The following is a 71,347-nucleotide window of genomic DNA, read 5'->3' on the forward strand; positions in this document are numbered from 1 at the left end:
GCACTCACACATGCACACACACACGCACTCACACACACGCACTCACACACGCACACACACACACGCACACACGCACGCACTCACACACATGCACTCACACACGCACACACACATGCACACACACACGCACTCACACACGCACACACACATGCACACACACACACGCACTCACACACATGCACACACACATGCACTCACACATGCACTCACACACGCACACACACATGCACTCACACACGCACTCACACATGCACGCACACATGCACGCACACACACACGCACTCACACACGCACTCACACACGCACTCACACATGCACACACACACGCACTCACACACGCACTCACACACGCACACACACACGCACTCACACACGCACTCACACACGCACACACACACGCACTCACACACGCACTCACACATGCACACACACACGCACTCACACACGCACACACACACGCACTCACACACGCACACACACATGCACACACACACGCACACACACACGCACTCACACACGCACACACACATGCACACACACACGCACTCACACATGCACTCACACATGCACTCACACACGCACACACACACGCACACACACATGCACACACACACGCACTCACACATGCACTCACACACGCACACACACATGCACACACACACGCACACACACACGCACACACACACGCACACACACACGCACTCACACATGCACACACACACGCACTCACACACGCACTCACACACGCACTCACACATGCACACACACACGCACTCACACATGCACTCACACACGCACTCACACATGCACTCACACACGCACTCACACATGCACTCACACACGCACACACACATGCACACACACACGCACACACACATGCACACACACATGCACACTTAAAAACAGGCTCTGGTGACCAGTAAGGACAAGATCCCAGATGTGATGGCAGCAGGAGCAGCACAGCACTTTTAATTTTTGCAAATCAAAGGATGCACAGTCTCTGCACACATGAAACATAATGGAGTGCTGTGCTCATTTATTCACAGTGACAACAACATGCTGATTAATACGATTCACAACAACAAACATCCAGCGTGTGTGCGTGTGTGCGATTCCCGTATATTTAAACGCATCGACCCAGGTAGACATCCCAGCACTGCTCACCGATCACTTTGGGTCGTGGCTCGGAGCCACAGGGCTCTTCAGACACCGTGACGTTATTCCTTTAAAGTAATTACTCCTCCATTACACTGTCAGTAGAATCTGCATTCTTTTATTCTACTTCCAATCACTTACTAATGTGTTTTACAGTCAGTGTATTGATCACCGACCTCTCTGTTGGTGTAACTTACACAAACACTACCGTTGTTCCCTTATGGCTCATTCAACAGTTCACTGAGATCCCTGCTAAACATTTACTTATTTACATTAGTTACAAATAAGGAAATGCACTACTTTTGTAGTTTTAGCACCAAAATCTATTTACACAATGGCATCATTGGTGGCATAATATTCCCTTTTTGTGAAAGCTGCACCGCCTTCTGCTCTACGATGGCTGATCACGTTGCTACTCAAAGACATCGTGTTGGCTGAGTACATGATTGGTTTGACCAATCAAATCAAGAAGAACAGCAAAGCACATGAAACTTGAAGAACATAATCGTCACGTTCAGTTGCATTTCCCTCGCTTTGCTCTGTTTGTTGTAGAAGGACAGTTTGAGGTATTGTAAATGTTTGCATCCAGTGGAACAGCTGTGGCTCAGGAGGTAGAGAGGCCAGTCCACTAATCGGACGATCATTGGAGCCTTGACTCCAGTCAGCATGTCAAAGACAATTGGAATAAAGCTTTGTGTGAAAATGGCTTTAAGAAAAGCACAATTTGGATCGTCCACTTATCACAGTTTCTCATTAATTGCTTAGCAGAGTACAAAAGTGCTTCATTTGGAGCTGTAGTTGCCTCCTGAGCCGTTTTGCACAGATGTGTAGATGGTATTCACATAAATGATATTGCTGAGCCTAAAGACTTCCCAGAGAACCAGGATCTAATCCCTCATTTCTACGGTCGCAGAGCCTTTCGAGAACCAGAGCACATTTTGACAGGTTTGAGTGCCAGTTGTTGTGTAGTGTTATTATCAGACGTGGAGTCATTTCTTTGAGAACCATGGCAGACACAGACTTTGGACTGCTTCTGTTTCATTACACATGATAGGCTCTCCCGTTGTCCAACATTGGAGCCAGCAGTTTTGTGGTACCGAGCTCGTTAGCACCAAAATATTTTAGCATTAGATGCTGCTTGAACGTGATGGCTTTAAATATACTGCCAAATGCTAAAAAAGTGCATAAACACACATCTTTATAGGTTATTTAACTGCAACTACTGTCTGGAAAACATGAAGTAAAGGTTAGTTGGATTTTTTTGAAAGTCTAAAATGCCGCAGAGGAATTCCCACCAGGGGACCGGAGGCAGTGTGCTACTTCAAAACATAACAAGTGTATACATGAGGTGATCTCACCTCTGTGTCTTGAGTGCCGAGATAACTTCATGGATAATCAACAAGTTCTACATAATAGTCTAAAAGAAACATATATGTCAGCCAGTAGGTCAGTATCTCTCTGTGAATCTATGATCTGCCGTTTTTCGCCGTCTCTTCTTACGCCGTCTCCCGGCGACACCATCAAAGCAGGTGACCATCATGACGTTGGCCTTGCAGAGGCTGACCTTGCGCTCCAGCCGCGCCGTCACCAACTCAAGTGCTTCCAGATGCTCCAGGGAGTCCACCTCGAACGTCTGCCATAGGTCGACTGGGGAAGGACAATAAGGGTCAGTGTGCCGCGTATACTTCTGTGTGTTACTGTATGAGCAAAAAGGAGGATGAATGAAATCGTGGAGGTCAAAGTTCACATGGTAGATTTTTCTCAGACCCACAAAAGTCATCATTGCATTACAAAACATTCTCATACTGTAAGAACTGCTTTGCCAGCAGGGCAGTTTGTTGGTGTGACAGCCTCTTATTCCTTAACAGCATCACGTGCTCTGTGATTAAAGCATAATATAAAATGTCACATGCTGGTGAGGGTATTACTAATGGTGCTAATGAGAAGTGTGGATGCTGCTCCTGTAAAAGGAGGCTACAGCCTGCTGCATATAACAAGCTGATTACTTGCTTATTCACTGAAGTGCGAGCTCAGATGATTAGTCATTGAACCAGTTAATCAGCTGATTGCTCATGTTTTAATCATTTCAGTCACCTTTCAAGCAAAATCACCCAGTTACAGAATTATGTCTTCATATTTATTTTATGGCTAAACTATACAGAAATGTTACAACAGGTCCTACAAAACGATACAATATGAGATGAGATGAGATGAGATGCTCTCCATCTGTGTGCAAGCCTAGTACGAGCTAGAACAGTAAAGTACATTTGTATTGTAGCCTGTGTTTTATAGCCTATAATGGCTGAGAGACCAGTGTATAAGCTGTGTACCAGTATGTCAGTATGTTGGCACCAGATTTGCCAGATACACATTGCATAGCTACGCTAGAGTTAGCTCGCTAACCAGCCCGGGTGTTTATTATGGTGTGAACACAGACTGTACATAAAAGATGAACATAGCTTCTGAGTCTAAAAAATGAAGCCATTGAGGAAGTGCCTTAAACCTGTATTACCTATCACGGCCAGCAGAGGCGTCCCTGTGGGTACATACATGTTATAATGAAGTCTTCTCTGTTCTCTTGCTCTAACACCATTAAATGTATTCTCCTGTTAATTATATGGACTCAGCTGCTACCAACAAGTCTTGATGACTTTAACACTATGGTCCTTCTCAGAGTCAGAAAGTAAAGTCCAGTGACTCAGGGTAAGCCCGGAGGCTAGCCTGAGTGTGCAGCGCTCCTCGATTTCACGGTCAGGTCGGCCACGCATAGCTTCTGGTTTCAAAAGTTAAGATGAAGGTAGTGAAAGGTTAAGGTTCACAACAGGACTTCATTGATACTGAGCGACTGCTGATGGATATGTCCGTGTTTTTATATCGCCTGTGTGAAGTTTTGCTACCTAACACCGTGGCTAGCTGGTTAAGCTCAGGACGCTTGCTCATTATCAGTGTCACTGGCAAAGTACTATGCAAAGATATATATACAGTCCTTAAACTGAAACGAGCTGTTTTACACCTGGAAAAAACCCAAAACAGAAATCAAAGTTCCAAACATGAACTCAGTGATGACGATGGCTCCACCGTTGTTGTTGATCACGCCAAAAATTGCCTGTTTCAGTTTGTTTTTAATGAACTTAATGCCCATTTCCTCCTCTTGCTTGTTGCCATTTTTCAACTGGTCTTAAGCTTTTGGGACTGTATATATTTGCTGGTGACCAGTGGACTCGTTTCTGTTAGATATTGTTGCTCATTGTTGTCGCTGGAACTGAGAGAGACATTAATGGAAGGCAGGGAGAAGTGTGGAAGCCAAAGGCTGTTCGAGGAAGCTAAATCTAGATGACGACTACTCTTTTCAGATATTAGCAATAACAGTTACAGTTAGTTTTTAAAGAAACTCCACTGACACTCGTGGTTCCACGTGGCGGGCTCCAGCATGAGGCGGCGTTTGGCCAGCTCCAGCTCTCTCCTCAGGTTGTTGTATTTGGCTCGGACTTCGGAGATCCTCTGCTGACGGTGCTCCAGGAGCTTCAGCTTGGCGCTGAAGCATGTGGGCCCCTGAAAGCAGAAACACAACCCTTTTCACTTTTTTTATTTATTCAAAGATTTTTAAAACACAGCTGAAATTAAGTAAATTTAATTTACTCTCACCATTTAAACAATGAGCCCTGGAATACTGTATGTGAGTACTTTGTAGGTTTTAATGAAAAACAGCATCCACCTCTCAGCTGCTCTTCATATAAACATCATGTTAGGGCAGAGATGGGGGGAGCATGGCAGTCGTTTGGGGGTGGGGGGAGGGGGGGTCAATAAATCCATATTTACAGTTTTTAAAATCTGGTGTTTTACCTCCATTCTGCTCTGCTTGTTCTACGTCTTTGTTCGCCGCTGCAGCACTGACCCAGTTTACCCCATGTGGTCATTAAAATTGTATCAAAGTTGCCTGAGACTGGTGGAGACAGGGAGGCGTCTCACGGGGCCAGACCTCTCGTTGTGGGACATTACGTCACCACATGGACCCTGTTTTGCTATCAAGCGCATTTTAAATGCCAGACGGTCTTTTATGCGAGGTTTACACAGTCAGCTTATCAAGCATGCTCTTCTTCTGCAGCATCGTGCAAAAATACTCCCACGAGTGGGAGATGTTTGGTCTCCTAAGACATTTCTGTCTATGATTTACTCACGACGGACTCCTTTTGTATTTCTCTCCCATTTAATATGTTTACTGGATTCATATTCTTCGGACTACGTTGCAGAAGGAAAAAATGTGCCACATTTATCATCAATCATATAAGAAAACAAAGTTTTATGAGACACACATTACATTTAAAATGGGTGGAAATGAATATATGTTAAAGGTATGAAGACCTTGTAGCTGCTCAGTACAAACACAGGGTTAAATTGTGATTTGCTCAATAACTCGACTTCCAGTTTTTGGAATATAATTTTCATGAGTTAATCTATGACCTCGAGACACTGGAGGCACCTCATTATTACTGTCAGTAGTGCGTCGTTGTTGTTTTTAAGCACTTTTTGCTGTTTAAAAATACTGTAAAGTATTTGTGTTTCTTATGTTGTAAATTTGCTCGGGACTCTTATTCCTTGTTTATTCTAAGCTTTGTGGGAACCTGCACGCTGTCTGTCACTTTGCTGCTGTAACGCGTGAATTTCCCCAGTGAGGGACAATAAAGGATATTTCTATTTTATTTATCTTATTCTACTCTTATTCGCTGTGGTCTGTTAAGTTGACACCATAGCTGAGGTTTCTCGCCTCACAATATCTGCGGCGTCTCCTCAAATCTCTGCAACAGAGACGGCAGATCATTTCAATTTATTCCATTTAATATATCAAAAAATGATATTGTGGCAGCATTAACGCCGGTCCTTTTATTCCATAACAAAAAATGGTTACTTACCATTTCGAATACAAAAAGAGAACTAACTGAGTTCTACGTCACAAACAAAACAACAACCACAATCCTGTTTTTGTGGCTGTTCTCGCTCGTTGCTCGCAGAGGTTATAAAGGTCATACTGTTTATTATGTAATGCCCTTTAACCTCCAACAAAAAAAAATCAAAATAAACCCAGCACCTGTTTGCCAGCACCTGCTCTTTCCTGCATCCTCTGTACATTGTCGATCTCATAGACCTTGATCTCGTAGGCCTCTGGGATTCCTTGATCCATCCAGCGAGACCGCAGACCGCTAGCCGAGCGTCTCAGGGTCAGAGGTGAATCATGGGAAAGGTGGCGCTGCTGAGTACCTGGAGCCAAGAGCGCCAACACATGTAAGGCAGAAGCACATGTTAGTGGACTTTTCTTGGTTCTTAATGTGAGTGTTGAGCATTAAATAGAAAAGTCACAGTGAGTCACACATTTACAGACGAGGCAGCTACAGCAGGAAACGATTCATGAGCTGCCGTATGTGGTTCCTGCTGGAACAACAGTTTGCCTCGGGCCAAAGTGCAGCCGCAGAGCTGCCAGAAGTCAAGACCGGAGACACAATTACTGCAACTCTCAGTTTGAGTCAGTCTGCCAGTGCAGGAAAAGATAGTGAGTGCTTTATGTTTTCAAACTGTAGCTTTTAGTTACAGAAGAGGACACATGAGGACAAACTGAGCGCACGCACAAAAAGCAGTTAACAGTGTATTATTTCAGGGGACTATTTAAGAGTCATATACTTATTCAAGTCGTGTCTCCTCTGCTGTTCCATCATCATCACAACAGTGAGTGTGTTTGCAACATAACTCTGTTAGCGTGCATAATCACGCACACACCCCTCTGTGTAACACAACCACACAAACGTTTTCTGTTTCCATCAGTGAGAATCCTTCCTGGGTTCATGTATTAATGATGCGACTTCCTACACAATCTGGCTTTTAATGCCAGCGAGGAAACTGGGTCTGGCTGCGTCCAGCACACATGTCGTCTTTCATTAATGTCACATTAATATGTTATGCAGTCAGATTATGAGCCAGCCATGTCACCATGAAGCTGGCGTTGGCGAACAGCGGCGCTAACGTTTGCATAAGAACGTCTGCTTTGAGCTTCTGTTGGTTTGTTTTTGTTTGCTTTATAAATCAAACTTGAAAACTTTCCAAAAGTGAAAGTCATTTAATTCATTACATAAAAATCGTAGGCGCTCTCACCTGTACCGCCTCGTCTCCGAGACGGCCGGCCGCTGCGAGCCGCGCTGAGGAGGGAGCCGCTCCTGTCGCTGACTGAGTCTCTGGCTGAGGTGCTGCTGCCTGTGGCCTCGCTGTCCCTCACCATGCTGTCATAGCCACTGCTCACCAAACTGTTTCTGTTAGAAAAATGCAGGGATGTCTTCCCCATAGCTGGTGGTAAATCGCCGCTCAACACGCTGGTGGTGTCACTTGCGTGCCCACTCAGGTGATCGGGCATGCGGGGAGATGTCAGTTGACTGTACGGGGAGGGCAGTGAGGTCGTTTGGTCCGATCCTCCTGTAGTGGGACTGGGGGCCCTCTCCTTGAGAAAGTCTGAGAGGCGACCGTTAACAAATCCCTGAATGGCAGATTTTGTGGATGAGGATGTGGAGCTCTGGCTTGGAGTCCGGCTGATAGAGCGATGAGACCGTGGAGGGGAAGAGGGGAAAAAGGAGGATGTGCGTTCGTGGCTGACTGTTTTACTGTCTGGAGACAGACTGGCACTATGATTGATGGAGTCCTGCAGGGTTTTGTGGGAGACGCCGGGGTTCTTGATGCTAGGAGCTGACGATCGACGGACTTTGGGGCTAGACGTCTTGAGCTTTCCCACAGCAGAAAGCTTGGAGTGGATATGCCTAGAAGACTGAGTCGCAGGGTTTTCAGACGGGAAAAAATGATGTTCAGACCGAGGATTTTTCCTCGGGCTCCTGCTGGCCCTCGGAAAGGTACAATCTCCCTCAAAATTGCCTTTATAGCCAGACTTACAAGCTCCTTCAGTACTTCCCCTGGAGCTTCCCCTGGAGCTCACAGAAGCGTTGCTGCCGCCTCTTTCTAGGGCTGGAAAGTCTCTTGGGATCCGCCCAAGAGAGCTCGTCCGTCTAGCCAGCTGCTGTAGTTTGGCACTGAAAAGCCTGCCACTCTCCTCCATCGGTGACCTGAGCCTCCTGCTTGTATTATCACGTTTTACTGCTGAAGTGGATTTATCAATCACAGATCCAATACCCTTCCTGAAAGTAGCACCAGGATCCTGTTTGAAGTCTGTTCCATATCTTTGAGGAGAGGAAATATAGAGGTTGTGGTTAGTAGGGGAGTGCTGCCTCGCCTTCCTCCTCTCGAGAGTTACCCTTGGGCTGCAGGGAGTGGATGATGTCAGCCCCCTTGAGTCTACGAGGTGGGCATCCTGGTGTTTGGCACTTTGCCATGCTCGAGGTAAGCTACCTGTTGAATAGGAGCAAAGGATGGTTTCTTGGCAACCAGGTGACTCACCAGTCCTCTTGGGTGTATCTCTGCATGTGATCTCAGTCCCCTCTGAAAGCTCTGCAGTGTTCGAGGAGTAAACATGCCCACGGTCTCTGGGGTGGGCCTTGTCTGTGTTTGTCTGCTCACACGTTTTGTTGTCTGGAGGTTTATTACAAAAACTCAAATGTTCTAAGACGACTGGCTCATAAGACATTTGGCTACAAGACTTGTCAGTCTTTTTGACATGTTTCTGAGAAGCCACAGGTGCACACTTCTCCTGAAGGACCTCCCTGTGTTCTGAACATCGAGCTGTATTTCTAATGGACTCTGATTCTGACCTGACTCCTGCTAAAGTTTCACAGTGACTTTCGTTGTCTTTGGCACAATCCAAGTCACAATCCAAGTCTGTATTAATCAACATGGGGTTAATAAATGAAGGCAACACCCTTTTCTCCCTTCTGACTTGATGCTGGGACTTTTCAGTGCCAGCAGGATGAGCAGCAGAGCTTTCGGGAGCACCAGAGGAGCCTGGAGCTGCAGATTCCTCGCTGACGTTGCTGATTATCTGGATTGGCTGAGAACTAGCCGAGTCTTCAGCGTGTGCCTGTGAATGAGCTCCGTCTCTGATGCAAATAATATTTCCACCTGTCCTTGCTCTGTCGTACGCTCCACTGATGGTCACCTCTTCTACCATAGAGAAAACCAGCTCATCTTGACCTTTTAAGTCCAGCGGCTGCTGAACGGTCACTGTGATCGTGGCTTTCATTTCCTTAACATCCTGTTTGGGGTGACTGTTTAGGACGTCTCCGAGTACAACACTTTTAGCCAGGGAGTGTGAAGAGGAGCACGTAGAAGAAGGAGATATGGGGGAGCTTTTGCCAACTGGTGAGGTCCTTTTGTCTGTTTTGAACCAATCAGCAGTTTCAGCTCTGTCCTGTTTGTGTGAAGGTTCAAGTGCAAGAGAACTGGCCCCTGCCGTGACCTTTGCATCCACATTAAAGCGCTTGGAAGAAACCCCATTACCTGACTTAAGAGTCCTGGTGTTAGAAGGCTCAGAGCGGCAGGTCGCGTTCAGACCCAGAGTTTGATTGAGCAGTTCCTCGCTGGAACTGGTGGCACTACACTCCTCACAGTCGTACAAACCCGAATCTTCTCTCTGAAAACTGTCTCCAGCACCGTCTGTTTGCTTTTCTCCAGCAGAGGTCTGACTGCAGCTCAGCCCCTTATTCAGCAGTGTCTGTGGAGCTTCAGTGTCTGCGCGTTTTACAGATTCCTCCGGGTGCTGTGACTTAACAGTGACATTATTTAAACAGGCACCTTTTAAGGAAGATCTGAGCACATCCATGGTCATTTCACTTCCATCGATGCACCCCAGACGTTCTTGAAGTTGAGCAAACGTGTCACATTTGAGACAGTCCCTCTCTGGTTGCTTCCTTTCTCCTTTCAAAACGTCGGTTTGCCCCAGAAGAGCTGACTCTGTCGTCTTTTCTACTTGCAGCTGAGGAATTCTCAGAAGCTCCTGGAGGAGAGCAGCAAACTCTGGGTCGTCCAAGTCCGCCTTGTTAGGGTGCAAAGACGGTATGATTGGTACAAACTCGGGCTGCGCCTGCCTCGGGGCTGATCTGGGGTGGACTGAGCCGTCTGAGTCTATCTGGATGACTGTGTCGCAAGACTGTTCACTACTGGAGCGTTCATCCAGTTCATCACGCAGGCGAAAAGGACGGATGTCGACGTCTACCTCATCGGTAGAGTGGAACGCCCGCAGGGAGAACGACTGCAGCCCTTTTTTTTCTCTAGTCAGACTCCTCGCACAAGGAGAACATGAGGTAGACTGCTGTCGGATGAAGGTGGATGATGCTATTAGATAAGTCTTATAAATCCAAAGCAACATTCAACAATTTTGGGGTGCTAGATAAAGAGTGACATGATTAGACTCTGTCATTTATACTACCTTCGTCCTCTTCTGTGTCCTGCGAAAACGAGAAGCAAGCTGGATGGTAGAGAAGTTCTCTTGAAGGTGTGTCAAAGAATCCATGATTTGAGCAATTACTGTAGTGTGGCAATTTGTGTGGCCCAGGGACTCTCGAAGGAGCAACGTCAACTTCCCAATCCTGCAGAAACAGTGCAACGTCATGTGAGTGTCTGTGGTCGCAGGTTTAACTGCACCAAAGTCAGAGTAAACTTTATTGTCATCTCTGCAAATCCAGTGCAGCATACGAGCCGACGAGGCTCCGGTTACATCAGCGCACAAAAAAAAAAGCTAATAAATCGACATAAAAAGAGAAGAAAATAAATAAATATCAGAGCTCCAATAAGAATTTGCAGTTTGGGGTGGTTTACAGTGGCCTGTGTTGCAGCTTGTAAACCCGGAGTATAAATAGGTTAAAGAAAACAAAGTTTTTAATGAACAAACAATTTTCCTCCTTTGTTTTAGATTCTTACTTGTTTGCGGTGCTTTTCTGTCCACTTAGAAGAGACAGGACGATTGGGCCCAGCTCAGAATGGGGGGGTTTATTTTTGTTGACACCCCTCATACCACTACACACGTCTATCATGGTCAACTTGGTGGCGCCGCGGGAACCTACGGAAACGATACAGTTGGACTTTAGAGGAGGTAATGCAAAAAGATTTAACAGATGCAAATCATAAAATATCGAAATTCTAGAATCAGTTTCTGAATATTTCACTGCAACCTTTTCCAATGGTGCTGCTCTCTGTACGTGGAGGCTGCACGTGAAGGGTGAAGAACATGATGGAGCTGTCACACAGGTACGTAATAAAGTCACTGTGCCGACGTGCTGCGACGGCTGCATCCAGGAGGGAAGCAGCCCGCTCGGCAGTGGGGGCCTTCACCCGGTTGTGCTTGTGTAGCTGAAGGAGAGAAGAAGCAGATGCACATTTGCTGTAAAATCAGCCCTTTCATCTGTTACATTTATCCCACTGTTGCTGATCACTGTTCATTTTGAAACAGGTTCAATATTGTTAGAATGAATCTTGTGTCATTCGTCTCAGCAGCAAAACATTCGGGCTTCAGTCATTCTTCAAGTGTTGACTGAAAGAACAGAGAGGATGTGGCGCCCACACACAGACACAGTGTAATCAGATATAATGTGCTGTGCAGCATAATAGGTTTCCCTCCCAGCACCATTATCTTTTCCAACACAGTGCGGACCATTATTGTCTAAATAAAGATGAATAAAAGTTTCTCACATCCAGAGGGCACACACTCACGCCAGCTCGCAAGCACCACAGACAACTAATCTAACTAATCTAGTTGGCATGAACGTGTAACGTGAGAATACTGTCTCTTTTGAAACAATTAGAATAACTTTAAAAGGGGTTTTTGCTGCTGCTGTCTCCTATCTGCAGTAAACAGTATCACCTTTGCTCCCTGTTGTCTACTTTGGGTTTGTGTTTATGAAGATTTATTAGACTTTTATGCCAACAACAGTAACTCCACTACTACAGATGTGGGTCACTGGGCCACAGCGTGCCGATGCAGAGGTAAGGGAGGCACAGGAGTTTAACAATCCCTTCTCTTAATGGTAAAAACCTTCAGTTCTACCTGGACTCCGTAGACTGGGTCCTCCTGGAGTTTAATGTGGGCTTTCGGGCTGTCGTGGATGCTGCCTAATGATGGAACAACTTCCCCCAGCAGATCCCTCAGCGTGTCCTCCTCTCCGCAGCACAGTTCGATAGCAGACACTGACACACTGAGATCGGTCCACGTCCTCTCTCTGCGGCGCTCGATGGCGCTGTACAGCCAGGAGATGGCACAAGGAATCAAGCCGAGCTTCCCAATGTTCTCACCACTGCCCACCATGCTGGACCAGGACCCTGAGGTGGAAGGGGAACACATAGATGCACAGATTTTCTATATATAAAAATGAAGTTTTTGCAAGACTCGATTCGGTCTTATGAAAAATGAAGTGCACCCCAAGATTCGATGGCTTGCAGCTATTATAGACCATAATCATTAATTTAAACCAATTGATTTCTGTATGAGTGTATCAGCCTTCAATGTTGTGTAACAATTTTTGTCTTTACAACATTGCTTAAGTTCATTGAACTTTGCAGGTATTTGTTTATAAGTTCTACTGTGGGTCACCTTGACTGTTGGGGGTCATTGCCTGCTGCATGACACAGCTTTAGCTGGCTGAGCCTCACATTTGTCTCTAGGTTAGTTTGGAGTTTATGGTGATTATTTGACTACTCGGTTCCCAGGTGACTGCATAAGCCCAAATCCTCATACCTCCACCACCGTGCCTGACACTTGGTATCAGGTGTTTATACTGATCTGTTGTGTTTGTTTGGGTTTTGGCTCAAATGTTGCTGTGTGTTACAGCCAAGCACCAACATTTTGCTGTTGTCTGTTCAAAGGACACTGATCCTGAAAGCTAAGCCACGCTGCCATCCAAACAAGCTATATGTTTTCAGTCTTTCTAGCAGTGCCTTAATGAACTTTAACTTTAACATGCTAACTGAGGCTAACTGAAATGTAGCTCTTATGCACCGTCTAAGCATGGGTTACACACATTTGGGTGACCTTCTGTTAACCACACCTGAATGCTCCAAACCAGCAAACTGTCAAAATGTGCTCACACCTGCAGATCATCAATGAATCAGCTGCAACTGACTAACAGCACCTTCTTGCTAATTAGGGATCCCTCTGTGATTCTTTGGTGTGCACTTATTAAGAGTGTACTTAGTTGGACTGTGGGCCGCCTTGAGTCCTTTGAAAACCCTACTACATATGACATACATGAAGGTATGCATCCACACAATATATACTACATTCACAAATACACAGTCTGAGTGGCACAATCAGTTTTTATATTATTTATGTCTGAAAAATATACTAACCATATCAATGCAACGTGTTGCTGTCAGAAACAGTTTTTCTGGGCTGTTTAATAAATAAAATCACAGCTTCTGCTGTTCACGTGTGTAACAGGAGATACAAGTCGTTTATTCCACTTAGCAAGGGAACTATTTTTTTAATTTTCCAAAAAAAAGCATCATCAGCCGGAGTTAGTTTTTGGGTAGCTCAGCTAAAAATGATTGTACGTCTGGCTTCTGCACGTGTGCTACCAAACACAATGGGGCCATAGTCGTAGCTGAGGCCATGGGCTCAAAATAGTACACACCAAATAATGAACATCGAACTGTAACATCTTAACACTGAAATAAAGGCAGGGGAGGAGGCGTGCTGAAAACAGCACATCACAGAGCACACGTTCACTTTCAATGCACTGCAGGCAGAAATGACTGAATAATAAAAGATTTCATATCAGTCATAAAAAATATCTGCAAGATTTTATATATGGATATATAGATAATCAGATTTATAGCAAAGTCTTGAAATGGGGCTAATTGCAGGAAAGCATTGGCACGAACAAAACACATCATATATAATCTCACAAGAATAGACAAATAAATGTTTTTATGGACCGATGCCATATTGTGTCTCTTTCTAGTGCACTTTTGCCCCACATTACTCTTGAGTTATGGGCTTGTTTCACCCTATCTCGTCTTATCCAAACTCTAATTGAATGAGGATAAGAGAATTGGTTTACTCCAATTAAAGGCCGAGCGGCCGTTATTCAGAGAGAATAGTATTCTGTGGAGGAGATTGATGCCCCCCTGGCCGCGGGCCACATGTAGTCTGTACTGGCCAACTAATTCAATCAGATTTACGGAGAGTGGCGTCATGTGAAAAAGCAGGTCCAAGGAGACCCTGTCCTTACCCTGTGTGTGTGTGTGTGTGTGTGTGTGTGTGTGTGTGTGTGTGTGTGTGTGTGTGTGCTACAAATCTATTAAACCCCTTTACCGCTAAGTGCAGGGCTCCATCTCTCTAATAGCAACATATCACAGTCCACTTTGTTTGCAGGCCCTTCTGCTCAGCGCTTCAGCAAAATGAAGTGAAATATTTGCCTAAAACGTCAAACAATGGGAAGCTTTTACAAACACATGCATGCTGTATAACTGATGATCAGGCTTTTATTTATAAAGTAACAGGTGAAGGATGAATAACTTAAAGGGAAATGTTTGTTTGTTGGTTTTTTTAAAGAGCAAAAAAGAGAAAACTGACTGGGAGAGGAGACAAAAGACACGAGGAGGCTGGAGATTTGTATCGAGAGGACAAGGACCGATTACTCACCCACATCAGCACAACCCAAGCCCAGGACACAGGCATCGCTGCCGCTGAGCACACAGCGGATGACATCAGCCAAGACGCCTGCACACACCTCGGCCTGGTCGAGAGAACAAAGGACAGCGAGCAGCTTGTGAAGAAGCGCACTCGGTACAGAGCAAGAGCAAAGCAGAACGGGGATGCAGACTGATTCCCTTGGGCTCAGATACTGTAAGCAGAGCTTGGATAAGGCTGAATGTAATTGATGGACTGTGTAATTGTGGTGGCTATCCAGGGCCTATCAGTTTTCAGGTCATCAGACAGAGAGAGGGAACTAACAGTGTAGGATAAAGAGGAGGGAATATGTGCTGTATACATGTAATGCTACACAATCCACTGTCTGCCAACCTGATCACCATAGAAACAACTAAAGTCATATTTAAATGCTTTGCAACAGAGCCACACCTGGCTTGACTCCTGAGGATATGCACTGTCAAAGGTGAAGGTCTTCAGCTGACTTTTGCCATCCCTGCCCAGTGTCATGGTAGCATGCTGATGGCTTTTGGTGACCGGCTCCACTATGGTTACTCTCTTCTTGGACGGGTCGATCCGGAGAACAGGTGGTTGGCCTTGGCTCTCTGACAGCGATGGGTTCACCCTCAGCACGACTTTCACCTGTTCGCCAAAGGAAATGGAAACAGAGTCGTGATGAAATTTAGACACAGTACAGAACAAAATATCTGTCCAACTGAAAAATACTGTATGAAAAAATAACAGTAAGAACAGCTGTCATGAGATTGCAAAGAGCATGAGCTTAATCTCAAATTATTATTTACCCAAAAATGCAGTTTCCATCAGCTTTAGCTGCGCTCTGTGTTTGCTGTATGAACTGTACGCCCTGCTGTTTGTGGGAAATTATCAAATATCAGAGGAAGGTTGGACATACCCACTGCAGCATCAGCACCAACCCATTCTCACTCCCAGCTCATCAGATATGGGTGCTTTGTCAGAAAAGCCTTCCCATTCAATTATAGGAGGTTACACAGACTCAAGCGTCCTCAAATCACAGAGCAGAATTTAGAGTCATTTAAATGCTTTTATTTTACTTTCATTTTTAACCTGAGTTTGGGGGGAAACAGCCATTCGTGTAATGCTGCTTTGAAGTTTCCATTAATCAGGGAATCTATAATACCCGAGTAAGACTTCTAACCAGCCATCAGTACTGCATGTGAGAGCTTGTTGTAGCATTGTGAATATGGTAGCACGCTCTTGTTAATATTTGGTAAAGCAACACTACGGATGAGCAAGGCTTCATAGATCCTCTAGCTGTTTGTAGCGTAGTCTTGTTTACAACCTGATGGACTGAGCATAACGTCCAGGCTGGTCTTAGCCACAATTACAGCTAATTAACTAAAAGCCACATCACCTTGTGTTGTAGCTGATACAGTCTGCCCCATGCCTAGCACAACGATTGCTGGTCACCTGCAGCCAATTTAGTATTTCCCGTGAACCTAACCTCAACAAGCATTTCTTTGGACTGTGGGTTTAAAAAACAACAACAAAAAGAGGTCTTTCTTGCTGCAGTGCTAGCCACCATATTGTGGTATATTGTAATAAGCAGCAGCTATTACTACCTCCCACCAGTAGGTGGTACTGTGTTATGGTATGTGTTCTGAGCCTATGGAGTAAAAGTCTGGACCTCCACCATAGCCTCGTCTCAGTCCTCTGTGCTTGGTCTAAAGTTATTGTTGACCACAACCCACGCTACACGGGCAGTTGGAGCAACACTGCATAAAGTTACAACATGGTGTCAGAAGTCGGCAAGACCGTGTGAACAGGGACCGCGACGTGAGTAAGCTAGCCGTAGATTAGCTAACAGTAGCCATTGCTAACGGCATGGAGCAATTCAAGCCACCATCACCGCTACTGCTCACAGGCAATTTATCTGAGACCTGGCGCAGGTGGGAACAAAGATTCGGACTGTATATGACTGCTACGGGTGCGTTGGAGAAGGATGAAAAGGTTAAAATAGCCATTCTTCTCCACACTATCGGCGAAGAAGCGCTTGAAGTGTACAACACGCTCACAGTGACCCCGACCGGAGACGCACTGACAATGGCGGACATTTTGAAAACGTTTAAGGAATACTGTAGTCCACGAAAGAACGTTGTTTTTGAACGCCACAAGTTCTGGTCATACCCAATGTCGGCGGATATAACAGTGGACAGATATGTCACGGAACTCCGTCAGAGAAGTAAAAGTTGTGAATTTGGGATCAATGAGGACGACATGATCAGGGATAAATTGGTGTTCAGCATAAGTGACGCAAGACTAAAAGAGAGATTGCTTCGTGACAACGACCTCATACTGCGCAAGACGATAGAAATATGCAGATCAGCAGAAGTGGCCAAGTCACAGATTCAGGCCATGCAGTCAATAACTGCAGCCCAAGACACGTCAGTGGACGCATTAAGAAAAATGCCAGGATACATTAAATCAGGACACAGTAAAAACAAACTGAGCAACGACAAACAAACAGTTTGTCACAAATGCGGCAACAAACACGCATTCCGACAGTGTCCAGCCTATGGGGCAACATGTCACAAGTGTGGGAAAAATAACCACTTCTCAAAAGTGTGCAGAGCTAGCGCAGAGAAGAGTAGACACTTCAAGAAAACAAAAACTATTAACAACATTGAAACTGATGGCGATTCACTATACATCGGCATGGTATCCAGCGACAAGCACAAGACTGGCAAATGGCATGAAAGTGTGACAATCGGAGACGTACCACTCACCTTCAAGCTAGACACAGGTGCGGACGCAAATGTGCTCCCCAGATCAGTTTATGACGAGTTACCAGATATGCCTCGGTTACAGCCCACAAAGACTGTACTCATAGCTTTTGGTGGAGCCCGCATACGTGCAGATGGTGTGGTGTCTCTTGAGTGTGAAGCACGGAAGCACAAGGCTGTGTTTGACTTTCTTGTATCAAGCCATGCAGATAAACCGATCCTAGGTGGACAAGCTTGTGAAGAGCTCCATCTGGTGCAACGAGTTGAGACCCTTGCCATGACATCCTCTGTACCGAAATCAGCTAAACCACCTTCTACCTCGGAAGAACTTGTGGAGATGTACGCTGATGTGTTCACAGGCTTAGGTGAGTTCCCTGGACTTCACCACATACATATTGACCCAAATGCAACACCTGTGATTCACGCATGCAGGAACGTGCCACTCTCCATAATGGATGCGCTGAAGAAGACGCTACAGGACTTACAAAACAGAGATGTCATAATGCCTGTCAATGAGCCTACAGATTGGGTCAACAGTCTTGTCGCCACACAGAAGAAGAACGGAACACTAAGGGTGTGCTTGGACCCTTGTGATCTGAACCAAGCAGTTAAACGCCAGCACTACTCCATTCCCGCACACGAGGACGTTCGCAGCAAGCTAGCAGGAAAATCCATCTTCACCATATTGGATGAAAAAGATGGATACTGGCAGATCAAGCTGGACGAGCCGTCATCAAAGCTCTGTACCTTCAATACACCTTGGGGCCGATATCGCTTCCTCCGACTCCCATTCGGGATCAAATCAGCCAGCGAGGTCTTTCAACAAAAGAATTGTGAGACTTTCGGCAACATTCCTGGTGTATTTATCATTGCAGATGATATGATAATTGCAGCTACATCAGAGCACGAACACGATGAAATCCTGCAGAAGGTCATGGAGAAAGCAAGAGCAGCTAACGTGAAGTTTAACAAGGACAAAATTCAGTTCAAAGTTGACACAGTGAAATACATGGGCCATATCATCACAGCAGCAGGGCAGAAAGCAGATGTTTCAAAGATCAAAGCTATTGTCGACATGCCGACTCCAGAAGACAAACAAAGCCTTCAGCGTCTGCTGGGAATGACGAAGTTTTTGGCACAGTACATCCAAAATGAAGCATCGCTCACAGCACCTTTGAGACAGCTACTCAAGAAGGACACAGTGTGGCAGTGGCAGCCACATCACACAGTAGCGTTACAGACGCTCAAGTCGACGCTCACACAAGCTCCAGTGTTGAGATTTTATGACCACAAGAAACCACTAACACTGCAGGCCGATTCTTCAAAAGATGGGCTGGGCGCATGCCTATTACAAGACGGACAACCTGTGTGTTACGCGTCACGAGCACTCACAGACACAGAAAAAAGGTATGCACAAATAGAAAAAGAGTTGCTAGCCATTGTGTTTGCCGCTAAACAATTCCACCAGTATGTCTATGGAAGACCAGTGACAGTGCAATCTGATCATAAACCCCTGGAGGCGATAGTGCGCAAACCGCTATGCAAGGCACCAGCGAGGCTACAAGGAATGCTGCTGCAACTACAGAGATATAGCCGATGCACTCTCACGTGCCACAACTACCAGTGACGACGGAAACGTGAGTGAAAACGCAAATGATGAAAGAGTTGTGTATGCTCTGGAGGCCACAGCAGCATTGAGCGAGAAAACATTGTGTGACCTGAAAAAAGCAGTGGCAGCAGACAGCGTACTACAAGCCGTGCGCGAAAGACACTTCAACAGATGGCCGCCCAGAAGGAAGAGTTTAGACAAAACACTCCACAGCTACTGGCCTATGAGACACGATATCAGTTTCCACGATGACATTATTATGATCGGGGACAAGATCGTAATACCCCAAAGCTTCAGGCGTGTGATCCTGGAGAAGCTGCACCTTGCCCACCAAGGCGTGCAGCGCACAAAAGCCAAAGCAAGAAGAGTGCTGTACTGGCCTGGCATGTCACGCGACATAGAGACCATGCTTGAAAAGTGTGAACAATGCCAGCAAATGCAGCCAAAGAACCAGGCTGAACCGCTTATTCCACACCAGATTCCAGAGCTGCCATGGATGAAAATCGGAGCAGACATCTTCGAACTGAACGATCATCCATATCTTTTGTTAGTGGATTATTTATCAAAATATCCAGAAGTTCTTAACTTACCTGACAAAACGGCACACTCTGTGATTCAGAAGATGAAATCAGTCTTCGCAAGACACGGAATTCCCAAAGAGATAGTGAGCGATCATGTTCCATTCGCCAGCCACGAGATGAGATCGTTTGCAGCATCCTGGGAGATAAAGCTAACTTTCTCCAGTCCCGGCTTTCCTTCTTCGAATGGCATGGCGGAGCGAGCCATAAAGACTGTCAAACATGCACTTAAGAAAGCCGCACGGACTGGAACAGACCCACATCTAGTGCTGTTGTCTTTGAGGAACACTCCAGTCACAGGACTTAGTGTGTCACCTGCACAAATGTTGATGGGACGGGTTCTCCGCAGCACCCTGCCATGCACCAGTGCTGTGTTGAGGCAGTCAACCCCACAGAACATTCACGACAAAGTGCGCAGGTTGCAATCAAAGCAGAAACGCCACTATGATCAGCACGCAAGACCATTGCCTGTTCTGACCCCAGGCGAGACTGTGCACATGCAAACAAGGCGCGGTTGGGAGCCAGCTGTTGTAACTCATCGGCGAGAGGAACCACGCTCCTACACGGTGCAAACACCAGATGGTAAAGTGCTCAGGAGGAACAGGAGACATCTGAGGAAAATACACCCAAGTCTGTTCAAGGACACACCCATGGACCCAGATGAACTGTCCGTTCACACCCAAGAGCCAGTGGAGCCACCAGCAAATGACACCCCACAAAACTCTAGTCCTGCAAGTATGGACAACACACCCACATGTTACACGCGCAGTGGCCGAGCAATAATACGCCCTGCCAGGTATAGAGACTAAGTGATTGGGAAACTTAAAGTCACTCTATCCTGTACCTGCGTTGTTCTGTACAAGCTAGATAACTGTCTTGTTGGAGAAGAGAGAAAATATGTCATGTTTCATATGTTCATTTTGACATGTCTTATCTAATCTGTCATGTGTTCATCTGTTTCAAAACACTACACTGATGTGTATTTGCATTGCTCAAGTGACAAGCAATCTGAGGTGTGCTCTACTTAATGTCTCAAGAATATAATATTGTTAATGTTCCTACGATTTAAAAGGTGCATTTATGTTACAAAATATTGGAGTTAAGAGGTAGTATCTTTATCTCGGAAAAGAGGGATGTGGTATATTGTAATAAGCAGCAGCTATTACTACCTCCCACCAGTAGGTGGTACTGTGTTATGGTATGTGTTCTGAGCCTATGGAGTAAAAGTCTGGACCTCCACCATAGCCTCGTCTCAGTCCTCTGTGCTTGGTCTAAAGTTATTGTTGACCACAACCCACGCTACACGGGCAGTTGGAGCAACACTGCATAAAGTTACAACACATATCATCATGGCATGACGCTACAGGCAAACTGTAAAATGTCTGTATTGTTTAATATTTAATGCTTTAACCTCATTATAATGGCATTATAATGTATTTGTTGCTACTGTCCAGTCTAAGCTAAAAAGCTGAACGCTAACATGATGCTAGCATGTAAATATACAGCGCTAATTGCTAGCAGGTACCAACAAAATGAGATCTTAATCTAAACGCCAATGAGGCAAGACTGAGCAGTACTATGTCGCACATGGAGCCTTTAGGAAAGAGTCAGACTGTTTTATCTGAAAACTCTACAGTTTATTAAATGCATAAAGGGACTAGATACTCTGCTTTTACTGTACAGCGTGTATGTATGCTAGCTGATTTATGTGCAGACCACAGACAGCAAACAGCAGCGATATGGTGTCTGTTCTGTTTATGCATTCATTTTTTTTTAAACGTATGATTACCAACAGAGGTTTTTGACTCCAAAAACAGCTGCTGAAGAGTAAAGGAAAAGTCAGACTTGTGCTCTGAGCCCCTGCTGTTCAACAACAGGCGGCTGAAATACTGTCTAAATCCTCAGCTGGAAAAGAGAAAACCTGGGCAGAACAAAGTGATAAATGTCAAAGAGTATTAGGGCATCTTTGAGATCCTGAAGCAATGGAGGTGAACTTTGTTGAGCTAAACAGACAAACTGTCTTTGGACAACCAGTCGCCTGTTTTGTAAGGACATCAAATATAAATGAACTGACAACCAAGAATAAAATGGTGAATTGAAACAAAAGCATATTACCTTTAGGCTGCAACACACCACATGATTCAGTCAGTGCAGCAACTACACAACCGCCTCATACATCATACATCAGCTGCATGACAATGCATTCCTCCTGCTGTATCTCTGCATGTCGTGACATTAATTCCTTAATGCACATCTCTGGAGGAAGTCTGAGATTTAGCGGCTTTAAGCTCTTAAATCGAGTTATATCCTGATTCTGACAGGCTCCTAACAAGGCTCACAGGTCTTGGTCTGCAGGAAAACAAGGCAGCATATACCAGACAGCGCACCCTATTAGGGCTTATAAGCCAATTATAAAATTGTTTTTTCTGAATTCAGGTCTGCAAGACTGCAAGTAGATGTATGTTCTGACACCCACTCAAATGTGGTTTTCCTGAAAATGCACAGGACTGCATTACACCATGATGAGATCATCCTACATTGACTGAATTTGAAAAGCCATTTTCCATCTGCCACATGAAGGATTTTTTTCCCTTCCTCATGATTTTAATACCTTACGCAAGAAGTGGTTTCTTAACCATATTGAACACGTGTCAAACTCTTTTTATGAGGGTTAAATTATTCAGGAGAACCATTTGCAAGCTGAGAAAATCCTCCTCGACTCGCACACGCATGCATATTCTTGCACGTTTAGATGTACAAAGCTGAGTGCTCAAGCAGGTGTGGCCGGCGGTGTGGTCTATTTGAGCCCTTATCTGTAACTCTAGACTACACCCAGGAGTCCATCTATGAGACGAGGGCAGGGCCCCCAGCCATATTGATCTCCCCGAGTTTCTCTCCCTGAGGAGGTGAGGAGAAGGGAGGAGGAGAACAAGATGGAGACATTAGCACCACATTACAGTGTATCACAACGGACGGGTGATATAGGATCTCGTCCAAATTGACTGAGATCTCCTTACCCCACAACACGGATGGTCAAAACACTTCCAAGATGGTGCCTGTGGGCTCTTTGTCAATCAGTCACCAGTCCAGGTTTATTCTATATATTTATACCTCATACAGGACACGTAGTTGCCCAGTGGCGTATTTCATAGTGAAACCTATATATATTTTCCTTTTTAAATAATGCATGCAGGATGTCTGTGTGTATTATAAAGCAGTCAGTAGATGCTGCACATTATATCCAGTGGTGGCCGTCAGTTGATTTATAGCACTGCATTAAATCCATCATGTTAGCCTGATGTGCAGAATTCTAAGTACACATTATAGCAAAGCAGAGCACAATTTTTGTGATTGATCCTATTGCTAGTAATATGCCATGAAAACACTGTACACTGATCAGGATAACACTTGAGTGAGCGAAAAATCTTATTGACTGTAATTGTAGCTTGCTTAAAATGATGAGCCAGTATTCTGCCAGTGATCCATGTATGATGACTAACCCTTACTGTGCACTTCACATGTTACACCTCGTCGGTAGTGGGTTGGACCCCCTTTTCCCTTCAGAACTGCCTTAATTCTTCCTTGTAGATTTAATAAAGTGCTGGAAATACTTTGGTCCATAATACCAGGATAGATAGGCTCTATTAAGTTGATAGCTGGAGACTGTTGAGGCCATCTGAGTGAGCTCATGGTCAAGAAACCAGCTTTAGATTATTTGAGTGCGCTATCCTGCTGAGGATACTGCAGGGATGGACGTGGTCAGCAACGATACGTGTGTCGCCCGTAGTGTTCAGACAATGGTCACTTGGTGCTATTTGGACAGAGAGTTGAAGAGAATATCCCCCACAGCACGGACTGAACCACTGATACAAGGCAGGACAGATCCATGCTTTCGTGTTGTTTATGCCAAATTCAGACCCTACCATGCGACTGCTGGAGCAGACACTGAGACTCATCAGACTGGACAATATTTGTCCAATCTTCTGTTAAGGAACATCACTGATTCCATGTGAACTGTAGTCTCAGTTTCCTATTCTTAGCTGACAGGAGTGGCACCCAGTCTGCTGCTTTAGCTCGTCTGCTCAAAGGTACATTGTTAGTTACTGTTCTTACTGTCTTGGAGCAACTGTGACCACGTCATTTCCTCTGGGATTAAAAATATATTCTGATGTTGTAGGTTCAGAGAGGATTTTCAACCATTGCAACCAAGATATCGAAGATATCGAAGATATCTTGGTTGCTGAGGTACTGTTACCGTTCTATCCACTCTGTGCAACTGAAATGCCACTGGTTGGATATTTTCTCTTTTTGGGACCATTTCCTGTAAACCCAGATATGTTTGTGAGGGAAACTCCCAGCAGAGTTTCTGAAATACTCAGACAAGCCCGTCTGGCGCCAACGACAATGTCCGAAATCGCCAACATTGCCTAAGTCATCTTTCTCGCCCGTTCTGATGTTCACTTTGAACTTCACCAAGTTGACCTCACCGTGTTTACATGCCTGAATGCATTAGCTGCTGGAATGTGATTGGCTGACTAGATATTTCCGTTAGTGATCGACTAAACAAATGAAGTTCCCGGAGACTTTAGACTGTTTTCCAGTCTTTCTCCCTTCGCAGTGCTGATGCAACTGTTGTTCAACGAGATTAGCTCAGTTTGACTTATTGTGACGGAACAACGCAGACACATCGAAGCATAAATGCAAACAATGACATCGACCACTACGGCGTAGGCTGCTCCACTCCATTAATAATAATAATAATGGATTGTATTTATATAGCGCTTTTCAAGGCACCCAAATCACTTTACAATGCCACTATTCATTCACTCTCACATTCACACACTGGTGGAGGCAGCTACAGTTGTAGCCACAGCTGCCCTGGGGCAGACTGACAGAAGCGAGGCTGCCATATCGCGCCATCGGCACCTCTGGCCAACACCAGTAGGTTCTTGCCCAAGGACACAACGACTAGGACAGAGGACCCGGGGATCAAACCGGTGACCTTCCGGTTACAGATGCGCTTCCCGACCCCCTGAGCCACGGTTAAGATAAGGACTATAAATTAAGCATGGCTACTGCTCTGACAACCACACCGCCAGTGCTGAAGCCTTTTGGTGGTCTATACTAGAACAACAGCGGTTGTTAGCAGAACATTACGGTTGGGGAACCTTTTATCTAAGGCTCACACATGTACACATTTAAATTCTGATTCTCTTGTGAACTTTCTTTTTAGCAACAATTAATGAGTGGCTGGTTACAGTTTTACATTTTTTAGTCAGACCTGCATAAGCAAATTATAAAATGCATTTAGGCCTGCAGCAGCGTGTCATCGAGGGAAAATAAATAAATAGGGAGGCGTGCATTTTTATCCAACCCCAGTGTAAGTAATGGTCTCCAGCCTGGTGATCACTAAAATTTCTGCTTTGTTTTTGCTTCATGACACATTTTAGTAAGTGCCTAAATTATGTTCTCTCCTCCAAGTATCATAATTGATGGGATTTCTGAGCAGTTAATGTGTTTCAGTGTAGTACAGATCAATTTGATGTGCTAGAATTTGAAGTCTACCTTGCCAACGCTGGGCGAGTCCTTGGTTCTAGTGGCAGCTTGCAGCAGGCAGGTGGGGACGGGCGGTGGGTTTTTCTGGATGATTTCCCTGAAGCAGGTGGAGAGTTGAGAGGGAGCTGGATCAGAAGCATGGCCCTTTTTCCTCAGTGTCAGGCTGAGCTTCTCAGCTGCCCTACGGGAAAGAAGTGAGGGGGTGTGTCATTGCACGGAAACTCCTGGTGCAGCCAGTACAGATCCTTTTCAAACACTTGCCGTTATTTGGTGTGCATATATTGGCTTACCTAGTCAGAAAGGACATAGCTGCAGTGTTGGCGATGGACACCACTCTGGATATGTGCGGGATCTTAGAGGTGGTCTGTACAGCCCCGACATCCCTGCAGCTCTGATAGGCATCATCTGTAGCCTGCAGGGGGAAAAAGCTCATTAAAAAATCCAAATGTGTAATTGCACTGCAGCACCCACTCCAAAAGGGGCTATTATCACGGGAATTACTCTGGGGAGGAACATGAGGTGGGCGTCTGTGTAAGTAGGGCACGCAGGCTGAGAGGAGCACGCTGGGTTAACATACACCGTTAGTCATATTACAGATGCAGCCAACTGCATTTGGAGTGTGAAGGATAGTTTGTGAAGGCTGCAGTGACTGCAAAACGTGATTCAGATGTGACACATAGTCACATCATCACTCAAGCAGCCTTACACGAATATATTCCAACACTCCAACGCTCCAGCGTGGGCGTTTAGGGTTCATTCATGAGTTCACAGTGTGTGTCTGTGTGTGTCTGTGTGTGTGAGCGGCGTGGTCGACTCTGCACGCAGCTCGATGTGAACTCGTGCTGCAGGCCTCTGAGCCAGCAGTGGCTCAGCTCGTTCTTAAGGCAAGATAACAAAGTCAACTTTTGTTAGCATCACAAACGCAAAGTGCCAATTAGTGCCAGAGGAAATCTGCGGTCATTGTCGGGAATGAGGAAGCCAGAGATAATATGGATAATGCACACTTCCCCGAACCCTCCTGCTTTCTGCTTTTTGACTCGCGTCTTCTGTCGTAATCTTTTTTTTATCGCTTCACTTTCCCTTGCTCCAATTCCTCATGCGGTCTTTTATGATGTCTTGTTTTCCCCTCTCCTTCCTCGTTGCCCTTCCTTCCCTTCAAACCTTTCATTCCTTGCCTCCAATCTTGCACACTTCATTTCCTTCTCTCCTCTTCTTCCTTTCTCCCTCTGCCCTTCTTTGCGTCTCCTCACTTCTCGTCCTACGCTTTCGCTTTCACCGAAGCTGTAAAAACCTCAGTTGATCTGCTCTCAAACTGAAACACGTACGAATCATTTCTTCCACAGCCGTGCACAGTACAGGAGCGCTGTTATTGTCACATTTGATTAGACGTGCCTTCAAAATAACAGTTTTTAAAAGAATCTCTGAAGACTCCTTTGGTCCATTTAAGCACTCCTTAGTATTCTCACATAGTGATAACACGGGCTGATAAATTGAAATTCTCAGTCATTTTTCAAACAATGGCTCTGTTATTTCAGACAAAAGTACACAAAGCAGACTTTCTTCCTGGATGGTGACTGCCACTTTTGACAACTGCTGCTAGCAGATTTTTATCAGCTAGCTAACTCCGGTAGTGCTAACTCTCAGAGTTGAGTGAAAATGCAATCTAGAGCTGACTCCGTTTTTTAAAATGGTAAATCTTTTAAAAGGACCTTACACAGATGCTTATGATGTTAAGAAGGATTCTAAAAATGTGTGCTATCAGCATGTAAGATCACACTTTATTTTATGCTAACATTATACTCAGATCCTTAAAAGCTCAAGCTGCCCCGTGTCTGCAGTTCACTAAGTATATATCAAGAGCTTATTATCAGTACCAGAAGCAGGACTAAGTTTAGATTTTACGATTAGTGAATGGAAATCAATTTTTAGCTTTGGCAGAGACAAAGCGTGACAGGGATGCTAATGTTAGGAATAGCTCCTTTAGTGAATATGCTAGCATGAAATTGTCCTTGTCCCTGAGCTGTTTGAGAGAGCTCCCGGTAAACCTCCACCCTTGAAGCAATTTTACACTGTAGACACCCTCCTAAGATATATCTATATGCAGTTTACAATAACATTGTGGTTCAGCAAAATGAAAACTGTGATGCCTACACATATTATCTGTCAACCAGGTCAAATATAGTCCTAGAATCTGTCACTAACTACATTAAATGAAGGATTTGGGGTATTTTTAGTTGTTGGCTTACAGAGAAAATGAGCCAACTGAGTAAAGAAAAGTCAGTTCTCAGTCACCTTGTACAGGTTTATAATCTTTTTTTATTGGGGACTTGGGAAGGACACGCGCAACCACCTTCTATCACACTAATGCATATTTCGCCAGCCGCAGTGTTTAATACGACCGTCCCTCTATTGATCACAAGTGCTTTTTGACCGGCCGGCTCTTGCGACAGAGGTAAATCATGACCCAATTCCATTCCATTAGCAAAAGTACTTTTGAACAACACACTCAGCCACGGGATCGAAATAGGCTCTGATTAGGCCCTATGAATCACTGGCTCGCTGACACGTGCACCCGTAAAGGCACACATTACCCATATAGCTCGTTAGGAGGGTATGTGAGATTCAATGCTAAGAAAAGGGCTCATAGTGGTACCTGACGGTAAGGGTTTGTGGTGACACCATTAGCTCTGGATGCAGATTTAGAAGCCACCAGCTGCTGCTGCTCCTCCACCCAGCGGCCCATATCAGGGTTGGGGAGCTTGGGCCCCCTTCGTCTGAGGGTCTGTGGGGTCCTTTGAGGCGTCCTGGGGCTGCGTGGGCTCTGAGGAGTGTGGCTTTGATCCAGAGCCTCCCTTGAAGCCCTGTCTCCTCGCTTTGCTTCAATTTGTCCAAACAGTGAGCCAGTGCTGAGGCTGGCTTCAAAAGAAGGCTTGGCTAATGCCTGACCCCGGCTCAGAGCCACATGGATGGCCTCTTGCTTGAGCTGGTACAGGTTTGTACCGCAGGCTCCACACTCCCCCTGGTCTCTTTCTCTGAAGTCCGTGGTGGACCGACTATGGACCCGGAGGTTTTCATGAAGAAATGCCGACAGGTCACTCAAGTCCTGCACAAGTGAGAGAACATGGCAACAGGAGTTACAGACAGGAAAAACCTTTGCTGTTTATAGTACCTTTTTATTATTGCACAACACTCGCCTGTAATTGACTGACAAAATAAGATAAGTCGAGCGCAATCTTCACATTAGGACACAGTAACAGTCTAATCTGCTCTGTTTGATATCTGGCTGTATGAATGATCACTGAGTATACGAGAACAGAGTCACGGGAAGCCACTTTCTACATGGAGGTATTGATTAACACTGTCTTTATGATCTTTAACAGCCCAGTGAAAAAACTGTGTTTACTGCATCTCACGAGTGGATGGAACATGTCATAAATCTCAATTCACTGGAAACTCTCGGAGACTAGCATGTCATCCTGGAAGAAGGGCTTTTTTTGTCTGAAACAAAACAGGAAAAGCGAGACGTCAGTGTTTGTGTGTCTTTTTTCAGCCAATATTAGCATTTTGCTGAATGTCATGTCATCACTGTGTTACTGTAATAGACAGCTGCTATCTGGATTGGATGTAAAAAATCCAATTTAATTTGGAAAAATCTGACAACAGGAGGTTAGAACAAGTAAAATCGTGCTACTTTAAAACAGAGATTTTGACACCTGAGGTTCAGGTCTGGCCCGGCTGTCACAGCTAACAAGAAGGAATCAAAAACCATCATCTTGTTTTTCATCCTGAGAAAGACACACACAGCAGCATCCAGCACGCACTGTTTCTCCTTCCCTCCTACACACTACAATGACCGATGTTCCCTCACAGGAGTTCAACAGGAGCTCTTAAATGTTGCAAAATTTCACTCAAAGCCTAAACGTGCTGAAACAGCTGGTGCTAAATAAACTTCCCTCATAAATAATATATAGGGATAATAATCCTGATGTATCAAAGAGGCAAAAATAAGCCAGACTGAATTTCAGGTTAGACTGATGACAGATAGAGTATAAGGTGCTGCAGAGACAGCAGCAACTCCATCTTAACAGATGACGTTATACACCCATGATGCTACTGAGAAATCACGCTTGGATCAATAAACCTGCGAGCAGCTAGATCTGGCTTATCAGATTTCTACTGACCACGTCTGTGGCCGCACGGTGCCTCCCATCTTCCTCCTGCTCTCCCTGTGGTCTCCAAAAACATGACACACCCCATCCCACTTAAGAGGACAAAAATAAATAGCCTTCCCTCAATGGAGAGAACTGTGGAGATGACACAGGGATGTCGCCATGAAATATTCATGGCCATTTAAAACCACTGGCGCAGGAATGTCACTGGTTTACTTTGGCGAATGATGGATTTTGGTGGTGATGAATGTGCAAACGTGCACGCTTCTAAAAGGAAGCACCGAAGGTCCCACATGAGCCTTAGAACACTTGTTAAGCATCACCACTATAGCCTCAAAAGGAACTACCAGTTATGCTTCTGTGTGACATAAGTGTCATAAAATGTTTTCACAGCAGGTTTATTAGAGTTTATCGGCCCTCGCTGAAGCATTCATGTCTGCTTTTAACATTTTTCATGCATATTTATTCTTTCAATTCACAATATTCATACCCAAAGAGGTTATTTGAGAGGAAAAAGCAAGTTTGTGAATACTTTTGTCACTAAATTGCATCACAAAAAATATGAATGTGCATTTCTTTTAATTAATGTAACAAATATACACCAGTACCACCTGCTGATAAGCATCCATATGCTTTCAGCTCCTGTTTCATTTCAGTTACGTGTTGTCTGTTGAGTCCAAACACGAAATTTTATATAGACTGCTTCGAAAGCACACGGCTGCACTGTCACGACTGCCACTTGATCCCCATCACAGTATCATTGTCACTGACCTTGCAGGAGAAGTGATGGTGAACAGCCAGGCTAAGGGCTTGTTTCTTCAGAGCAACAAGGGTCGCTGAGCACTTCTCGCAACGAGCAACTTTCCGATCGGACCTCCCAAAGCCGGGATTCGCCGACATGGAGCCTCCTCTACATATAGTCCTAAAGGACATGGTTGTCCGGATGCGGTCTCCTACAGATCCAGGGAGGGACTTGTAAGACGGGACATCGTCTGCTCTCTGGCACATATTCCGATATGGGTCGCCCCTGGACCCTCCGGCACCCACAGGAGAGGGGCGCTCCTTGGGCTGGCGGTCCTTCCCTGCGGTCTCAAAGTGATGCTGCACTTCTGCGCTCTGAGAAATAAATCATGATAAATAAGGATGTATGTGGGCTTTGGCAGGGGGAAATTAAATATCAATCGACTTGGACTACTGTAACCACACCCAAGTGTTTTGTTTTTTCTAGTGCAACAGTACTCTCAAGAAACTCTAAACCCCACAAATGCTAACAAATTTTGCCCAAAACGAACAAATCGGACTTACCCAGAGACCTCCTCTGATCGAGGCTGGAAACCCCTCTCTTCCTCTTCCAGTCAGAGATGACATGACAACTTGTAAATATTTAAAAAGATATCCGAACAAAGGCGGGGGGCATTTTCTGTTATTGTTGCCAATCCTGGACCTGGTGCAAAAATATCCACTGACGTGAACGCCTAAAAAAACAAACTACAACAAGCTGAAATGCTGGGCACAGTCTCTAAGATGTGGAGTGATGGCAGTGGCACAGTGGAGAATGAGTGAGAGCGCACGGGAGAACACTTCATGAAGTCACTTGGCTATTTATTATAAGCTCCTCAGGGAGGCAGCACGGAGCAGCTGCTCGGAGAAACCTTAAAAAAGGAGCAGGCGGCTGAGTGTTTGTATTTCTTGACGTGATTCATGTCCTACATACTGTCGCTGTCCCGCAAATGTCACTGCACCTTCTTACAACGGAACAGTCCGACAACATGCCTGAATAGACGTGTGCGGAAATATCTATCCACATTATTCTTACAATGTTTGTTTTCACCTTAGCAGCAATGGTATCAACGAGAAACTGCAAATATAGCTACAATATTTCCAAATAACTGAAATCCATGTCTCAGAAATGTATTTATTAATTTATTAATACATGATAAGTTAGTGTTTACTTAATACCTATTTTACTGTAAGTGCTTTAAGCAAAGAAAAGTCATGTATGTGTAACAAGTCCAGCTAACAGAAACGTTATTTTTCTTTTCATTTTATTCTTTCAATGGAAAAACAGCTTTTGGAATACTGGGACAAAGTTCATTAGTCAACGTTTTGTGTGATTTATTATTTATTTATTTATTATTATTAGTGAACTTTAAAATGTGTGTTTGTCCTCTTCTTCTGTCTGCTTGCTGTAGGGGTCACCAGATCATCTGCCTAAACTAAAGTCATCAGTGTTGTTACAGGTTAATCCATTTTTTAAATAAATTGAACAATATTAAGCAATAAATTGCAAAAAATAAATAAATACATAAATACATTTTAAAAAAATAAAACCTGTGCATTGAAATCTTTTTTCTAATCTTTAAGACCTCGTAGTACCCTGTCAACCCAAGAACAGTTTGCTCTCACACTTATTTGTGGTTCCTAGAGTATAAAGCAGCGCCCCTCCCTGAGCCAGGTTGTGCCGGAGGTTTCTTCCTGTTAAAAGAGGATTTTTCCTTCCCACTGTCGCCAAATACTTGCTCATAGGGGATTGTTGGGGTTTTCTCTCAGTTATTCTCAGTCTTTACCTTAAAATATAAAGTATCTGTTGTTGCGATTTGGCGCTATATAAATAAAATTGTTTTTTTGGTTTTTTTTTATTTGACAGCAGATTCAATAAACAATTTAGTTTTAAAAAATAATTTTCTGGCAATTATTTCATAGTTTACATAGCTTACTTAGGCTTTACGGGATTAAGTAGTGGTACAGGGTGGGTCATTTATATGGATACCCCGTAATAACATGGGAATGGTTGGTGATATTAAAGTCCTGTTTGTGGCACATTAGTATATGTGAGGGGGCAAACTCCTCCAGATGGGTGGTGACCATGGTGGCCATGTAGAAGTCGGCCATTGTCTTTAGTTTTTTTCAATAGGAAGAGGGTCATGTGACACATCAAACTTATTGGTAATGTCACAAGAACAACAATGGTGTGCTTGGTTTCAACGTAACTTTATTCTGTCATGAGTTATTTACAAGTTTCTCTTTGTTCACAGCCATTGACATGTCGAAGAGGTTAACATGTGAGGAGCGAAATTGTGTTGATATCTGGTGAACGCAGTAACCGGGTCATTGCAGCAGATTTCAATGCAAGACACCCTACGAGACCACCCATCTCCCATGCTACAGTTAGCAAACTGCTTGCTAAGTTTGGTGAAACTGGTTCAGTGTTGGATTTGCCAAAATGTGGACGCAAGAAAACTGTCACTAATGAAGAAACATCAGTGGCTGTCCTAGCTTCATTCAGCAAGAGCCCACAGCGTAGCACTCGCCGCATGTCACTGGAGAGCGGCATTAGTCCAACATCCCTTCGGCGGATATTAGCTACTCACAAATGGCACCCATACAAACTCCAGCTGCTGCAGCATCTCAACGAGGATGACCCAGATCGGCCACAGAATTTGCAGAATGGGCAAAACAAAAACTGGAACAGGACCCTCAGTTCACGCAGAAGATTTTGTTCAGTGATGAGGCAAACTTTTATGTGAATGGTGTTAACAAACAAAATCACCGCTATTGGCCTGACACTAACCCACAGTGGATGGATCCCTCCAAGACTGTTGGAACAACAAAAGTGATGGTTTGGTGTGGTATATGGGAACAACGACAGTGGGTCCATTGTTCATCAATGGAAACCTCAAGGCCTCTGGATATTTGAAATTGCTACATGATGATGTGTTTCCCTCTTTATGCGCTGAAGCTGGCACGTTCCCTGAGTTTTTCCAGCAAGATGGTGCAGCACCACATTATGGGTGCAGGTCCGAGCATTCCTAGATGATCAGTTTCCTGGAAAGTGGATTGGTCGTCGTGGGCCAGTTGAATGGCCCCCAAGGTCTCCCGATCTGACCCCCTTAGACTTTTATCTTTGGGGTCATCTAAAGGCAACTGTCTATGATGTGAAGATACGAGATGTGCAGCACCTGAAACTACGGATACTGGATGGCTGTGCTGGCATTTCTCCTGCGGTGTTGCTATCAGTGTGTGAAGAGTGGGAGAAGAGGGTTGCATTGACAATCCAACACAATGGGCTGCACATTGAACACATTTTATAAGTGGTCAGAAACTTGTAAATAACTCATGACAGAATAAAGTTACGTTGAAACCAAGCACACCATTGTTTTTCTTGTGACATTACCAATAAGTTTGATGTGTCACATGGTCCTCTTCCTATTGAAAAACAAAAGTTGTATCCAAGATGGCCGACTTCTACATGGCCACCATGGTCACCGCCCATCTGGAGGAGTTTGCCCCCTCACATATACTAATGTGCCACAAACAGGACTTTAATATCACCAACCATTCCCATGTTATTGCGGTGGATCCATACAAACGGCCCGCCCTGTATTAATAATGAGCGTCTCCATCTCAACTGCTCAAATGTCAACACAAACTACCTTTTTAATTGTAACCAATCGGGTTAGAAACCCAAGGACTTGAAAAGCTAATTCCCTCTGGAAGATCCAGAAGGACAATTGTTTTGAAGTGTTATTTGCATGAACTTTAATTTCAGTGATCACCAGGATCTAAAAAGCTGTATGTGCAAAAACGAAAGTTTTTCAGTCGTACAGTCTTTTCCAGATAAACTATGTGCACAATTCTGAAAACTACATAATACAGTTACAGTAATTTTGTTATTTTTCATTAATTTCACATATAAATGTGTGTTGTGATAGATATGGCATTGTGTGGGACGTATTGTAAGCATTCAGCATTATTTGGAGCTCTTAGTTCTGGTATTGGAGGCATGTTTAGTCTTGTTACGTTTTGTTATCTGGTCTCTGTTGGTGTTCAGTCGTGTTTAGATTAATCGAGTCTTCCCTGTATCCTGCTGTGTATTGTTCAGTCTTCTTATCTGTTTGTGATTCCTTGCTTCGTTGTTTCCTGTTTTATTTTGACAGCGGTTATTCTCCGTGTCTTATTTTAACTTCTTATTTTGACTCATTAGGTTAATCCAGATACAATCTTCTAAACTAATTATTATTTGACTCGTAGGCACGATTTAGTTTTCTTTCATTTTGAAAAATATCAGTTTACCATTTATTAGTGATATTAACTGTAATGCCCTTCACAGTTTGACAATGCCAGGTATCAAAACAAAGAGGTACGTCATCTTACGTCTTTAGACTGAAAACAAAGAGATTTTAAAAGTTTGGATGTGACTTTCTATCGCAAAAACATCTCAAACCTAAGGAAACTCCGATGATGTAACCAAGGCTGAGCTTTGCGGCCACTGAAGCTCTTTATGTGAAATCGGTGTGCGCTGCTTTAAATGAGAATAACAAAGAGTTGGCAAATCACCAAAGTGCTTTCCAGAAGAGTCCACGGAGTTATGTGTTGTTTAGAAGTGCATGGACATTTTCAACATCAACTCTGAAAACTCTACAATTGACAGATATGACAAAAAGGAATTTTTAAACAGCTGTTTTCGTTACACGGGAGAGCGATAACGCGTATTCAGAAAGACGTGTCGGCGTAGTTAAACGATATCACATTTGTGCCTCTTCTTGGATTTTATAAAATTGAAAAAGGGGCGAGAAGAGAGATATCTTTGTACTGCATTGTTTCTAGCTTACCGATATTGATTATTAGCGTTGCACATTACGCAACATGTGTGCCTTTATTCTACTGTCCTGACCTGTCTTAAACTCACTACCTAGTTAAACAGCCCTCTGTAAAATGCGTTTTGTTAAATAATGACAAACTAATTAATAACGTTCGCGCTCTTTACTGGAACCATCTTTTCGTGTACTATCTGTCCCGCTTTTCCACAACAATGGTTTCTGAAAGGAACGTTTAGCTGCAGTGACAGATGGCCACAGGCTGCATAACTAAGCTGCGCCTCTCTCTGGGCAGTTACGGTAGGAGACGACTCCTCCCCCACACAGCAGGCTCGCGCAGCTCTGTGCCTGCAAAGGATTGGTTGTACAGCGGGTGCCGTTTGGCGCAGTTTTGAGCTACATCCGTTAACAAAGGGCGTCCATTTATTTATTTCCCGTCTTATTTTAGCGCGTTCGCCGTCAAACATTCACCATGAGCACAATTAACGTCAAAAAGCTTAAAGTTAACGAGCTCAAAGACGAGCTGAAAAAGCGTAATCTTTCGGACAAGGGGCTGAAGGCCGAGCTGATGGACCGCCTGCAGGCCGCGCTGGACGAGGAGGCCCTCGCTTCTCCGCAGGAGCAGGCAGCTGAGGCGGATGACGGTTTCGAGCAGGCCGCCGACCAAGAAGGTATGGCAGAGGAGGAAGAAGGAGAGGGGGAGGGAGAAGGCCCCATTGAAGAAAGCATGGAGGCCAACGAGGAGGAAGAGCCGGAGAGTGGGGGCGACGGCAATGGCGTTGCCGTGGACGAAGAAATGGGCGAGGGAGAAGAGGAAGGAGACGAGGACGATGAGATGGACCCCATGCTCAAGGGAGACGTGGACGACATGGAGAAAATAGATACGGAAGACGGTGAGCCGGGAGAGCAGGCTGCCGAGGGTGAGTCGACAGAATCGCTTATGTAAATGCGGCTGGTTGGATGTGTCGGGTTTTTTTGAGAAAGCGCTAGCGGTGAGGAAATTATTAAATTTGAATGCGTTACCGCACAGCAGAGCGTCCATGTTGAGAGAGAGAGAGAGAGAGAGAGATAGCGTGACCTCACTACTAAGCTAGCCAGCGTTAGCACCGGTCTGCAGCTTGGTTAGCAGTCGTGTCGTGACCTTAAGTAGCCACAGTCCAGCCTACTAAAGAGACCTTTAGCGTCACATTGAGAGACGTCGACTAAAATTACTAAAGCGGCTCTAATAAGAAATCTGCTACCGAATTTAGCTTAGTCTGGATTTAAGTTTCGGTTTGGTTAGCGTGTTAGCTTGCCAGCTAGCGTCAGTTTCTTTGTGTCTGTTGTGCAGCGCCAACTAGCTGTTCAACCGGTTAGCTAATTCAGAGGTTCCCGTTGTTCCAGCTGGGGGCGTTGGAGAACATTTGCTTTCACATCCCATTTTAGAATGGATCGACGTGAAAACACAATGTTAGAAATGGCCACTGCAGTGGGCTGTCTTGCCACCCTTTCCGCCTTAATTGTACTGACATCGTGTTTTAGGGTCGTGGCGTTTGCCTTTAAAGGTTGCCGGGAACATCTGAATTAGCTAATCCCAAGATGTGCTGAGAAAAAGAAGGGCGCCGCACTGCTTGTTTAGGTAGGACGTGGGTAGTTTTTTTCCGTGGTTTTTATAGATAGTGTTGGATGGTCATAGAAATTATGAATCTAGGCAATTCAGTGCAACGTCTCGGGGAGGGGGGGTGTAAATCAAGGTCTAAGTAGGCTTTCCCGTTTCCCTGCATGATGCATTTGTCCCTGGCAGCAGTAGATTTGCCCTCCTTTTAATGACATAGATTTGTATCAAAAGCAGTATCTTTTAAGCCCTTTACTGCAGGATAGTAACACTTTACTTATTAGAGACTTGTTTATCCAGCCCCATTCACAATGTTTATACGGGCCAGCTTATATTGTAATTACTACCTGGTCTTTCAAAGCTGTTACAGTTTCCACAGTATGATTGTCTTGTTTTAAGTGTAACGATGAGGTGTTGCCTCCAAGTAACCTTAATACAAATGATAATGGTCGACACACAATGTAACTAATGAACGGGCTTTGTGGGCCAGAACCCCACTGCCAGTCCGACCTCTCTCTCCCAGAAAAAGGAGCACCTCATTCTATATCTTTGTTCTATTTTCAAAGGGGATGCGGACAAAGACACGAATGCTGATCAGAAGAATAAGAAGGGTGTTAAGAGACGCCGGGAGGAACATGGAAGGGGCTACTTTGAATTTATTGAAGAGAACAAATACAGCTGGTAAGGATGGGACAGAGCGAAAATGGCCTTCAGCATCCCTGAAGCGCCATCTATAGCTTTGTTGAATTGTATTGGCTTTAAGTGCCAATGCACATAACTAGCAAGAGGAAAACCCTCATTTTTTTCAAGTATTATACTACTTGTAACATTATTTTCACACACATGCTTTGAGGGTCATCCCTGACTACTTAAAGAACCTTACCATTTACCTTTTTACAGTGCCCACTCACACTGTTTCTTTAATCGACTGCATTCTGTAGCAGAAGTGCATCTATCAAGTCTCTATGAATTCTCACACCTGTTCCTTATGCCAAGTACTGTTTTGGAAAGCCTGTTGTGTCCCCAAGGTGAAACAAGGCTGCTCAAAGGGGAACCCAGAGCAACGTAGCAGATGTGCAATTTTCAGTGGATGGGTGGGGAGAAACTAGCTCGGATTTGTGGAAGAAGGGGTCCACTGCCGCAGGGTAGCAAAAAAGAAAGAAAGAAAGAAAGCCTCCAACGTCTGTTTGGAACGTCCACGGAGAAGCTCACTATTGACCGTCCATCGTTACGCCTCGCAATGGTCTATTCTTTTTTTTCTTTTTTCGTTTTGTTTTTTATTTCACTGGTTGTATGATGTCGAAATGCTATTTCTGTCTCATGTATCATGTCCTGTGTGTGTCTGTTTTCATGGTGTGGGTGTGTGTGCATTTGCAAAGTTCTTTCTACCCCTGCTAGGTGACATCATGCATGGGGTGTGTGTGTGTATCTTGGTCAGTGTTTTGTTTTCATTGCGATGTCGATGCACTGAGGATCAACAGGCATATAATGGAATAACTTTTTTAAAATTATTATTTTGGGAGAACCCTCGTCATGAATGTTTAGGCCAGGGCAGCAGAGCTGTTAGCACACCGAAGTATTGCTGCTCCATCGCTTTTCACCCCCAGTTAAACCTTCAGAGCTTAGCTCCATGTAGACGACTACAAGTTCCACCTCAGGCACTGTGTTGTCCACCAGCACCGTAAATCTCCCCACGGCAGCTGTTTGTACGGCATTCTGGGCTCTTTGGGGACAGTTGTGACACATCGAGCTGTAGATAAGAAAGGAGTGATGAGCCCCGCAGTGGTTTCCTTCTCCTAAATGATTAGGAGTTGCACCATAGTTGGATGATGGCAGGTGAAGTGATGCTAAAGCATCATCCTTAATATTTAGAGATTCCTGAACTACAGAGTTGGTAAGTTGCTGTAGTTTTGACTACACTGGTTTCTCTTAAAACATGCTTTCAATGTATTCTGCTTAGCAACACAGTCAAAAGTTAGTGGTGACCTTTTCATCTAGAAGTCAACACGGGGAGGTTAAATATAACTTGCCCCATATTAGTTCTGGAGGCACAAACACGCACTTATCTGACAGTGGAGAGGTCTGCTTGTAGTTTATCACTGTGACTCTCACATAGCCTTGCATACTAGAACAGGTGGACGTGCTTCTCTCTGTGTATCTTTCACATTTTAGATTTCGCTGGATTCTGCAAGGTAAGTGTCTGCTGAGGCCTACAATACAGCCAACATCCAGAAAGTCTGGAGGCTCGCTCAGTTATTTGCTTTCCCCTCTGTCTGTTTCTTCTCCTGTCTACCTAAAATATTCTTCACCAAGTGGTACCCAAGGCATCTATATTTTCCATGCAGTTAAAGTGACGCAAACCTTCTTATACTGACTCTTGGTATCTGTTTTCAGTGCCTCGTCCAAGTCACCTGTTCCCCCGTTGGAGGAAGAAGACGAAGACAATGATGACACAAAAGTCTGCCTGGATAGCTGTATGTTTGCTACTTTTGTACAGGATGTTTTTAGACTTGTCAGCTTCCTTCTGTAAACGACTGCTTAGAAACATTCCTGGAAAACGGCTTCAGAATTGAGCTTGTTCTAATGGACAAATGTAGACATGTTATATTTGATTAACTTCAATGTCACATTTTCAGCATAGCTGAATCGTGCATAACATGGCAGGCACAAGCCGTCTCAGCTTTCTTACGCGTTGCTCTGAGTTGTGGCGTTGCCAGGTGTTCATTTCCTAAAGTCTTATAAATGGGCCCGTTGTCTTCTCCGTGGTGGTTGTAGTATTCGCAGTCCTGAAGCACGACCTGTACGTCAGTGCTGGTGTAGTCATCAAAACGTTTTGGGTTTTTCCTCCCCAGATGTTGAGTTAACCAACAGCAGTGTGGTTAGTAAAACGAGTGTTACTTTACCTGACTAGTTTTTCTGCTCCCTACTAATGAAGGCAGCAGAGGTGATCTAGCTCACCAGTCCCTCCATCCTCAGGATGTATAAATGTGTACCGTCTTGTCCAAGAGTCGTGTCTCAATTTGTACTTTTTCTGCCCGTTCAGACAACTCTGACCTGCACTTTAAGGTGTCGCGGGACCGCTACAGCGCCTCGTCTCTCACCATGGAGAGCTTTGCTTACCTGTGGTCCGGGGGAAAGGCTACATACGGTGTGAACAAAGGCAAAGCCTGCTTTGAGATGAAGGTACGGTAACGATGCTCACATCTTGCACAAATCTCTGAATGGCTCAGTGAGGTCAGTGGAAACGAGTGGTAATGCTTTTCTGTGTGTGCAGATCACTGAGAAGATTCCAGTGAAGCATATTTCCAGCAAGAACATGGAGATTCATGACGTCCAAGTCGGATGGTCCCTGGAAACGGGCACACTGCTGCTGGGTCAGTGCAATGTTTGCCGCAACTCTGTAAACGCCACACTGACTCAGTGTTGGCGGAGCCCGCTGTAACTTTCCATTTTACTCATGGCACAATGCATTCCCAGGATCACTGGATGTACTGGTGTGCTGTAATGTTTTGGCCTCTGAAGGCTGCCAGCATCTTAGGGCAGCAGCTATTTGCTGTGACTCATACAGGCTGAATACCGCTGGGTTAAACATTTACATCAGTTCAGCCCATCAGAGGGTGAACTTTGTATTGAAACACAAACAAACCGAACTGTACTGGGTGTATCCATTTACAGGAAGGTCGTCTCTAGGGGTCCCTCTGGTGGCCAGTTGGCTTCATGACACCTTTGTACAAAATGGCTTCAGCTCTGGCTGCGTCACAGCAGCGCTGCGTGGCCTAGTGCCAGCCCAATGATTCACACACCACCTCCACTCTGTATTAATCCAGAAGTGTTTGTCATGTGTTTAGGTGAGGAAGAGCATTCCTATGCCTACTCCGGAAAAGCCAAGAAAACCACCAACTGTGTGACCGAGGAGTTTGGAGAGACCTACGAGGAGAATGATGTCATCTGCTGTCTAATTGTAAGATATGAGATTGTTGTTTTTAATTTTCCCCTTTGTGTGCAGATGGAAGAACAGTAATGTATGGAAGAGGCAAAGAGCGTTAAACAGAATCATGAGAGTATTAGTTTGACTCTTTTTCCCTTTCTGCTGAGGCAAATGTCTTTGTTACACACTAAAGCTGGAGTGTTGCTCTATTCATGCAGGACTTTGAAGGTGAGGAGGTGGTGCTGTCCTACTCCAAGAACGGAGGCGAGCCAGCTGTCGCTTTCCAAGTCGGCAAGGACTCCCTGAACGGCCGGGCCCTTTTCCCCCACGTCATCTGCCGCAACTGCGCTGTGGAGTTCAACTTTGGCCAGCTGGAGACGCCATATTTCCCCCAGCCGCAGGGCTACACCTTCCTGCAGCAGATTCCTGTCAGTGATCGAGTCCGTGCACTCAAAGGGCCGCAGACCAAGGCTGACTGTGAGGTGAGTAAAAGAGTTTAGGAGCGTTTTTCATTCATGAATGCAAAAGTGCAACGCTGCGGTATCAAAGTTCTCCATATAGTGATCTCAATTTTCTCTCTTTTCCAGATCATAGTCATGGTTGGTCTGCCGGGCTCAGGGAAGACCACGTGGGTGAATAAGCATATCCAAGAGAACCCTGGGAAGTACTACATCCTGGGCAGTGACACGATTGTGGAAAAGATGATGGTCAGTACTCAGACCAACGTTACAGCGTCCCAGAAATAGTTGCTGCTTCTCCCTGTTGGTAGGAAAATGCTCTTTTCTTCTTTCGTGCAGATCGGCAGCATGAAGCGTCAGTCCAAGGACATCACAAAGTTGACTGCCATTTCCCAGCGTGCACCGCTCTTCTTGGGAAAATTCATTGAGATTGCTGCTCGCAAGAAGAGGAACTACATCCTGGACCATGTAAGTGGCTCTTGCTGAGTGTGGTCACAACCATGTCTTTGATGATAGATTGATCAAATGAGCCTCTTTGTCTTTGCAGACCAACCTGTCTGCTCCGGGCCAGAAGAGGAAGATGTGTTTGTTCGCAGGCTTCCAACGCAAGGCTGTAGTCGTCTGCCCGTCTGATGAAGACTACAAGCAGAGAGTCCAGAAGAAAGTTGAGACTGATGGCAAGGAAGTGCCTGAGCATGCTTTACTCAAAATGAAAGGTAAAAGCATTACCGTTGTCTTTACCCTGTTACAGTCCATCACACACTTGGACAGAAGCTATTCCTGGGTGCTGCTTCTCTTATTGAATCGTTTCCGTTCCATTACAGGCTTCTTCTCTCTGCCCGAGGAGGGCGAGAGCTTCAATGAGGTCATCTACGCCGAGCTGCAGAAAGATGATGCTGCCAAGCTCCTGGAGCAGTACAAAGAGGAAAGCAAGACGGCTCTGCCTGCCGAGAAAAAGCCCAACCAGGGGAGCACGACGCCTAAACAGCGCGGTGGACAGCGCGGTGCTGGACGCGGTGGCAAAAACCAGTTTGCCCGTGGTGGCGGACCTGGGCAGAGAGGTGGCAGCCGTGGAGGCTTCCAGAACAGAGGCAACTTCAGAGGAGGTGGGATTGATGGGTGGGAAATGAATGCTCCTTAACGGCACAGTTGATGCTCAAGCTTACCTTTACCCTGGTCTGTCTGCAGCTCCCGGGCCTCGCGGGGGGTTCAACCGTCCTCCTCGCGGCTTTCTGCCGCCCCCAGCCTTCAGAGGAGGATTCCCCAATCGTGGAAACTTTAACCGTGGTGGCGGCCCCATTCCTAGCCTGGGTGGATCCCCCAGGGGCGGCCCGATGAGGGGCAACATGGGACACAGAGGAGGACCCATGAGCAGAGGCGGTCCAGTGAACAGAGGGAACATGAGCAGAGGAGGCGGAGCTAGCATGGGTCGTGGTGGAAACAGGGGTCACCCCCATCAGGTTGGTTTCAAAATGACTCCTGATCAAATTATTGCTCCTCTGACGTCCGTTGATGCATAATCAACTTTTTTTTTTCTTTGTTTTTCCTGCACAGTTTCAGCAGAGAGGGGGGGGCCGTGGCAACTTTGGCAACAAGAACAGCAACTATGGAGGCAACAGGAACGGCATGGATAAAGCCCAGGCCTTCAACCAGAGCTGGCAGCAAGGGGTCAGTGTTTGTGCATCTGCCGTTTGTAGTTGTTACACATAAATCAGGGGATCAAAGTGTTAATGTTCTGTTCTGTGCAGTTCTGGAACCAGAAGCCGTGGAGCCAGCAGTACCAGCCTGGATATTACTGAGACATTTGTTCTAATGGACTGGTGGGCGACACTGGGATCCACCGCTAGCCACGGAACATCATCCACTCCAACGTTTGCTTACTTTCCTTTAGAACCCACTTTTACTAATGATCGTAAAACTCACGACTGATAACGAGACTAAAGCTAAACGGAGCGACGACATTCCATCGGAGGAGAGCAGGCAGCACGACTGTAACTGAAGCTCTGTATCGTCACACAGATGTACACAGTGTGGGTTCATCCTCATTCAGCCATCTTTTGTTGTTGTTGTATATTTTACCCTCCTCCACCTTTTTAAATGCTTTTAAAACATGTTTGTAATTTCAGGAACCAGAAACGATTAGTCGGCCCAGCAGGCTTTGAAGAGATTTTCTTTTTTCAGGGTTGTGCATTTTATCTGTGCTGTGGTTTTTGTTTTGTTTTTCTTTTTGTATTACAAATTGTAAATATTTTTTTTATGCGTAGTTTGCATAAAGGTTTAAGGAACGTGATGATTTGATTGGAACTTTGGCTTCTTTACAGGAAGCGTTGGTAGCTGGTTGGCCTGTACCTGTCTGTAGAGTCAAACAGCCAGACTGAAGCAGTGAAATTACAGCTTTTCTTTTTGTTCCCACGATCAATCCTGTAACATAAACTCCACAGAGCTACAATAAACACATCGTTGGCTTTTTTACATTCTTCTCGGCTTGTGATTTTTGACTTGGTTCAAAGGTGTGTAAATGACCTTTGAACGGGCCGTGGCCTGGTTTGCTATCAGCCCTGCTAAACACCTCATTAGTTAATAAATAACCTCAAGTGTCTTGTCTTTGATATGTTGTTTCCGGTCCTTCAGCTGTTCAGTACTTTTAATTTGAAAACGTGTTTTGGCCAAGCCATCTTTAAGGACAGAAGGAAGCCATGTTGGTCATACATTATGCTTTTTAAGGTCTTTATTAAAACATTAAAGTTAGAGCACTGACGTTCTCAGGAGATCGTTTGTTTCCTAGATTGTCTTGATTAACGGTTCCTTTTAGTGCAGTAGACTTCTGAGAAACGCCGAGCACTGACCAGTTATAAACGTCTCCACGGTAACGACTTCCCTTTTCTTCCTCGTACTGGTGATTCGTGTAAACCTCGCTCTCAGTTTTGATGGTGCCAGTTTAGCACAGAAAGTGGTTTTTAAAAGGAGGCCGGATTGCTCATTTTCACCAGCAAACCTAGAAAGGGCTGCACAGTTTGATGGCTGACCGCCCGAACCGACCTTCCAACTCTGACGGCGCCGTGTTTTTTGTTTGTTTTTTTTAAATGCTCTGGTGTTGGTGACTGTGTGGCCCAGCAATAACGGCAGCTCCACATATACTGTCTCCACGTCGACCTGGTACCCGGATCATGTTTGACACTAGATTGACTTTTTAACGTTACAATAGATCTGATCAATCCAACAGTTTCTTTAGATTTGTTTTGGTTTGCCCGTCTTATTTAATAAACATGTAAATACTAAATGCATCACTAATCCAGCCATGCACGAATGTTCATGAATTAATAAATGTGTTGTGATAAAGAAAGTATTAGTTTGCCACGTACTGCTGTGTGATGAACTATTTAAATGTCTGGAGAGTTTGACCTTTTATTATACTGGATATTAAAATCGAGCAGAATGCAAGCTTTGGGTTTACAGTATAATCTATAATACAACAGACACTATATTTTTATCGCTTTGTGTTGCAGGTTGTATATCAGGTCTTTTATTAAACCAACAGTGCAAAAGCTCTGAGCTTTTTCAGATTTGTTGTCTTTTCTATCTGACAGTTTTTAATATTTGTGTTTGAAAAATTGGGATTGTATTTTTTTTTGTCTCTATTAAAGTTAAAGAAGCTGGTATGCAGTGACCGTGTGTTTTGTTACAGTTCCTGTAAAATGTTTCCCTGCTTTTCTTTAGAGATAACAGAAAGAAAATCCCCGCTCGCGCCTGCGGCCGGTCTCTCCTTCAAGCTCGGGTCCTCTGCCAGAGGCCTGAGGGTCCTGCAGCATCCCAGCTGTTCCCAGGACTGCGCTCTTCTGCACAGAGATCTCCGATGTTCCCGGGATCTGCTGGAGCCACTGGGACCACCGTACCTCAGATTATTGTAATGCCTTGTTTACCAGCCTGGACAAATCATGTCTTTCTCGCCTCCAAGCTGTACAAAATGCAGCGGCCAGGCTACTAACACGTTCTAGCAAGCGAGCTCGCATCACTCCCATTTTATATTCTTTACATCGGCTCCCAACAGATTTTAGAATTTGCTTTAAAATTCTTGTTCTAACATACAGAGCACTCAATGGCCCCAGGTTATTTATCCAAGCTTCTTTTAAAATTCACTGCTGCTCGTTGTCTCCGCTCAGAGTTTGTTGGTTTTTCCCCGTACACGACTGAAGACGAAAAGAGGCGGAGCCTTTCAGTCTGTGGCACCAAGGCTGTGGTTCACGTTTGGTTGACTCTGTGGAAACTTTGTTTAAACAGGCCTTCTGTTAATCAACACTTTATATTCTCTATTTTATTACTTAATGTTTTCTTTCTTTTAACCTTTGTGTGCAGCGCTTTGTGACTGCCTGTCTACGAAAAGCACTTAATAAACCTGACTTACTTCACCCTCCACATCCTCTCGAGCTCTTCTCTGAGCCCTTGGTATTTCTCCAGCTTCTCGTGTTCCTTCTTCCTGATGTTGCTGTTACTGGGAACCGCTACATCGATCACTACGGCCGTCTTCTTCTGCTTGTCTACCACCGCTATGTCCGGTTGGTTAGCCACCACCATTTGTCTGTCAGGTATTCACTGAGCACTCGGTCAGTTGGGGCCATCTTCGTGATGTATTCGTGAATGTTCGTTGTCTCATCCTGGATCGTGGTGCTCACACTCACCAGTCCCCGGCCTCCTTCCTTCACTTAGCGTACAGCCTCAGTGTGCTGGACTTGGGGTGAAACCCTCCGTGCATGGTCAGGAGCTTCTATCGCCTCCTTTGGCCAGCTTATTATCCCAGCAGGGTACCTGATCACGGCCAGGGCGTAGGTGTTGATGGATCTTGTTCTTCTCATTCAGCTGACTCCTCAGGACTTGCCTGACCCTCTGCAGGTACTTGGTGGTTGCAGCTTTTCTAGTGACTACACTTCTCCAGTCCGAACGACATCCCGATGTCATCGCTGTATATCCTGGTGGTGTGGATCAGTGAATCGATGTCTCGTTCACTCTTGGCATACAGCTTGATGTCATCCATGTACAGGAGGTGGCTGACAACTGCTCCGTTCTGTAGTCTGTATCTGTAGCCAGTCTGGTCACTGACCTCACTGAGGGGTTCAGGCCTATGCAGAGCAGCAGTGGGCACAGAGCATCTCCTCGGTAGATCCCGCACTTGATGGTGACTTGTGCTATGGGCTTGAATGTGGCCCATTGTTGTGCGCCACATCCCCATTGAGTTCCTGATGAAGGCTCTGCAACGACTCACAGCCTTGGCCAGCCGCTTGAAGAGGTACACCAGAGAGATCAAAGGCAGGAGAATAAACCAGCTGTTCTCCACAGAACCAGCAAAGGTGTACTCTCAGTGGCAAGGGAACAATAAGAGAACAGCACCACCAAGGCTGGAGACGGAGCAATACTGGAAGAGCATATGGGAGAAGGATGCAACCCATAACGGCAATGCTCAGTGGCTAGAGGATCTGAGGGCAGACCACAGCGACCTCCCTGAACAGGGTCCAGTAACCATCACAGTGGCAGATATCCAAGAAAGGGTCTCCAGTATGAAGAGTTGGACAGCACCAGGGCCCGACATGGTTCACGCCTACTGGCTAAAGAAGCTGACTGCACTCCACGAGCGTCTGGCAGCACAAATGAACCAGCTGCTAGTTAACGAGAGACACCCGGAATGGCTAACTGAAGGCCGGGCGGTCCTGATCCCCAAGGACTCCAAGAAGGGACCGGTCCCCTCCAACTACCGACCAATAACCTGCCTCAGCAACACGTGGAAGCTCCTGTCAGGCATCGTAGCGGCTAAGATGAACAGGCACATGGGTCAATACATGAGTGAGGCACAGAAAGGGATGGGCAAGAATACCAGAGGCGCAAAACACCAGCTGCTGGTAGACCAAGCAAGACCAGACTGACCAACCTGTGCACTGCCTGGACTGACCCTAAGAATATATATATATAATCTAACATAAGTCATTTAGTGGTTACCTTTGGCTTTATGTTTGCACCCACTGTCCTGCTAGAAATGACATCCTTGACTGGCAGTTTTGTGCAGACCATCTTGCACAAAACTGCAAAAACAGTTTTGTTCAGCTTGTAGGTGTTTGTAATAAGAGCTTTAGCAAAGCAGGATTCTCAAAGTGAAAAACTGGAAACAACCATCAAGCTAACAACATTCACTTTGTGAACACATGCAATGACTGCACAAACTACTTATTCTGCAGCAAAGACAACTTTTAACACATTTACCAAAAAGTGCCTGAAACAGACCAGAGTCTAGCTAATACTGTTGCAGGAAATGTGTTATGAATCTTATGCACCATAAGTAACAGCTGACAGGTTTACAGTAATAGTGAAAGCCATCTTGGCTTTCTTGCTGCAGCTCGTCCTCTCCTCACACCTGAAACTGAGACTCACTCTGTGCCTGAAGCTGCTGTGCAGTGAGCCGCCCATCACACCGGCTGCTGTCCTCTGACTCAGGCGTGTCTTTGGCTCTGCAGACATCTTCCTGTCACACTTTGTTTCTGAGTGACTTTGATGCTGAAGGAAACTGGACTCGCTCACACTGTGACGTTCCTACTTTTCTGTGGCGGTCTGTGTCTCTTCCACGGTTAATTCCCTTTTTCTCACCATTTCTGTGCCAACACTTTCTGCAGTACAATACTGCTCAGCTGATGCTGTCCAGGGTCTGGTACCACAGTGTGCTCCAACACTACAGGCAGAGGGGCTGAAGTGATCCAGGAAAGTTGGAGCAGCAGCTTTCAAGGCCGTATCAACCTCCTTTACTGCAGCTTCAAACAGTTAACCCATGTTGTTCCCTGAAAAAGGTCTTTTTGTATCGTTCTGAAACGGACATTGTGTTTCAGTTTTGGGATCATTTGTTTTAAACCTGTGGTGTTTCACCACTTACCTTTGTACCAGTTCAAGCTGTTCACTGGACCGAATGACTTCAACTGCAATAAATTACTGAACAAATCGGGCTGTTCTAAAACGCTGGAGCGTATGCCACATCGGGCATACACAGTAAACGTATTCCTTATTTGGAAATGAATTTTCTAGACAGTTTTTTTCTTATTGACACCAAATTTACTTTTTATTTGCATTTCCATAACATGTATGATGATCATAACTTTTGCTGGTTTTATTTAACAACAAAACTGTTTGTTTGTTTTTTGCATTGAACAAATATGCATGCTGAAAATGTAAACAAAAATCCTGCTTCATATTGGAAGTACTTTCAACAACTTAGTGCAGAAATCTGAACATCAGATTCATATAAATGGGAAAAATGAAAATATTGTTTTAAAACAAGAGAAATGAAAATCATGTAAGATCAGCATGTGCATTAACAACACCGAGCACGATGCTTTGCCAGAACAGGTACAGATACCACCTCCGTGACATCATGTGGTACTTGTACCTTGCAGTGCAGACATCAAGGAGTGTTGTGCTCCTCCACAAAAGCTTTGTGTGATTTGCTCCAGCGTTGCAGCTCGTCCTGAGGCTCAGTTGCAGATCTTACCATTTAGCTCAGACGAAACAGACATGCTGTCACACGTCAGTCTTATATTTGTTTAAATATACTTGAATCAAATGATTAGGTCATTATCAGGTCTCTGGAGAACTTCAAGACATGTTGAGGAGCTCATTTAGCCGTTTAAATCAGCTGACACATCTAAAACCTGCGGGACACCGGGACCCTCGAGGCCTGGAGTTCCCCACCCCCGGGTTACACCAATCGTAAAGTTTACCCGTGCTGGCCAAAAGCTCCTGTTTTAGTGTAGGATGTACCTTTGTGCTGACAAAGTCTTCCCGGCTTCTTAGTGATTACAAGCAGGCAACATCTGACATCTGTCCCGAGCTGCAAAACACGAGCAGCCAGAAACTGCAAACCTCCAGCAAGAAAACCATCTCCCCCAGACTCACCAGCATGTGAGACGCTGCATCCATCATGACTTCATCCTGATGTTGTCTTAAGAACAAGACAGTTTCTTCCACTTTTTCTTCTTTCACTGTAATGTATTGTTGTGTGGCTGATTTTGACTTTTCGCACAGCGCTAATGACACGAAAGGAAAACATGCACCATCCACGTGTATGTGAATGTGAAAGGCAAGGTTGAGCCACCACTGCTCACAATCACTTAAAATGACTGACAGTGATCGTGTCTCCTTTCCTGTAAACTTCACTATATAAAATTACTTGCAGAATCTTTTTTTTCTGTAAAAGGTTGAATTGTTACCCCCGTATCTACTGGGAAGGGCTTTTGTGGTTATGTCATCATTTAAAGTGACATTTAATTCCAGCAGAATGGCACCATTGGTGAAGGACCACATCATGAAGCACCACCAAAGGTCCCGATAACTGCTGACCGAGTAATCCGGCCAAGAAAAAGACTGAATGAACAACAGAAGCATCTCAGAGGTGAGGCCGATACTGCATAAGTACTATTAAACATGTTTATATGCACATGTGAAGCATGTGTGGTCTTTCCTGTACCACCCATGTTTCCTTTTCTTTTCCTGCTGAGGTGCGTGATAGATATTCACTCAGACAGCCAGCTGCTTGTCTTTGCAGCATGTTTACCCACATCAGCAGCATATTAGCGAATGACAAGACCTCCCAGTCAGGCAGCAAACAGTGCATTAGCTATTGGCTCTGATTAGTAATGTTTGGCCCTCTAAGCCTGCTGTAAACGCACGAGCTTCATGTGAATAGACTTCATGTTTCTCTGTAAGCACCCACGTAGCTCCTTCCCACTGCAAATAAAGCTCGTTTGACCTACATGACAGCGTGGCCTCAGTGTAACAGGTGTTATAAGTCATTAGCCAAATGATTTGCTCCGCATTACAACTTCCTATAAGTGCAAACAACAAGGCGAAAGACACAGGCAGCTGTATGTAACTACATTTGAATGTGATCATGAATGTGAATGGAGCCAGAGAGACGTGCCCGACAGCAGGGAGGAGGAGGAGCGACCAGGAGCTTTAAGTGAGACAAAATATTTTAATTTTCTAAACATAAACTCATTCATATTATTTACAGGTGGAAAATATAACACATCAAACAGAATTTGAATGACTCAACGCAGCTCACACAAATTCAAGTATAAAAAAAGGAAAAAACTATCAAAATGTACAAAATATATCAAAGTGCTTGTAGATGGAGTTTAGGCAGGAGTACTGAAACTCCGGGTAAAGGTCCTTTTAAATATAAAGTATCAGGTGTGCATTAAATATATCAACACTTCATTGAAAACAACACCACGCGTGTACTCAGAACACATTCCCGCCCCCAGTCTGGATTCTTACGAGCCTTTCCCGTGACTTCATACTATCGAGATGTTGTCCAAAGTGCACGCGCACCTTTCTACGATCATATTGGGAAATTCAGCCACCTCTATCTCGGTGTAGTCCCCTTTCTTCACCAGGTACATGATGGGTAAAGGCGCACTCTCGGACACCGTGCACCGCCGCTCGCCGTACCCGAAGTTGCGCTTGGGCTGCTTGCAGCCACCGGCGCACCTGAAAGCCTGGTACCCAGCCGGCTCAATGATCCAGTACTGTGTCCATGTCAGTGCGCGGAAGTTGATGAAGTACTCCTCTCTGCAGCAGGTGTCTTTGTTTTGGTTGTCGCAGTCACCGTGAGAGCTGAGGACGAAAAACAAGGAAAGTTAGCTGACAGCTGCTAGCATTAGCAGTAATGCGATTTAATTGATTTGTTTTGCGGGGGGGTCAGGTGCTCCAAAAGCTGTCAAAGGCCCCAAATTTCTTAGCTACACCCGTGCTTGCTATGCAGTGGTCAATTTATAGACTGGTTTGTGTTTTCGGTTATATTACTTCAAATGACTTTGGATCATTCGTGATAGAGAGCATATGGTGCTCTTCAGTGCCAGTCTGTAATTTGCTGCTAGATTTCTCTGAAGCACGAGAATCTGTAAACCTCCGCCCCTTTGCCACCACGCAACACTTCTATTAACGAATGCAAATGCTGACAGGTAAAAACAGCACAGGGTTAATTGTCACACTGACACAATATCCTGTATTTCGCGCCCTTACCCGTACTCTTCGAGGTTGAGTGTGTAGAGGACGAGCTCGGGCTTTCCCAAGGTGTTGTCCGTCTGCTCCTGGGTGGTAAAGCGGACACTCTTGGCCATCTCTGCCGCATAACTGCCAGGTCTCTCGCCCTCGATCCACACCTCCAGGTGCATAGGTGTCTTCTGCTGTGTCTTGGACCAATAGTGCACCGCCTGGGTGACATCAAAGCTCTTCCAGCCTGTCTCGTGAATGGGGATCAACCTGTAAACGCGATGGGGGCAATTCATTAAAGTGAGCTCCAACTGATAACTAGCGGAGAAGAATACCGCTGTCTTTTAATTAAGATAGCAAGTTGATGGGGGGGGGGGGGCTAATTTAACGGATCCCTTACCGCGAATCTACCAGCGACGTCCGGTTGGATCCGTTGGGCAGCACCTCCACCCAGTAGATGCTGACCCTGGCGTTGCTGACGGGCCGGTGGCTCTTCCTCTCCACCGTGAATCGTTTGTGGTGGGAAGCCCGCTGGTAGAGCTTCAGCTCGGCCATGGTCACCTCACTATTATCCGGGATCCTCGCCTCCATGTCGAACATCACGCGTTGCCGACTGGTGTCAGAGTAGACGTACTCCCCGGAAATATCTAAGACACAAACCATTTCCAGCTTTTTAGTCAATTTCGCCTCTTGCGAAGGTTAAAATGACGTTTTTCATGAATATACACTGGTGCGTAAAAGTGCACCGGGTGTTACAGCTATTATGCACGTAAAATACTCTACAGCAAAATCGTTTTCTTTTCTTTTTTTGAATCTGCATGCTCCATTTGTTAAACATTTAAAAGTGCCTACCTGCATTGCCGGGGATTCCTTTCAGGATGCCCGCAAGACTAGGCAACGATCTGCGCCTCCTGCTGTGGTGCATCTTCAGCATGCTCGTGTACTTATTTCTTATATGCGCCGGAATCACGAGATTTTCCACATCCCTTTTATGGATTCTAGGAACTTCATCCATCCCAAGCTTCTGTAGCAGTGCGTCCTTCATATCCTGATGCGTAAAAGCCTTAACGAGACCGAAGAGAGCGGCGAAAAGGACACAAGCCCGAAGGAAATCCATGACGAAAGAGAGAGAGAAGGAAACTTCAGTGTGACAGACGGCAGCACAGTAGCGCAGGAGAGACAGAGTGTGTCCCTCTGACACTCCTCTGGTCCCTTATATTGTTGCGGGTCCTCCCCGTCTTTCGCACTTTGTCGATGGGGGCAGGGACCCTTATCAGAACAAAGGTGCGACAATACAGCCCCATCCTAAACAGGATATCTAAGTGGCCATACTTCAAACAGCAACAATTAAGACTTGAGGGCCATCCGTGTAATTTCACCGCAGTTATGTTTGATGTGGCCAGAAGGAGGATTTCTTTAAAATCCGTTTCTTGCTGTGTATTTAAGTGACAAGACAATCACGTGATCTTTGTTTTATGTGCTTATATTTTTGCTTTTACTTGATTTTGAAAAGAAGAACACTGTGGAGAAGAAGGGTTTTATTTGTAGCAAGCTTGTCGTATTTGAAGTGCTGAAGAGCTTTTTTGGTTAAGTTGAACAAATGACCGTTGCTGTCTTTATCTGGACACTAATTTCTCTTAAATTGGAATACTGTCCTCCCACGGTGTGTCCTATGCAGCTACATATGTGCCTCAGACAGACATTACTTGACCCTGTGAACCTGAAGTGCCCTCTCCTCCTTAGCACCCTTGTCTGCACACACACACACACACATACACACTCTGATGTGTACATTCCACTGGACAATGTCAGCCTGGGCCCAGTCTGGCAGCAGTTTGTCACACGATGGGCTTAACTTCTGTCTGGATGGCTGCAGAACCTTTTTTATCCAGCAAAAGGGTCTAAAACCAAGCAGCATGTTCACCTTGAGTCTATAACAAGCAAGGGAGTGAGTGGGTGGGGGGTCCATGGAGAAGGAGTGCAGGGCCTCGAGGGAGGAGGGGACGCTAGGGGATTAGATGTTTATTCGGACCCCTGTAACCCATTCTAGGTCCACTCCAGCAGATTAAAATTATTAGCCAAACAGACAGTTTAATCCAGGGGCTGTATGAGAAAGGGAGTGTGTGTGGGGGGAGGCAGGGGGTGGATGTGGATTGGGGCAGGCTCTTCACAAGTTGGTGATTATCTGATTCCATTGCGAGGATTTGCCTTGCCTTTTTTGTCACACAAACATTAGAAGAGGGTTGCTCTCACTGGCTGCCCAGAAGCTCCAGGCTCTGGTTGTGTATTGGCCGTGTTTGCTTAGAGATGTCAGACAGACTGAAGGAGCACACAGGAAGAGCAAATGACAGATGACTGCCAGACCCGCTTGTAGCAGCTCGAGAGGTTGCATCTGCCCAGTAAAGACAAATTATTAATTAGTGGCAGAGCCCCAGTAGCACATGACACGGTGCACGTGTGTTGTAATCTTTGAAATGCATTTATTGGAAACGGGCTCGGCGTGGCTGCGTGTGTGCAAAGGTAAAGTACGTGTAAGTGTGCAGAGGGATAATCAGCGGGTAACAAATAGATGTGATCCATCCTGTTTATTTCAGTTATACTAAAAACGTGCGTCTGTGTCGGGATCCTGCATTGCAGCTGGTTGTAAGTCAGCATCAGAAGCCTTTGGCAGGGTCCGTGTGCGCCTGTGTTTGTGTTCTGATTTTGATGAAGGTCAGGTTTGCAGTTCGGTTTGCTCCTGATTTGATTTTATCCTTAAAAAATGTTCTTTTGTGCACTTTTTTCATTATTATATATGTATGTGTGGTATTTGTCACACTGTGAGAGTTCATCGCTTCAGAATGGCACTGTGGTATAACAATACAATACAAACGTGTGCACAGTCATGCACATATCCAAAATCCCAATAAGCAGATATTTTATTAAAGTTAGCTTTAGAAGTTCACCGTATCACTTCCTGTAGTTTTTCTTTTGCTTTATTCTAAACTCTAAAAAATTCAGTTTGTTTAATAAAAAAGAAACTCGCTTAATTTTAGTTCATTCTAACAGCGTCAGTCTTTGGTTTCATGATATTTAATATGTATATATAGATATTGTGTTTTTGGTTGGGACATTTGACGTCTGTGGCATTCTTACAACCCAATTAGTGGAAACAACATTAGTCACCAGACACTTTGTTCATTTTATTCATTTAAACGATGAGACTCGTTAATTAGGCTTTAATCAACAGTCTAAAGAGACCATGTTCAGCCATTACCCCAAACTACATGTTGTTAACTCTTTGAGGTCTCAGTGAGGATTACAAGTAACCCCGGCTAACCTGAACTCAGCCTAGACTCCAATAGTCCAACATCTGAGCCACAGAGGGGTGACGTCTTGTATTCGGCTTCTCTGGCACGCTTTAAAAACTATTTGAAATTGTTTGTTTCCCCAAAATATGAAATGCTTTTTTGTTTTCTTCAAAGATTACAGCTGGGATTAAATTAAAAATAAAAAGTATGCCCAAAATGCTGACTTAAAGTAATTTGATTACATGTACCTGTAAATGTTCCATGCCATTGGATAAATATACATTCAGTTTATGCCAAGCATGGTTTCCTTGACAATTCATTAACAAACAAACCTTTGACTTCATTTTTTTAATTTCAGTTGCATTTTAATCAAAAAATGTAATTTGTGTTTATCAGGGTTATGACTCATCACAGACTGTTACAGGGATCTTGAACATAAAATAAAGTGGTGTTGTTCGTGCACACTGATGGTATACTGTTACTTCTGTTTTCCTTCAAACACCGAAGGAAGGATAAAGCTGCTCAAAAGTGTATGCTAATGATAATAATCAGCGCATCCTCCATAACAAAGAGCCACGGGTGAGGTCCAAACCTGTAGACTGTCTGTGGTCAGCAGACATGTAAATTCCAAGCAAATCTTGTCCAGTCCAGCCAGATGCCAGTCTAAGTGCCTGCTCTCCACAGCCTAAAATACTCTGCTGTCCGCTCTGCCTCACATTACAACCCCTAATTTGGGAAATTAAGATGGCCTTTGTGTGATATTTCTCAGTCCTCCTTCCTTCCCATGACGCTCAGAGACGAGCTGCCTAGTTCAAAGCCGCATCTCATACACTCATAGGTGCCATTTCTTTTCAATCAAAGGCCCAACGAGCTCCTTCAATCCACAACGCAGGTGTTAATTAGTATCCGCCCATTTGCATTCAAAAGCAGTCCAATTTATAGGTCAATCCGTTCCATTTGCGCAGCATCAGACCTCCCTGTTTCTGCTTTGAATGCGTATACAGGAAGAGGGCAGAGGCGCAGTTTGGTTTGCGCATTATGTTGTAGCATCTCATTATTACGCGTCTCCCTGGGAACAAGGCGGAGCTGCTGCATGCTCCAAAAAGTCAATATTGAACTTGTGTTGGTGGTCACGGCAAAAGCCCCATTATGATGCGCTCGAGCATTGTCAATCACTGCTACTGGCCGCCTTATCTCCACGCCAAATATTTGGAGAAATGAACCGCACTAGTTTGCACATTAATGGTCCACACCAGCTCTTCTCTTTCAGCTCCCGCAGACGCGTCTGGATCTAAAGCTGGCTGCCAATAATCATCGATCAGTGCGTGACAAAGACGAAGCGCTAGACCCGTGCAGGGCAATACTGTTACTGCCCTCCGCGATGTCGACCAACCGCAGGACGGTTTAATTGCATTTCGCACAGCGAATGACGGATCAGTCAGCGCAGACATGCGCGTTGACCCCGCTGCAGACAAATGGGATCAGACACGTTTAATTAGGACTATCAGTACATATTTTCATTGGCTTTTAATTCATCGACAGTTGTGATGGACTGAACCATCGTGGCTCCTAGGAAATATTTCAAAATCTACAACCCGATGAGGGAAAATCTCACGCAAGAAATTCAACAGCTCTGTTGTGCAACTTACAAAAAGGCTCGTGGCTTTCAGTAGCTGTGCTGAAACGGTTTGTACAGCAGAGGACGCCGTGCGCAAGCGCGTAGAGGCTTTAAAGGAAACTTCCACCCCGAAACCCCCATTTGCGCTGTGCTACGTTCAAAAGATCCGATAATCATGACGACGTTAAATAGATAGCAGGAAGGCAACATCGACACTTGGATTGATAGCATCATCGAGGAAATAAATATATGAATAAATGTACACTTAGATCTCTTTATTGCCCTTATTGCTTTGTCCTATTCTAATTAGACCACTTGTGAACATAACAGTTGAACTGAATTGTTCATTGTACGTGACTTTTAACAGGATACTTGCAGTGCTTAAATTTATTAACCTCCTTGTCAAAAAACAAGAAAAATATCTCAGAAATCTGTCAAGCACTTGTTTAAAATGACCTTATTTATTTTATTTTATTAAGAGTAAATGTGAAAATTCATGGATAACAGCAATAATTGTAGTTTGGCATTAAAAGCAGCATTTTGATTTAACAGCTTGCGCACACTGGTCGATTAACCATTACAGAAATATCAGGAATGACTTTGGTCACTGTGACACTTTAGAGCAGAGATGCTGACTCGTTTTACATCAAGGGCCACAGGTAACCCACAGTGATCTGAAGTGGGCTGGAGGAGTCAAACTAGCCTTTCTGTGACATTTAACCACATTTAATCCCAGAGATATGTGCATAGAACATAAAGAATTTCAACAGCACACGTCCGTTTTTCTACATGAAAGATGTGTAAAATCACTGAAAACGATCATATTTATATAACACAGTTTTTGTTCATTCACAGAAAATGTTCTTTCCCCCCCAAAGTGTCCACAGTACACAGCGAAAAACAGGAAGTTGTCTGCCATTTATTTGTTTATGCATTACTTAAATACTTTGGTGTAGCATGAATGGCCATGCAGGAATCTTAGTCAGCAGAAAACGTCATATAAAAGTTATAAATACACAGTTTAAAGTCCAAAAATCCATCCTCGCAGTCAAAGTCGTCCCTGCAGTCGGATTGGAGGCTTTGGCGGGCAGATTCTGGCCCCGGGCCCTATGTTTAGCACCACTGATTTCAAGTAAGTGTTGCATAAACCTTACATGGGCTGGTGTTCTAATAGATGTGTAAAGCACTGTACGCCGTGAGCAACCATCACTGCTGTTTTACATGATATTCATTCTTTCACGACAAAATGACACCAGATTGATGCGAGGACAAAAAGAGTCCGAGTGTCGACCAGGAAGGATTTCACATTTCTACGAACTTTCAAGACCCATGTCACACAAACTCTGATGTGATCAAGTCTGCTGAAGGACAGAAGCATTTAAAAGCATTTAAAACTAACTATAGACGCTTTACATGAACATAATTCACCTACCAAACACGTTTTTACGATATTAATGAGGACTGAGTGTCGTATCAGACTGATTAGATCCTGTTCATCACATACTTCTAAACTACCAGTGCAGGAAGTGACAATCTTGGAAAGAGAAATAATAACAATCCTTCCACGTTAAAGTGTTGTAATACAAATACACCTCAGTATATGCAGTGAACGCACCGAGACCGAAGGCGCTCGGTTTCACTGGGTTTGGCAAAAAGATTGCGAAGCGCTCAGAGCGACCTGTGACAGGATTATCTCAGCAGACGCCACATGATTTCTGCTTTCTCACCACACATCGTTTCATTTTCATGGTCGAGCTGCTCGCTGTCCTGAAGCATTTGGTGCTGTGTGTTTTTGAACTTTACTGATAAAATGTGCTTACTTGTGAAGATTGAACATGCATCGATAAAATGGCAAACGGACGCGTTCAACGTGAAATGTCCTGATCACATGATCCACATTTGAATGTAATATCCACGCGGACACACGAGACCCGTTTCCAGCAACCATCACGCCTGCTGGAAGTGAAGGTTGTGTGTACTCCTCCCTTTCACAGCCAAACTGGGCCAAGAGTGCAGAGCTGTGCAGAGTAACACTGATGATTGGCTCTCTGATGGGCTCGGTTAACTGTTCAATCCAACAAGGGTGATGAACATCTCCAAACAATCAACAATGAAAACTCAATCAAAGCACAGCAGTCTCAGTGCAGGCTGACAAACAGAAGCAAACACAGCAAGTGTGTTGGAAATATAGCAACAACACTTGTGCGAGGAATTGTGTCTAATAACAAAAGCACTCAGACGTAACTGCACTGCTTCAGAATCAGAATCTTTATTGACATCGTGCTTTCAAACAATGAAAATAGTTTGGAAAAATAGTGAAAAGAGGGCACTTTTAAGTGTTGTGTACAAGAATATAAGATAAGACTTTATTGATCCCACAACGGGGACATTTTTGCGTCACCTCAGCTTAGGTACAGATATCAGAAGGAAATACAAAAATACAAATAAGTACAATCAGTGAAAAAAGTAAGATAACACACTACATACAATGGTAGCATACACAGTATGTGATTATGGATATGGCTGGAAATATGGAAGACATAAACTATATAGCTTGATATAGCTATTGTACCACTACTATATGACATCAGAGTTGATTTCCCTTTAATCAGGTGACTGCGTCTTATATGGCACGTTGTTGTGCGCTTACTTCATCACATCTCGTGTCTTTCTTCTACAGTCAGGGGGCCCTGAACTATTTATTTTCTTAAGTATGGAAGTTTTATGTTCCCCTTTGTTGGGGTGTGTGGCCTCAAACACCTTCTCCTTCTCTCTCCGTCTCCCTTCCCCCAAACATTCAGCTGCTTAGGCCGTTATTGATTACTGGGTGCACTTTGAGCAGTGATAAGCACTAAAGGGATCATTTCCAAACAAGGAATGATCAGTTCAGACTCTGAACTACATGAAACCCCATGCACTGTTTCTATGCAAATAGGGAGCGAGAGCGTGCCACACAGACCCTTTTTGTGTCAGACATTTAAGGTGTGACTGTGAATGCAAAAGCGAGACACATTTGGTAGATTGCATAATGGTTTGTGGGGAATCTGACTGTCATATTTGATGCATGTGGCTGTGTGAGGTGGCTCACTGTCACAGCTAGCTGGACTCGACACAGTTGCACTGACGCAGGCTGGACTGTATCTCGTTTAAGTGCTGTGTTTGCGGTCGGTTACAGGGACAGCAGTCATTGTTACTCCCGCGTGAAGAAAAAGACGCCACCAGCACACAGCCCGCAGTTCCCATTCACAATATTGACAACACCCCCTCCCATCAACACCCCCCCGCCTCTCCCATTCGCACAGCAGATGCTGTGACGGGCGCCATGATGATGATCTGGGATTTTGCCTGCAGCAGCGACCAGAGACGTTAGAACAGTGGTAGATAGGCCGCGAGCTCTAGAGGACGTCTCGAGACACGGGAAACATGGCGGATTAACGAGCATGCGTGGAAGTTGGAAACTGTAAACGCGTTACCTAACATCACAGACTGATAACCTTTTTTTTGGACACCGTGTTCAAATCAAACTGGTAAGACGAGACTGAAATATCCGCGAGATATCCACAACAGCAAACACGGTGGTAGAAGTATAACGTCCAAAGAAAAAAACAACAACCTAACTAAAAACGTGATAATTAATAATTTTACTTTTTACTTAAAGTAATTTAATAAAATTTCAAAAATAATTCCCCAAATAACAGCCCAGAAACATTAGTCCGGATGATTGGTCGCATACTGGAGAGACTTACTTCTAGAAGGATCTTCTATGGTTAAAAAAGAAGGTACGTATTTATCAATAACTCATAATTACGTTTCTGACGAGAGCTATTTGTAAGCCATTCATAATTTCCAGCAGAGCCACTTTTCCCACAATGCAGCGCGGTGCTGCAGCGCACCAGAGCAGTGTATAGTGGGTTATCTTTTCAGTTTAAAGCCTCTGGCATCGAGCCGCTGGTAGCTGACTGGGGAAAGACGGCAAAGCAGCGAACGACCGGCGGTGCAAAGGGAAGGACGGGGGGGAATTTAGGCAGTGTCCCGTATTTGGAATAAGCGAGGCTAGAGAATACAGCTTCCCCCTGACGTGAAACGAGCTTTTCTGCAACCTTCATAAGAGAAAAAAAGGAGCCGCATTTTTCTCCTTTGACGGCTAACTTACAGGCTGGTTGGAACTCTTGGCTAACCATCGCGTTTGAACTGTGAAGAAACTAAAGAGACGTTGACGAAGATTGGGATTTAAAGAACATATCTCCCAGCAGTGAGTTGTGAAAACAAGGGGATATTTTGCAGTTAGATAAAAAAAAAATATATATATATATACACATTGTCAGAGACAGACGGCATTTGGTTGAGACGTGTTAACGCTGCGTGTTACATGTCAACTCCCGGGAAAAGGGGGAAGTTGTGGCATCAAGGAACGGAGAAAAGTAGCGTTAACGTTAGCTCCCTGGTTAGCTGAACAGCTAACCTAGCAGGCTGCTAAGCTGCTGTCGCCCTTCCATTCCTGGAGCAGAGGAGGGGCGCTGGGGCTTTGTAGCATTGCAGATCTGGTTTGCATTTTTTGGATTGCTGCAAGAATGGAGAATCCCAAATATCTGTCTCAACTCAGGGAGAGGTTCTGAACGGCTTCGACTAGGTTATTTTAAATATATATATATTCTCTTAACGCCAGAGGAGAGCAGAAAACTGCCTGCTAACGCTGCGATTCCAACAAAATCAGCCGGCCCGGAGCAGCCAGGGTCTGTTACAGGCTTACTTCTTTTCTTATGCACCCTTTGAGGGGTTGGGGGGATAGGTATTAAAAAATGGGGAAGTGCTGCACGTCTCACCCAGCTTCAAGATACTGGCTCTCGAGAGGAAGGTCATGATTAGGCGCATTTTATCGCTTATTTAGCACCGGCTTGGCCTCAACGCGCAAAAGTTTGATTATTTTTCGAGACGTGCAGTGGCGAGAACTTTTCAAGGCCCCCCTCTGCGCTGACTTCCAGGCCGAGGAGGTGTTTGCTCGTCCAACCCCATCCATCACCATTGCTTCAAAAGGCCAACAGTAAGGAATAGAACATGTCGGGAGAGGTGCGTTTGAAGAAGCTGGAGAAGCTGATCCTGGACGGGCCGGCTCAGTCTAATGGCCAGTGCCTGAGTGTGGAGACGCTGCTGGATATCCTGGTGTGCCTCTATGATGAGTGCAACAACTCCCCCCTCAGAAGGGAGAAAAACGTCCTGGAGTTTTTGGAATGGGGTATGTATTCTTCTTATTTACTCCATTTTCCCTTTCTTTCTTTGGTAAGATGATCAAGCTAATAATACTGTTGGCGCAGTGGCCCTCCCTTTCTCCCATCACATTCCTTTTATAGAAGCAGCAGGGCTCACTTTGGCCTCCTCTTAACACACTGGCTCGCACTAAAAACTAAAGAGAGAAGGGGCCAAGCAAGGCCACTTTATTCTCCTGTAGTTAAATGTTTTATGTGTTTTGGAAAAAAACAAAAGCATGTTGGAGGGTTAGACATTAAAACAGAAGGTGCCAGTTTATTACCAAAAACAGAGATGCTGTAAAATACCAAGCTGACAATGATAAAAGAGGATGTATCGGCTGGTGAGCAGGCCTGTTCGGATTTGAAATGCTTCCGGGACGGGTCCAATAAAGATGTTCTCTCCCCTGCAGGCCGCCATGTATTCCAGTGGGAATGCACTTAATGTGAAGTAGATGGCTTTCCTGTCATCACGGCTACTTTGCATGTCAGTTTGCTTGGGTTTGTATGCACGTGAAGGGTAGAGTTGTCCCATCAGACAGAAATCACTTGCACACGCCCATGCTTTGATTAGTTTCTACAGAGGGGGGGGGGGGTTCTGCCTTTTTCTGGCTGTTTTGTAACTTTAAGACTCCCTAAGGTTAGAGAAAGGGAGAACAGCAGGAAGACCACACACACCAACAAGAGAAGGTGTGTGTGTGTGACATTGGGGTTTGGTTTGTGCATGAAGCAGGAATGTGAGCGACTCACCTTTTTTTGTTATGTAGGGCAGAGGCCCAGCTAGCTGCCGGAGCATGCCTGGCTGCCTGGACTGCGCTGTCTTTTACAGCCCTGAGAGAAGGGTGGCAGTGCAGGAGCAAATCATTGACCTCACAGCAGAAATGTGGATTAAAACAAAAGGCAATGAGGCGACATATTAGAAGGAAAGCGCTTGTGTGTCATATCTGCAGGAATCTTTTTGTCTATGTTTCTAAAAATACAAAAAACCCCTCTACAGACAGACTAGCCGTTTGGCCCGTCAGTGAGTGACTGTGTCACAGACAGACAGGATGGCAGTTAAACACGTGTTAAATCTTTTGCCTGTGGCTGCTAAGTTCATCTACCCCACCAGCCACCATCTGGCCAACCTATTCTGTGCTAAAAACGCAGTTGTGCAGGCTGGAAGTGGCTGGATTTGGCCATTGTTCATGTTTTTTGGGGGAGTCTGCATGAGGATGACGAGGTACTTTTGTGCCTCTGCTGAAACATGTTTCCTTTAGGACAATCAGTTGTTGCCCCCCTTTGCTAGTTCTCAGCTGATGTGCTGCATCAAGTTGGCTTTGCAACAATGCCAGTGAGCCCAAGCCTTTAAGGAGAGGCGCCTGAGTGCCAAGTGGTGACCTCATCGTGACATTTCCCTGTGTTGTCACTAGAAACTGAGCTCTAGCAGACACAACATGCAGATTCAAGCTGTCATAATTGCCTGGAGGTCCCGTGTTGCTGCTTGTTATTTACCACTCCAAAGGCACTGATATTGAATCCTCCAAATTTATGCATTTTAATAATGTAAGTTGAAATGGCTGCTCAAACAAAGCTACGGTGTCCTTTCCAGAATAGAAATGTGCCTTAATTGTAAAGTTCTAATTAAAAAGGGCCTTTCAACAAAATCCATTCAAAGGTAGCTCTTAAGATTGTTCTCATCCTCTGCCGCACACGTACAGTTACCACGGTGGACCCGGCAGTTGTTCTACTCTGGGCTCTGAAGGATGTCACTCAGAGAAGATATGACCTTACATGGTTCTGTCATGCAGCGCTGTCGTTGGCAGAGAATATCTACCCACGTGCAGTTCCATCCTTCTGTTTGCAAGTGGCATCCAATCAGCTAAAGCAGCGGACCCGGGCCTCGTACCGGTACCGGTCCGTGAGTCGTTTGGTACCGGGCCGCGAGAGTTGAGGCTCAGGTGTGAAATGTGTGGTTTTCAGGGTTTTTATCGTTTTCAGCGTTATTTTGTTATCGTTTTTATCGTTAACTCTGTTTTCCTGGGTCTTTTCACGTGTGTTATGAATAAATCTTGTTTTTTTCGGTACCGGTACTAGTTTTATTTTGTTGTATTTATCCGCGACACCTTAAAGGCCGGTCCGTGAAAATATTGTCGGGCATAAACCGGTCCGTGGCGCAAAAAAGGTTGGAGACCGCTGGACTAAAGGGATGGAAAAAGCAGATAAAATGGCTGGTTTCAGACACTGGTCGGTTGTGCACCAGGCTAAGTATATAAATAAGAATTATTTGGACTTGTGAACAATCTTCTGGCACAATTCTTGCTGGATTGCTTAATTTAAACAAGTTGATTTCCTAGCATGGACTTGGCTTTTAAGCGTAGTCTTCAAATTTTCAGTTTGCGTGAGACCGAGGGCTTGGCAAGGCCAGTCCAGAAGCTTAATGGTAGCGTGCGCTGACCATTTCAAAACTCGTTTTGCTGTTTATTTGGAATCGCCGTCCTGTTGGGACACCCAGCTTTGTCCAGATTTCAGTGTCTAGCAGTTGAAGTTGAAAAATTTGGATTCCATCCACTTTATGCAGTGTAGCAGAATAAGGCTATTACCATAGTGCAAGGGACAGCGGCCTCACACGTGGTTGTCCAAGCATCTCTCTCGTCTATAAAACGTTTTCTTTTTTTCCAGAAGACATCTGAGCTGAAAATTTCAGTTGAGCTTGAAGGTGTTGAGTTTGGAGCCGAGGCGTCTTTCTTGGTTGGCGCCCTGTCAGTCCACGCTGATGTGAAACTTGCTTCACTGTGGACGGTTTCCAGTTCGTGGCCCGGGTGAGCCTCGGTGGTTCCCAGGCTCTTATATTTGAGCCTGCGTGGATCAGATGAGATCCGACACTATTCGCGGTATGATGACTTGTATGTAAACGACTGACGAGCACTGTAAATATGCCAGTGTGTGACTGCAGAAGACATTGTGGACTTTGGTCAAACCAGTTTGCCCCAGTGGTAAACGGCTAGGGAAATCCTGTCCAGACAGATGTCCAGGATGTATCCCTTATCTGCCTGTCGTGCTCATCTGCAGCTCTGATATATAAACAATTAAACATGTAGCGCGATACTCAGGGATTCTTTTCCTGCATAGAATAACTAACATTTCCCCAATCATGTGCTGTCCAGAGCCGAAGGCGTCGAGCGCTGTAACAAAATAATTTCTGTAACTATTTTTGTGAATTTGGGGTTAAAATGTTAGTTTGGACATTTTGTGTCTGAGATGATCAGAAGTAACAGATTTGCAGCACTGACAGGTTCAGCTTATTTGCAGTGTTACTGCCCAAAGGCTTTTCTGAACCAGAAGAAACACCCTGCTGCTGGACGCACTAGGACAGCAAATAATCACGTTTCTTACATTTGTGTCATATTTCATATGTACTTCACAGCTGCTGCTGGTTAATTTCACTCAACATTTCAGCAGCTCAGGTTTCAGTGTTTCCCACAATAAGACTTGGTCTGGTCAGCGCGTTGGTGGTTTTTGTGTCAATTATGATTTCCTCACAGCCCGTAACCGTTCAAACTGGGGCTTGAAGCGTGCCAGACTAGCTGAACTGGAGGTGTTTTATCCGAGTGGTGGTACGGGAATAATAACAGTCGGCTAGATCATTGCTGCATCTACATGATTTGCCATATTTGAACTGTGTTGGTGTTGAATCAGCTCATCCTTATGAAATCCAAAGGGCTGCTGCGTGACCACATCAATGAATGACACCTTTCAGTCTTTAACTATATTTATATTTTTAAGAGTTATTCAGTGAAGAGCTCAGGGCCAAGAAGAAACCATTATAAACTGCCTCCCAGATGGTCTTTTATTATGGACAAGATGGACCAGTGAAAGTGATTCAGTTCAGCTTTTGTAGTTAAAAACAGCGGCGTAACAGTGAGCCAGTCCAGACAATAGTTCTTCCCTCTCGGTGGAAGGAATCTGCGTGTAAGGTTTTAGCCCTGTGATAACGCGCGTCCACGGCAGCAGACCACACCTCTGTGGCATAGCTGCACACAAAAAGTATAGTAGCACTGAGGTCAAGTCTCGTCTTGTCCTCAAAAGTTTTGTGAGCGCCACCACTCCCATGTTTTTCTTCTTCTTGGCAGAAAACCCAGCCACAGGGTCAAAGGAAAAAAGCACACCTGCTGCACATGTAGTGCGGTTCTCAGGATTTGGACACTTATTAGCTAAATGCTAACCAGAGTAGTGACACAGTGCTGTTATAGCTCCTTATTTGTACTTCAGCAGAGGAGCCAAAGTGCACGTGACCAACAGGAGTCTCTATAGGAAACAGACTGGAACAGAAAGATGGTGTTAACACGTACTCAAAACACGGTTTAATCCTACATGCAGAAAAATGGTTCAAGATGGGCCCAGTGAAACCTAAGACCCCCTCAGCCTGTGAGCACTCGGCCTTTGTGCGGCACACAGAGGCTGCACCTTCGCAGCTGCCCTTTGTAGCCACGCTGCAGCGCCTGCGCGCCTTTTTGCTAATGCAGCACAGCCGTGACAAAGGTGCAGCAGTGTTCCCCTTTCTTCCCAACGATGTTTATGAAGCGAAGAAGAGGACAAACACGTGGAATGGGTTTGCTTTTCGTCTTGTTGGGTGACCTCATTCCAACTGAAATGGAGACCCCAACATGACCTGCAGCCACCGGGAACACGGGAAAGCACGCTGCATATCGCAGCATTTCCTGGGTCTAGCAGCTCAGGCCTGCGCGTGTGTTTATTCACTTGAAGCTGAAACTCGGTCTGAGCCAGCAACTCTTCACCCACACTTATTTTAAATTAATTACGCTGAAATATTTCTGATTAAGCTGATTAAGAGTTAACTTGAAGAAAACGCTCCTCCTCTTCTTTCTCAGCAGCTGAGCTACACCTACGGTCTTTTTCATGGAGCAAGCAGGAGATGAATAACGGATCAGTTTAGTTTCACATTGATCTGTGGCTTACGTAGGCAGGCGCCAACCCACCCATGATGGTGATCTTTCCAATCTCACCGCGCGCTCGATCTTTTTCTCCCATCGTCGCCTCCTTTGTGTTTAGCACCAGTCTCACTCCCCGGTTTGGCTGGCAGCTGAATGAGAGTGGGCGGCATTGCCAGGCCACAGTTGGCAAACACTGTGGAGGCTTCCTGACCTTTTCTCAGTCCAGACTCGATGTTAGCCTGCAGTGGCCAGCTGTTCAGCTGCAGCTGATGTGTGCTCCACCCTGCAAGGCTTTGGCAGCGTGTAACACACACTGCTCGCAGTGGAGGCGTACACACACACACACACACACACTCTCTTATTATTGTGGTTTTTTTTTGCCTAACTAGGCTATCTCATAGTGCACAGACCTGAGTTCTTCCCTGTTTTTCCGCTGTTAAAGAAAGAGCCGCCACTTAAATCACGCTGCTTCCAAAGAAGAATTTTTGGATCACATAGTTTAAAGTTGTGTCCACCACACCAAAAACAACCATGTTCACAACACTTTCTAAGCCTCTGCGTTTATACACTCGGTCCCTTCCACCGCTGCAGGTTGGGACCAAACATGCTCAGACTGCAACCTCTGCATTAAAGATCAGCGTCGAGTTGGAGTCGCGCATAAAGGCCAACTCATCCTGGGGTTTTTCCCCTCAGTCAGGAGTGACCATATATAGATAAGAGGAGGGAGTGCTGAGTTATCAGCTTATTACTAAGGTATAAACAAGGCCAGGATTTGTTCTGCCCTACATTTTGTTAACTGAGGCTTCATTTACTTGAGTCACAGTTTGTTTATTAAATGATAAGTAACAGTACAGTCCTCACGCCCCCTCACAGACCCGTGCAGAGCTGGTAGAAGTACTTTGGAAAGTAATCACTGTCCATTAGGATGAACTTGGTTGGCAAAGCTAGTTCGGTGACTTGGATTAGCAGCATTCAAAATGAGAGACCACAGTGATGCAATAAAGAGAATCATCCTCTGTACAGTTTTCATGAAGCAGGAAATTAGCTTTTGAGACTGAAACTAGTTTGTGTGCAAAATGGGTATTTGGGCTAAGAGGTGTCGTTTTAACACGGGAAACTACGGTTGTGGAGACTGCCTCTGGTGGCCAATTGAGGGATTGCAGTTTTCAGCACTTCATTTTTAGGCCTGGAGGTTTCTACAGAGCAACATAAACTAAGCTATTGCAAGCTGCTGTTCCAGCTGTGCTGCAGTAGCTGGCCTTATTCACGCACAGGAAATGTACGTTTTTATTTTACTTTACGATCCATCACCTGCGTGGTGGATCGTAAAGACAGAGCAGTGATTTATTGTGTGCAGACGATCTGGGTTTGGGTCTTTGACATTATGAAGAATCAATAAACGAAGTAACAGAAAAGGTTGCTGAAGAAGAATTTGAGATAAATTGTAATTGGGTGAGAAAATATTTGACCCTCAAACAGGAGTGATGTGGAGAAAATGCATTTTATAACTCAAGTTCCCTAATCTGTATCAAATGTCAGTGTTTGTGTCAGATATTAAAATCGTGTTTGGCCTCGATCAGCAGCTGTTCTGCCGTTTCCTGTCTGGCTGCCCGGTGGCTTTGGCAGGCACAGTGAACAGGAAGGAACCACAACCGTTCGGTGAGGTGCTCCGGACCCAGCGGGTACATGATGTCATACGAGGAAGCGGGGACATCTGTATCGCATTGTGTCATTGTGTGCTCTGTGGCTCGTTTTGGTGTTTTGGACGCAGCAAGGTCACGCTGTTTATTTCCTTTCTGCTGAATTCCTTTTTCACAGCGACATGCCTGTTTGCTCGCTCTCATCAGCTCTTAGTGTTTCTGTCACTTTTTCACGTGATCACAAATGCCAGCACGTGTCTGGAAAGGACAGATGATGGAGAGGCCTGCCCTGTCCTGCTGTCTGCAGCTTAGTTTTTGGACCCAAAGGGGAAACCGCTTACCCTTTCTTAGACCACGTATCCTTGTTCTCCACGTTTAATTTACTCCTCGTCTGAATTAAATGTGGAGCAGTTCAAAAACAGAATTCCCTTGCGCCTGAAACATGGCAGCTTTGTATACGCAGCTAAATTTGCTCTGCTGCTGAAAGTTACATTTTCAGATCATTCTTGGGTAACTCGAAAGCACCTCCTCCAACCAGTTAGCTTAACGTCAGCCGGGTCTGTTGTATGCACAGGAGGTCCAAGATTCCTGTTCTGTCTACTGAATATTGTTCCTGACTTTGGTTAGATTAAGCAAAGCTAACAAAATGTTAAATCGTCATCATGTCATAGTGATGTCATTTCTGCCATTTTTGGCGAGTGGAAGTTCTACATTTTACAGAGCCCCTCTGATGACATGGTCCAAAAAAATAAATAAATTGCAGCCACAAAATACTATTTCGTGCCCTTGAAATACTTATTTGTGGCCACGAAATGCTAGTTTGAGGGCACGAATTGGGTATAACGTGGCAACGAAATAGATAACGTGCACACATCATATTGATACAATTCCTGGACTGCTGTGTAGAGACATAAGCATGAGAGTAGGCTAAACCTACACACCGTGGACAGAGACGGTATGATTGGGTTTTATTTTAGGCTGGGGATGAGCTACAAATGCATTTTGAAAAATCTGCAATGCAAGGAACCATTATTACGGAGAGGCATTTAAACAGGATACTGCGAGCCCAGCTTACAGACGTAAGCACGACCTGGACGCCGGGATAGATTTTATTGTCAACCAACTGCAAGGGCCTGGGAAGGATCACGGTTATCGGTCAAGTGTTTCGTGCCCACAAATTAGCATTTCGTGCCCTCGAAATAGTATTTTGGACCATGTCATCAGAGGAGCTCCGTAACATTTACATTTCATTGCTAACTGATGTCTTGCTTTAACTTTATCCGTTTCATTAATGGGGAGATTCACCTTACCTGTGATAGCAAAGCTGGCTTTTGTTTTCATTTGGAGTCCACTCTGGGGGAATTCACCAGGGTAACACATGTGAAATTGTACATTTTCAGCATATTCACAGTTGGCCTTTGAAACACTTGGTTAATCTGTTGGGAGCGTTGTAGGCAGAGAAATGCCTGTTGGTAGTTGTGTCATCAGAGAGTGGCAGGGGAAGGCTTCCCAGAGGACGGGCATGGAGCTTATCAGCCCGCCTCTCAGGATCCCCGGGGTCTGACTGCACATGCTCCCCCCCTGCCCTTCTCTCTCCTTTTTCCACTTTTCTCCTCCTTCATTTCTCCTCATTTTCACATCTTTTCCTTTCTTCTGTTCCTCCCCTCACAGTGGCTGCTAGTTGGCTTTGGCTGACCTCCCCATTCAGCTGTCTGTCCATCACTGCAGCCAGTGTTTGCAGACTAAATGAAAATGAAGCTGTTCGGCTTTTGGCTCATCATGTTTCTTTTCCTGCTGGACCTGGAGTGCAGCCTTTCTTGCATTAGCACAAAATAAGTCATCATTTCCATCTTTTTAGGAATCGCGTCTTATACTTGGTACATAGTGCTCAGATAACCTCATTCAGGGCTTTTACTTAAGTAATTGCTGCCAGTTTGAAGCTGAGAGGAGTTTGTTGAGACTTCAGTGTGACTCGATGCTTTATTGTTATTCTGTGCATGCTGAGGGGAACAAGTTGGTCTCCTCCTGTAATGACTCTTAATCTCAGAGGAGCAATTAGTCAGCAACAGCGAGACTTACCGAGCGGACAGCAGTCACACTCATCAACGCCACACACTGACCAACAGTGTGTTCCCCTTTTTCTTTGTTTTTTTATTTAAATGTCGTCAAAGGATGAATTTGGGGAAAACTGCTCGCCCCCTTTCAGCCCATTCAGCTGAGACGGTCCCATCGCCAGCTGGCGAAGGCGCTCGCTTGCATAGTTTTGTCTTTTCCCATACTCACTCACTGAACTGGAATTGTGTCACCGGCCTTACTGAGGAAACAAAACCATTTTGCAGTGATATTGGAAAAAAGGTCTTAGAGAGGCGCATTTCAAAGACTAGTTCATTAAAACCACACGGAGTGTTTATGTGAAGGATTTTGAAAGTCTCTTCATGTCTTACATTAACTGTGGATGTTGTTCAGTGCACTCGAACGACACTGCTGTTCTTCTGTGCTGTGATAGACCTTTGATGTGAAACCTTCTGGAGAAAACGTCACCTTTAACCACCATAAAGTCGATGCACAATAGCCACAGTTTGGCCTCAATGCATTTTCTGCTCAGTCCAGCTCAAACTGTTTGTACACTGTGTTGTATGATTTATGTAATATTTAAGGAAGGTGTTGGTGTTCTTCTGTATACGTATTCAGCATGGTCGGATTCTCAAAGAGGGAAAAGTTCAACTCTGAGGTGCAAGTAGCCTAAAATCATCGTTCTTCGTTGTTGTTCTTTTAAACCCACATGTTCCTGTCAGCTGGCTGATGTGCCAGCAGCTTGACCCTCCACTGCCTCAGACCTCAGGTCAAAATCAGAATCAGAATACTTTATTCATCCCGAGGGAAATTAGGGGTTACAGCAGGCAGCACGCTAATGGCGCATGCGCACTCACAAAGGAACCTTCTGACCAACTTTACACAAACATCACATTGGGGAGACATGTCAGAAAGGTAGGCTGACAGGAAAAACAACGAAAATACACTACATGAGGTAAGAGGAGAAAAAAAACTCCACTCAGACTGAGCTCCTGGTGGGAGAACAGTTTGATAACAGAAAAAACACCTCAGCACAAAAGCACATGACTATCAATACACCATAGAAACACCTCTTAGTTTAACCTCAGCTGCCTTGTCACTGCTTACTAGTTCACAAACATGGGAGAAAATTGCAGCGTATGATCTTCCCTGGACCTTTGTTTTTTCCTCCTTGTACAGAATCTTTCTCTGACATCCAGACGAGGAGCCAGACGATTTGGCCTAAAATCTCATCCTGGTACAGGCAGATGCCAAGAGCCTCTGCTTGTCCAGGCTTGAACTAGCTGCCAGCAGGGAAACGATTCTTTCTTCTTAAGAGTTTATTTGACATTGGCTCTGCTAATGGGAACGTGTTCCTAATTTATATTTCCTATTATCTCGTAGTTTGGATGTAACGTAACATCGGCATTTGTCGCGTCCCAGTAAGAATTCATTCCAACCAGATGGGCATCCAAACTCAGGCATGTGATATGTTTTTTTTTCTTCAGTTATTGGGATGTTATTTATTGGTTATTGCACCAGCTGTGGCAGGAGGAACAATTAGGCAATCAGTGCCA

The 71,347-nt window shown here is 45.0% G+C and overlaps 4 protein-coding genes across 7 annotated transcripts in view; 2 read left to right on the forward strand and 2 right to left on the reverse strand.

Annotated features, from left to right (window-relative positions):
• Window positions 1–2,602: 2,602 nt before the first annotated feature.
• kif26bb (kinesin family member 26Bb) lies at window positions 2,603–30,761 on the reverse strand. Its single transcript, XM_085372510.1, has 15 exons — window positions 30,699–30,761; window positions 30,165–30,509; window positions 27,878–28,327; window positions 25,515–25,636; window positions 25,234–25,405; window positions 15,152–15,361; window positions 14,714–14,807; window positions 12,119–12,390; window positions 11,247–11,424; window positions 10,996–11,134; window positions 10,505–10,664; window positions 7,297–10,387; window positions 6,242–6,411; window positions 4,557–4,707; window positions 2,603–2,802 (listed from the first exon to the last, which is right to left on the reverse strand). The coding sequence occupies exons 1-15, from the start codon at window positions 30,759–30,761 to the stop codon at window positions 2,603–2,605; spliced, it is 5,817 nt and encodes a 1,938-aa protein (XP_085228636.1).
• A 4,585-nt stretch (window positions 30,762–35,346) lies between these two features.
• hnrnpub (heterogeneous nuclear ribonucleoprotein Ub) lies at window positions 35,347–44,621 on the forward strand. Its single transcript, XM_085372237.1, has 14 exons — window positions 35,347–35,910; window positions 37,151–37,265; window positions 38,979–39,058; window positions 39,628–39,767; window positions 39,859–39,958; window positions 40,433–40,545; window positions 40,731–40,994; window positions 41,100–41,219; window positions 41,310–41,438; window positions 41,518–41,686; window positions 41,795–42,076; window positions 42,159–42,430; window positions 42,525–42,638; window positions 42,719–44,621. Exons 1-14 carry the CDS (start codon window positions 35,463–35,465, stop codon window positions 42,767–42,769), a joined length of 2,397 nt encoding a protein of 798 aa, XP_085228363.1. The 5' UTR covers window positions 35,347–35,462; the 3' UTR covers window positions 42,770–44,621.
• Window positions 44,622–50,293: 5,672 nt separating this feature from the next.
• lft1 (lefty1) lies at window positions 50,294–52,110 on the reverse strand. The gene is made up of 4 exons (XM_085373190.1): window positions 51,846–52,110; window positions 51,394–51,640; window positions 51,024–51,263; window positions 50,294–50,615 (listed from the first exon to the last, which is right to left on the reverse strand). The coding sequence occupies exons 1-4, from the start codon at window positions 52,108–52,110 to the stop codon at window positions 50,294–50,296; spliced, it is 1,074 nt and encodes a 357-aa protein (XP_085229316.1).
• Window positions 52,111–59,847: 7,737 nt separating this feature from the next.
• Window positions 59,848–71,347, forward strand: part of cdc42bpab (CDC42 binding protein kinase alpha (DMPK-like) b) — a 69,713-nt gene continuing 58,213 nt past the window's right edge. For all 4 annotated transcript variants that reach the window (XM_085372212.1, XM_085372209.1, XM_085372210.1 and 1 more), the window contains exon 1: window positions 59,848–61,134. In XM_085372212.1, coding sequence (XP_085228338.1) covers window positions 60,957–61,134 — 178 coding nt within the window. In that variant the 5' untranslated portion in view covers window positions 59,848–60,956. The remainder of the gene's footprint in view (window positions 61,135–71,347) is intronic.

This window comes from Diplotaxodon limnothrissa, linkage group LG15, assembly GCF_057381915.1.
Source record: "Diplotaxodon limnothrissa isolate DT_005_m linkage group LG15, D_limnothrissa_male_GT1.1, whole genome shotgun sequence".
NCBI classification, from domain to species: domain Eukaryota; kingdom Metazoa; phylum Chordata; class Actinopteri; order Cichliformes; family Cichlidae; genus Diplotaxodon; species Diplotaxodon limnothrissa.

Bases quoted from the DNA above. Each gene is read 5' to 3' on its own strand.
- kif26bb (XM_085372510.1), bottom strand. From the start codon at position 30,761: ATGTCATCTCTGACTGGAAGAGGAAGAGAGGGGTTTCCAGCCTCGATC. The intron at 10,665-10,995 runs GTAAGAATCTAA...CTGTTTCTGCAG, and splicing joins CAGAAAAGCACCGCAAACAA to GATTGGGAAGTTGACGTTGC. The intron at 10,388-10,504 runs GTAGTATAAATG...TTCATCCGACAG, and splicing joins GGACACAGAAGAGGACGAAG to CAGTCTACCTCATGTTCTCC.
- hnrnpub (XM_085372237.1), top strand. From the start codon at position 35,463: ATGAGCACAATTAACGTCAAAAAGCTTAAAGTTAACGAGCTCAAAGAC. The intron at 41,439-41,517 runs GTAAGTGGCTCT...TTGTCTTTGCAG, and splicing joins GGAACTACATCCTGGACCAT to ACCAACCTGTCTGCTCCGGG. The intron at 42,639-42,718 runs GTCAGTGTTTGT...TGTTCTGTGCAG, and splicing joins ACCAGAGCTGGCAGCAAGGG to TTCTGGAACCAGAAGCCGTG.
- lft1 (XM_085373190.1), bottom strand. From the start codon at position 52,110: ATGGATTTCCTTCGGGCTTGTGTCCTTTTCGCCGCTCTCTTCGGTCTC. The intron at 51,264-51,393 runs GTAAGGGATCCG...TCGCGTTTACAG, and splicing joins ACGTCGCTGGTAGATTCGCG to GTTGATCCCCATTCACGAGA. The intron at 50,616-51,023 runs GTAAGGGCGCGA...TTTCGTCCTCAG, and splicing joins CTCAACCTCGAAGAGTACGG to CTCTCACGGTGACTGCGACA.